Source organism: Dermochelys coriacea, chromosome 8 (assembly GCF_009764565.3).
Source record: "Dermochelys coriacea isolate rDerCor1 chromosome 8, rDerCor1.pri.v4, whole genome shotgun sequence".
NCBI lineage: Eukaryota > Metazoa > Chordata > Testudines > Dermochelyidae > Dermochelys > Dermochelys coriacea.
The window spans coordinates 93,793,624-93,865,712 of NC_050075.1; the positions used below are offsets into that span (position 1 = coordinate 93,793,624).

At 41.7% G+C, this 72,089-nt stretch overlaps 2 protein-coding genes across 14 annotated transcripts; one reads left to right on the forward strand and one right to left on the reverse strand.

The window, feature by feature from the left end:
- Positions 1-3,456: 3,456 nt before the first annotated feature.
- Positions 3,457-11,739, reverse strand: LOC119860120 (vegetative cell wall protein gp1-like). Of its 4 annotated transcripts, none has more exons than XM_038413387.2 (2): positions 10,635-11,739; positions 3,457-4,243 (listed from the first exon to the last, which is right to left on the reverse strand). In XM_038413387.2, exon 1 carries the CDS (start codon positions 11,737-11,739, stop codon positions 10,828-10,830), a length of 912 nt encoding a protein of 303 aa, XP_038269315.1. In that variant the 3' UTR covers positions 3,457-4,243; positions 10,635-10,827. The 4 variants fall into 4 exon arrangements, with proteins under 4 accessions (XP_038269315.1, XP_043346896.1, XP_038269316.1 ...); XM_043490961.1 differs by lacking the exon at positions 3,457-4,243 and adding an exon at positions 8,840-9,170; XM_038413388.2 differs by lacking the exon at positions 3,457-4,243 and adding an exon at positions 9,179-10,047.
- On the forward strand, positions 11,702-47,135 carry OMA1 (OMA1 zinc metallopeptidase). Of its 10 annotated transcripts, none has more exons than XM_038413379.2 (10): positions 11,702-11,821; positions 12,357-12,485; positions 14,189-14,732; positions 15,886-16,114; positions 17,467-17,640; positions 17,754-17,861; positions 22,174-22,302; positions 28,642-28,716; positions 36,544-36,693; positions 44,267-47,135. In XM_038413379.2, exons 3-10 carry the CDS (start codon positions 14,209-14,211, stop codon positions 44,489-44,491), a joined length of 1,614 nt encoding a protein of 537 aa, XP_038269307.1. In that variant the 5' UTR covers positions 11,702-11,821; positions 12,357-12,485; positions 14,189-14,208; the 3' UTR covers positions 44,492-47,135. The 10 variants fall into 10 exon arrangements, with proteins under 10 accessions (XP_038269307.1, XP_038269309.1, XP_043346889.1 ...); XM_043490954.1 differs by lacking the exon at positions 12,357-12,485 and adding an exon at positions 39,014-39,100 and having other exon boundaries at positions 11,721-11,821; positions 17,443-17,640; XM_043490957.1 differs by lacking the exon at positions 12,357-12,485 and adding an exon at positions 39,014-39,100 and having other exon boundaries at positions 11,723-11,821.
- Positions 47,136-72,089: the final 24,954 nt, after the last annotated feature.

The following is a 72,089-nucleotide window of genomic DNA, read 5'->3' on the forward strand; positions in this document are numbered from 1 at the left end:
TTTGCATTACTGGAGTTTGGCTTATTTCAAAGGAACTGGAGGCAGTTTTCAGAATGAGGGAGAGGAATAAATCAGACCAATGATCAGTTAAATATTAGGGGCCAAATTCTGCTCTCAATTCTATCCATGCAATTATACCCAGTTTTTTTCAACAGGGTTGCATGGGTATAGTTAGGAACAGAATTTCTAAAAAGTGAGGCCGTTTTCACTATTGTTTGGGGCTGAGAATTAGGAGTTTGGGATTTTCTTCCTACCCCTGTAACTGGCTTGCTGAGCAATTTTTGGTGAATCAGTTTTTAACCTTTGTGTTCTGAGTCCTCATATGTAGCATGGGGGTGACAGCACTAAACCACATTTCCTTAGTGGTCTGATTTCCACTGATGAATGGTTAGTATCAGTAATAAAAACAGTATGAACAACAATTAGCCATGGCAATGACCGAGTAGACGCATACAGCTGACCAAGTTGTATCACATGAAAGATTCTAGCAGATAAAACAAAATATTCTGAGCAGCTGTAGTGTTATTTTGAGAGCTTTCGTCTTTTTTAGGGGATAGGGTAGAGACAAGACATTCATACAGTATCATCCATGCTATTATAAATCAGCAAAGAACCACTGACTAAAACATATGGGTTGTGGTCAGTTATTTCTTTATATGTCATCGTGAACCAGTGGTCTCTGTGTGGTGCTCCATGACAGGAAAAGCGCTAAGGTACTCAAGTGGGGGTGATGCTGTATATGTCACCAATTATTCAAAAGAACAGAGAGATTAATTGTAGCACAGAGAACACCTCTGTGAATTATGTCATTCTAATTGGAGTAAAGCCATGTAAAGCTACCAGAGGAAGAGGACTTTAATAAACTCAACATACTTCCCAAATGCCCTTGCTAAGTTCTCATTCCTCTCCTGCTGCTCCAGTCACGTTGCCTCTCAGGCTGTATATTATCTTTTCCACATATGGCCGATTGACTATTTCACTGTAATGGTCCTTGATGTTCAACTTGTTTGACCTTCTGCCTACTGCTGATGTTCCTGCCTGAAACTCTTTCTAAGGATAATATAAACTCTTGATAAGTTTCAGATCTTGCAGAATAAAGACCCTGAGTGAATAAAAAGAATATGCATTATTTTCAATGGCAGGGAAGGTCCAAATATAATTGGATCAATATTTATCCTCTATTTTCCTCTCAGTAGTTGACCATGCCACCCCTACTCTAATCCACTAGACTGGCTTCCTCTTTCCTTCTGCATCAAATTCAAGGTTGTGCCCAACTACACGACTGTTTACGCCTCTGCTTTCACTTCAGTCTGCACAGCCTTCTTGACCTTTGCATCCTTTTCTTCTTAATGCACCCTTCCATCTTTGGTTTTCACCTTCTTTCAGGCTGCCTCCTACACTGGGCGTAGTCTCTGTTTTCCTGCGCACCAGCCACATTCTCTGTCTTCCTTCAAACTCACTTTTTCATTACCTTGCTATATCATTCTCTCATTGACTATGTGTCCATGTCTTCTTGTTTTTAAACTGCTCTCCCTTATTGTACTTGCCTGGTTTGGCTGTAAGCTTTTCTGGGGCGGGGTTTCAGGTTCAGACTCTTGGATGCAGCCAAAGCGCTCAGAGGGCAAAACTCGGGTCACTGCAAAGGTGACATAAAGCAGTGGGCTCTCAACATTTCCAGACTACTGTACCCCTTTCAGGAATCTGATTTGTTTTGCAAACCCCAAGTTTCACATCACTTAAAAACTACTTGTTACAAAATCAGACATAAAAATACAAAAGTATCACAGCACACTATTCCTGAAAAATTGCTGACTTTCTCATTTTGACCATATAATTATAAAATAAATCAACTGGAATATAAATATTGTACTTACATTTCAGTATATAGTATACAGAGCACTATAAACAAGTCATTGTCTGTATGAAATTTTAGTTTGTACTGACTTCGCTAGTGCTTTTATGTAATCTGTTTAAAAGTAGGCAAATATCTAGACGAGTTTATGTACTCCCTGGAAGACCTCTGAATACTCCCAGGGGTACGTGTACTGCTGGTTGAGAACCACTAACTTAAAGTTCTCTTTAGCTCTGCCCTGACCCTTGTGCTCCTCTGTACACTATATTCTATTCAGGCTCTTAGATCGCACTGTAGTATCTTAGCGCCTTCCAGTAGTGCATTAAGGGATGCAGCTAAAATCTGGCCCGTTTGTTCTCTCATTCTCTCCCCAAGGGGAGAAGTGCATGCAGTGGGCTGTCTTGTTTTGGATTTTTATTTATTTTTTATAATGTATATGTACACATGTTGCTATATGTTTACATCAGAGAAGGCAAAGCCTGTCAGAGACTGGGACATGGTCAGTTGTGCCTAGTGGTAGGAACAGGAGTCATGCCTAGTGATTAGGAGTCAGGAAGGAGCACAGGGTCAGAGCCCAGAGTCAGAGGTCAGGAATCGGAGCCAAGGGTCAGAACCCTCAGTCTGAGGCCAAATATCGGTACCAAGAGTCAGAGCCTAAGTCAGGAATCGGAGCCAAGGGTCAGAGTTGGATTACCGAGGCTGTGGTTATGCTACAGAGCTTACAGCAGCTGCTGTAACGTTGCTAGTGCAGACGCTCTAAGCCAATAGGACAGAGCTTTCCCGTTAACTTAATTACTCCAGCCCCCCCGGTGAGTGGCGGTAGCTATGTCAGCAGGAGATGCTCTCTTGCTGACATAGCACTGTCCACACCGGCGCTTAGGTTGATGTAATTTACATCGCTCAGGGGGTGGCTTATTCACACCCCTGAGCGACATAATTTATACTGAGGTAAACTGTAGTGCGTACCTAGTGCTAGAGTGAGACAGAGCTATCACCGCCATGAGCAACTGCTTTGAGCAGCCACCGGGCTTAGGAGCTGGTTTGTTGACTCTTCCAACTCCAAGGTGGAGTAGCCAATCAGGCAGCATACTGCAGGCCAGCTGCGCTCGTTAGTCTGCCTGGGGACTGACTCTGCTGCAGTCCCAGCTTCCTGACAAGGTCAAAGAAAGGTAATTAGCATCTGGAGCAGAAGACGCTGAGGTTTGTGATGGTCTTTAGTTCCCGTGGAATTTCATTCCCCAGTCCTCGACTGGCCCCTGAGAAAGCTCTGTCATGGCCCTTGAGCCTACATTGTAGTCAGGCAGGCTGCCCCAATGTACACCAGGCTGCTGTGCTACAAAGTGCTGCCATCCTCTGGGACAGATGGCCCAGGAGAATCCTAGCCAGGCCTCCTTTTCTCCCATTGTGTTCCCTGGCGCTGAGGGCATGTCTACACTGCCCCACAGTTCAGACTTCAGCACACCAAAGTGCTGCACTGTAATTCCCTTGTGTGGTCACTGTGGGCATGAATGTAAAGGCTCCTAGTTTGTGCTAATGTAGAAATCTTCATTAGTGCTAACTAGGAACCTTTTTGTTCGAGCCTTCAGGGTCTACATGGGGGGGAGTTACAGCCCAGCACTTTGGTGTGAGCGGTAATTCATACCTCTAAACTGTGGGGCAATGTAGATTGGCCCTGGGGTGATCTCCTCTGAGCTATTTAAACTGGGTTTATGGGCAGACTAAGCCTACAATGTGATGCAAAGCCGTCACAACACCCTGGAGAATCTTCCCCCTCATCTCATTACATATGAGATAGAGCACTAATTCACCTAGATGTATTTTATAATAGTAATAAATAACGAGGTATGGGCGCTCCACAAAGTATTTAATACTCAGGAATTTATACTGATAAAAACAAAATAATTTATATCACGTAGGTATTTAAACCACTTCTTTACAAGATGAGTAAAGAACTAATAAATTGGCCCTTACTCCCTTTCTCCTTAATTGGTCTGGTTAATGCTATTAAAACTGATAATCCTCCTCATGCAGGTATAAGTATCCTTTTCAAAGCATTCCCATTGATCTGCCTCAGAGTTTTTATAAACCTTTAACTATTGCAATTACCTCTTTTTTATGCAAAAATTAATCTTGAGTCATTACAAATGCCTGTCAGAGCAGGAAAACTCAACTTCCCCAATTTTTACAATTATTATTCGCCAGCCCAAGCAGAATTCTTTATACCATGGTTATATGTCTGGTTAAAATGTTGCACACACTGAATAGCTTGACAAGATCCACATCTCATTTTCATGAAGGTCCTCTCTCCCCGCAGGGCTAGCACTCATGCAGTCTCACTCCAGCACACTTCAGTACCACAGAAACAATTGTGGAGAGATGTATCGCTATTATCTAAATGAAAGATTGAACACGAATGAATTTGTAATCTCCCACAGACATTTTTTTTTGGGACCCTACAGAACTGGTGACATTTGCACCCATTATTTCTCAGACATATTTTATTTGAAATAAATGTCTGTCCCCACAAGACTTGAAATGAGAAATCTCTGCATTTTTACTGATCTAGTTGCCCCCAGAGGAGCAATGTAGAACAACTGGAAGGTAATTGGATCAGTTCTGACAGAAGACTTATTTGAATGAAGACTCCAGTACACCTGGGATTTGAAATTACCCATCTCTCCTTCCTTTCAATACTTGAAAAATATATTATGCATTTTATGGACCTTAGTGTATAAGGATGTTAAGATGGTTACTTCCACTGAAAAAGTCTTAATAACCAATTCCGTAATTTTGAAAATGATCTATATGCTACAAGCAAGAATCAGAAACTGGAGAATAAAAACATTTAGGGCCATATCCTCAGCTGGTATAAATTGGCATAACACCATTTTCATGTCATTAGAGATACACCGATTTACAACATCTGAGGATTTGGCTCTTAATATACAGTGATCATCAAAGATCTAGATATTCAGCTGTCTGATGATTTGTGCTAAGTTGTCTGTAAGCACCATTCGATGCTGGACTTCATCTTACTTACTTTTTCCCATCACCTCACTTCAAACATAAGGCTAAGATTTTGTCACGGATAGTTTTAGAAAAAATCTCGGACGGGTCACGAGCAAAAAAGAAAAATTCACAGAAGCCGTGACCCGTCCGTGACTTTTACTAAAGCTATCCGTGACAAAATGAGGATCTGTGGGTCCCCACACCTGCAGCGCGGGGGTCCCCCACTGCTCATGGGGGCCAGGAGTTGTGGGGTGCCCATCTCCTGTGTCAGCCGGAAGCTGTGGGGTACACCCAGCCTGCAACTTCAGGGGCCCACGGCAGCTGGGAGCTCAGGGATTCTCCTGTGGCCGTGGTGGTTGGGAGTGCCCCTGTCACCCCTGGGGGGCATGAGCTGCAGGGTACCCCTGCCACCTGAAACTCTGGGGACGCGTGGCTACCAGGAGCTCAGTGGTTCACCCACAGTGGCTGGGAGCTTTGGGGTTCCCCCACCACTGGCAGCTCTGGGGGTTCCCTGCCACCCACAGTGGCTGGGAGCTCAGGGGTTCCCGCACTGCCTGCGGCAGCCGGGAGCTGCAGGGTACCCTGCCACCCGCAGCGGTTTGGAGCTCCAAGGCCCACCAGAGGCAGCGGAGGTAGCCCACAGCTCCCTACCCCTGCAGGTGGCAGGGGACCCTGCAGCTCCTGACCACTGCAGGCTGAAGTCATGGAGGTCACTGGAAGCCATGGATTCCGTGACTTCTGCAACCTCCATGACTAAATTGTAGCCTTACCCATAGGTCATGGATCTCTCAAAGTATCTCCCTACAGATATGATGGAAACAAAAGTACTATATTAAATTGTATGACACCTTTTAAAAGGAATACTTTTTGGAACCTAGGTATTTTGGGTGGATGGAGCTCTGTGACAAACTTCATCTTTATAGGTTTCAGAGTAGCAGCCGTGGTAGTCTGTATTCGCAAAAAGAAAAGGAGGATTTGTGGCACCTTAGAGACTAACAAATTTATCTGAGATAAGCTTTCGTGAGCTACAGCTCACTTCATCAGATGATCCGATGAAGTGAGCTGTAGCTCACGAAAGCTTATCTCAAATAAATTTCTTAGTCTCTAAGGTGCCACAAGTACTCTTTTTCTTTCATCTTTATATTAACTCCAGGGATTTTGATTTTACTTTCTTCTTTCCAGTATAGAAAACTCAGATAATAATTAATTATTAATAACTCATATATAATAATAAATAATAAACCAACTAAATACCTAACAACCCCACTGAAATACGGCCATCTCTTCAGTCAAGGATAACAGCCAGGATGGCAGCTGGTGCACAATAAATTGCACAAGTGTGTCAGGAGAGGATATGTTGGGAAATCTTTACACCTACGAAAGGTGCCATGGGAGCTTTAAGGTTCACATGAAATACACAGGATTTCCATTTCTAAAAGGCTTGATCAAATGACAGGAAGCTTATGTCTTCACTGCACAGTAAAGCTGGGTTATTACTCAAGTTTTAGCCCAACCCCACCTACTAGCCACACAGAAAAACCCTCTGACCTGGGTAGGGAAGTGCTTTAAGCTTGGGCTAGTTTACTTGGCATGTGGGCACAGGTGACAGACCAGGCTCCATTTTAACTCAGGCTGGAACCCACCCACTTTGCAGCAGTGAGGATGCAGACAAAATCACTTAAGCATTTATAATCCTCTGCTACCCTTCCCACAAATTTCCTCCAAAGAAAAGGCAAGTTCTTCTGCAGTTGACGCATCTAACTGGGAAAGAATCTTAGAGTGTCTGAGCACAAAGAACTATGAGATATGCCCCCAGACTCACAGGATTTAGTGCAGAAACAATGATGACACAGTAACCCAGGTAGGGCTTTGCTATGGGGATGCTCTCACCTAGGCTAGCCTAACCTATGTACTCAGACCTGGGCGCGAAACACCTGGGTTGGCTGTGCAGTGAAGACATACCCTAAGTGGTATGAAATTCACCTTCAGAAGGATGTAGAGCTTCACTGAACCTGCTAGAATTTGAACCCTGATACTAGGGAATGGATCACTAAACCATCCCTTCTGACTAATATTAGTTATTTATTTTTGTGATATCCTGTGAGAAATGAAAATTTCTGTATAAATGCTAAGTATTTTACTGATTATAATAAAAACAGAAACAAATTCTACAGTTATTTATATGAACTTGATTATTGCACATTATAAATTACACCCCTTGACTTGTGAAGGTGAAAAATATGGGGAAGGGAAGAGTTTTGATATAAACATTAGAGAATCCCTCCTACTGGAAATGCAGAAAATTATCTGTTTTTTAAGGTCTGTTTACAGGTAGGTTGTTTACAATGATTTTTATTGCATTTGATGTTTTACAGATGGGATAGAAAATAAAATAAATTGCACACAATGAAGGGATTGGTAAGAAAAATAAGTGCAAATGTTGTAATGCTGTTCCTCTTTTTCCCACCCAATTTTCCTTCCATTCAAAAAGATATGATGAAACAGAAACTCAGTGCGTCAAAGCGGCCCCAATCTTCAAACATGATATGAGTCATTTTATGCACGTGAGCAGTGCCATTGAATTCAATGGTTTCAGAGTAGCAGCCGTGTTAGTCTGTATTCGCAAAAAGAAAAGGAGTACCCGTGGCACCTTAGAGACTAACAAATTTATTAGAGCATAAGCTTTCGTGAGCTACAGCTCACTTCATCGGATGCATTTGATGAAGTGAGCTGTAGCTCACGAAAGCTTATGCTCTAATAAATTTGTTAGTCTCCAAGGTGCCACGGGTACTCCTTTTCTTTTTATTGAATTCAATGTGACTACTCAAATGAACAAAAGTTACTCATGTACATAAGGGCTTGTCTACATGGGAAAATGTAACCAGTTCTACCGGTATGACTATACTGGTATAATTAAACCAATAGCCCCCTTCCAAAGCAGCATAAATTAAACTGAAAAAAGGTGCTCTTATTCTGGAATAAGAAAAGGAGTACTTGTGGCACCTTAGAGACTAACAAATTTATTTGAGCATAAGCTTTCGTGAGCTACAGCTCACTTCATCGGATGCATTTGGAATAAGAGAGTCCACACGTGGAGTGATATTGGTATAATTAGTTTAAATTCACACCTTAAGAAAGTTATTCCAATATCTATATAGACAAGTCCTAAGTGTTTGCTGGTCTGAGACCCCCAAATCTGTTTTCAGATTTTAATATTTATACCAAAAGTTGCTAATGGCTTGCCAAGCACCTGAATCCACATGAAGATGATTGTGTGGGTTAATTAAAGCATTCTCTTTTGTCTGGCTTTTAATGCTGTGAGATTCCTTTGTGTAAACCCCCAGGCTCACCTTTGAAAGCCTGTGGCCACAGAGGAGAAGCTTTGAGTTATGTTTCCCATGTGTAAAACTCAGGGTTTAGGTCAGGAAGTGAGAACTTTTGTTTTGTGAGAAGCCAGAGAGACAGAGGTCCATCACAGCTTCTTTTTAGGTACAGTGGTGCCTTGCCTAAGGTTTCTGAAAAGGGATTTTTGTGCAGCCTGTTACCAGTTCTGTTCAAGAAAATAGAATGTGTATACATTTTGTAAATAAACAAATCATACTGGAAAAATACCTGACTCCACATTACCAATTTCTGCTTCAAATCGGAAACTGATCTGCAAGGACCCCATTCAGCTACTGCCTGGCAACAGGGCAAAGAGTAAATTGGACAAGAGAGGCAGGTTTTCAAGTAGTTTGATCTAATGACTTGGAATCAGGTCTAGTCCCAATTTTGCCTGAGGATCACCTTGGACAAGTCACTTGCCCTATCCTGTTTAGAATGGATCTTGTGATTCTGGTGCATAGGGGCAGGATTTGGAGAGCATAAGCAGTGGGAAGTGGATATCCTGTAAGCCATGAAGTTTTGCTCCAAGACCCCCCTCCCACCCACACACACCCCGCTGACCTGCAAAAAGGATTTTGGGACAAGAAAAGGGTATGGGAACTGCTTTTTATGAGGATCTGTTGGCAATTTCTACTCCACCATGTACAGGGATAAAAGGTGCTTCAGAAAAGATTCCATCCCTAAAGAAATACCAGATGGGGAGCAGCTCCATGCCCCAGGCCAATCCTGACATACAACCCAGCTTCCTAGGCTAGGTGAATTTCACTCCTGTGCAGAGAGCCAGCATAAAGCCTATATGCCAGTTATTGCATCAAAATAGGGCTTAATTGGGAGTCATCTGGTGCATAGCCTTCATGCTGTCCTTCACAAGGGTGAAATGTACGTGCTGGGGCCAGACTTTGGGCCTTAACCTCAGTCCTTCCACCTGTAAAATAGGGATAATATTTACCCAACCTTTTTAAGCTCTTTGAGGTCCTCAGATAAAAGTTACTATGCATGTATGTTCATTAAAATTCAATAGCAACTACTGTATAAATGTCTATAATGGCTTTTGATCTAGTTGTCTATTTAGACAAAACCAGCACTTAATACATATCCAATTGTACAACTATATATGCCAGATTTTCACATAAGGAGACATTTAGTGTTGGTATATGATAGAGATATCCTGTAATTATCTGTGCTATATTTGCTGCTTGTCTGCTTTGGAATTTTAATGAGTAGGAATGCCATTCATGGACATTTTTAGAAACTCAGAGAGCATAATAGGACTTTAGGGCCCAATCTTGTATTTCTTGTACGCTCCAAACTCCTACATTAACAGCTTTAGGTGAGCCAGACATGAAGGATCAGGCCCTTATTTGTGCCATTCCTACACCCCATATGCCAGACACAGTTCAATGATACAATCAGAGACAAATAATAGCAGAGGAGAGAGTAAGAAATATGAAAAGGAGAAAATATGTGATTTCAGTTGAGATATGAAATAAGATTAAAAGTCAGTGACATGGAAAGATGGAGAAAGTTTGTTTGAGAGTCTCGGTGATGTAAAGTAAAAAACTCTTATTGAGGGAAAGAGAGGAGGTCTGAGCTAGATGAAAAGAGCAAGAAAGGCAGGGAAATAGAACGAGTCTAGGAAATATAAAGCAGATAAGAAGTTCCAGAAGATATTGCACACAGATATGCAAGTTTGAGGCTCAGTTCTTTGCTCCTTGACTAACTGGTGCATGCTCAGCCTTTGGGTGCAGGAAGAGACTTGTGTCAATCGGCAACAATTCCCCAGGTTGGTTTCAGGAATGGAGCTGACAATCAAAAAATAAAAAAGCTCAACAACCAAGCCCTGCCTGATGAGTTGCAATTTTATCCCCTGGTGTCCCCTGCGGTAGATTAGACAGAATTTGATAGTATTGATTATAAAGGAAATTCTTTATTGAATCTGCTGGACACAGAGAAGATCATTTCATTCTTCCTGGCTTTCTAGCAACCAGGCTGACTAGTGTCACCACAGAAGGTCCTGGCCTGGACAGACATGATGGGAGTGCTGACTACTACAACCCCCAAGAAGGAACTACATGCTTCTGTTCTTGCTGGGAGGGAGGACTGTCACAGCAACATGGCCTTCAGGTTGGTAGTGAAGAGGGAAGAGTCAGGGATGAAGGGGCAGCTCAGGGAATCAAAAAAGCCTCAGTAGATGCCAGAAGAATAAAAACATCCTAAAATGAAATTTATGGCATGTAGCGAGCAGGGTGATTACAAAGTGCCTGCAGCTCTGTCAGGGAGGCAGTGGGACCAGGAGCTGGGCTTTCACACCTTGTTTCCACACAAAGGCCTCATGCCTGTCCGCATGAGCTGCCATGCAGTAGGCACCAACCCTGTCATTATCACATACCTTCCACTTGCATCCATTTAGATGGCAAGGCACCTGCAGCACCTGCCTTTCAGGTCACATCCCCAGGTCCTTAGGCAGAGGAAGTTTGGATGTTGTTGACAGGTTTCAGAGTAGCAGCCATATTAGTCTGTATCTGCAAAAAGAAAAGGAGTACTTGTGGCACCTTAGAGACTAACAAATTGGTATCTGCAAGTTAAAACATGCTTCCTAGGTGGCAGGAAATTGCACGTTGGGCATGGGCGGTGGGTATAATAGGCCAGGAGAGGCTAAGCCTCCCCTGGTGCAGCCTCTGCTGACCTGCCACCAGACGCTGGGCTGTGGTGGCCCCGCCTGCACTTCGCCTCTTCCTGTCCCTGCTCTGCCCTTCCCCAAGGTCCCCACTGTCCACCACTTCCTGGTGAGTCCCTCCTCTCCTCCACGCCACCTCTCCCTTACCAAAATTCCCCTTCCCCATGAGGCTTCCCCTGCCCTGCATCCCTTCTCTCCTCCACGCCCCTCTCCTGTGAGACCCGTCTGCCACGTCCCTCCTAACCACCATCCCTTTGCTTGGGGATAGAGTGGGCCTTGGGGGGCGGGGGGCAGGGGGTGCAGTGAGGCAGAGTGGGGAGGAAGGAGGCACCAGGGGGGAGCCTGGGGGTGCAGTAGCCAGGTGTGGGGGTGAAAGGCTAGGCCTGGGGGCAGAGTGCATAGGCCCTGGAGCTGCAGTGAAGGGGGGGTGAGGAGGTCCAGTGGATGGCAGCCTTGGGGATAAGCGGGCGCACAGCCCAGGCAGACACAGAGCGTGGCTGCAGGGAGGGGTGGGATGTGGCGAGGGTGTCACAGCTGTCTGCTCTCGACTCCCCGGGTGTGCCCCCCCCTTGCCAGCCCCTCCCCCACAAAGGGGGCAGGGCAGCAGGTGCTCCCTCTGGCTGTAGGGGAGGGGGTTCCTCCAAACCTCTCCGCTTAGATAGAAAATGGGAGGGGGAGGGGAGCCTCCCCCAGGCGGAACAAGGGATGGGGCGGAGCTTTCAGGCCAGGGGGCGGGGCGAATGGAGGATGAGGCGGGGCTATTGTGAAGCGCGAGGCAGGGGGGCGACGTGACGTGAGCAGCCGGCTTCGTCGTCATGGCGCTTTGCCAGTCGAAGGCGGAGCCGAGGGGGGCGGGGCCCTGCGTGGCTCGGGCGGCCCCATCTCCACTTCCTGCGGCGGTGAGTACGGGGCGTTGCTGGCGCTGCGGCGCCCAGCCGGGCCCGAGCGAGCCGCCCCCTCAGCGGGGCCGCCCCCCGGCTCCGTCCCGTCCCGTCCCGTCCCGACAGCGACGTGTCAGCGCGGCTGGGCCTTGCTGAGGGAGGAGGGCGCCGGGATCCCCCCCCCTCGCGTGGTGGGGATCCGAGGCTGCGTCTGCGGCGGGCGGGCTTCAGGCCGCATCACGGGCAGCGGGGCTCTTTCAGCGTTTCCTTTGGGCGGGTTTACATTTTCCCCGGGGCGGGCTCAGGCGCGAATGCTTTCACGACAGCGGCCGTTGGGGTTCGAACAGGGGGAAGCTTTAAATCGCAAACCGTCACCGCTGCTTGGCGCACGTGCACGGTAAATAGCCTTCCCTCAAACTCGGCTAAGTCCCCAAGCAGCAGGTTTCTGACCTTGCTTCTCTGTAAATGTGTGTGTGGGGCGGGGGGGGGGGGGAGGTTGGTTGGTTGGTTGGTTTTAAATCAATGGAAATTTGGTTTTGGTTCCCACGTGTAGGGTGAAATCAGCATTTACGAATGGAAAAAACCAAATCCTCCCAAGCCTAGTACTGTGTTACTCAGATGGCCCTGTCGAAGTATCTGTCTAGAAGTGCATCTCCTAAGGATTCCTAAAATGCCTACAAAAGTAATTTTCCCTCTTGCTATTCGCCCCTTCTTGTCAACTGTTGAGAATAGGCCACTTCCACCTTAATTGAATTGGCCTTTTTTCAGAGTAGCAGCCGTGTTAGTCTGTATTCGCAAAAAGAAAAGGAGTACCCGTGGCACCTTAGAGACTAACAAATTTATTAGAGCATAAGCTTTCGTGAGCTACAGCTCACTTCATCGGATGCATCTAAGGTGCCACGGGTACTCCTTTTCTTTTTGTGAATTGGCCTTGTTAGCGCTGACTTCCCCCCGCCCCCGCCCCACTTGGTAAGGCAGCTCCCATCTTTTCATGTCATAGGATAGGCTATCAGGGTTGGAAGATGACCTCCTGAGAGCCCTAGTTCAAACCCCTGCTCAAAGCAGGACCAATCCCCAATTTTTGCCCCCGATCCCCAAATGGCCCCCTCAAGGATTGAACTTGTGTGTGTGTATACATATAAATTGCTTACTGTATTTTTCACTGCATGCTTCTGATGAAGTGGGTTTTAGCCCACGAAAGCTTATGCCAAATAAATTTTTTCATTTTTAAGGTGCCTTGTTTTTACTGATACACACTAACATGGCTACCACGCTGAAACCTAGTGTCTAGGTGCTAAACTGCTTTAATATTCACAGGTTTCAGAGTAGCAGCCGTGTTAGTCTGTATTCGCAAGTATCCGATGAAGTGAGCTGTAGCTCACGAAAGCTTATGCTCTAATAAATTTGTTAGTCTCTAAGGTGCCACAAGTACTCCTTTTCTTTTTGCTTTAATATTAACAATGAAGTTTGATGGGACAGGCTCCTCCCTTGTGTAAAATAAACTTCCTTTGTAATATTGCAGATTGAGTTCTCAGTAGTTTTGAAGTCTTTGCTCATTCTTGCACCTTGACTGCACAACTGCAGAAAACTTTTTTTTTTTTTTTTAAGGTTCACATCAAATGGACCTGCAGTTATGCACCATGTTTATTAGGATAGCTTGCAGAAGGGTAACACACAGAGGAGGTGATACTTGCCTCCTTGACTGAAGTGTAAAAAGTTAGTAGTCTATGAAGTATATGGGATCTTTTGCTATCTTTTTGAATGAACAGTGAAGAGCCTGGGCATCCGTACCAATTCTAATAACACTCAAATTATTGATATACAAAGCATGTTGCAGCAGCATAGCTTAATTGTTCAGTAAGGTTTTTCCTTGTGGAGAGGTGATTTAGTGGTAATTAACTTCTTTGAGGGAGGTTGTGTGTCTGTCAGTTGACATTGCATCAACTTTGTTTTCTGCAGGAAAGTACTTGTACCTAAAAAGCATGATAGGTGCATTTTATAAATTCAAAACTAGTTAACAAAAAGTATTTCTCCTGCTGACAGTAAAGGATACAAATATTCAAAATAAAGAGCAAAATCCACATAATCTTATTGTTACCAGTTTTTACATCTTCTGAATACAATCATTTTAATGTCTTGTCCTTAAGAAAAAGAGACCACAAGGAATCTCTTTCCTGCACTTTCAATTGCAAAGTTTAATATCTTTTTGTGTAGTTTAAAACAGTGTTGTAACAAGTGCATAATAGAAGACAGGGTAGTAATTCTGAGACTGTTGGCAAACGAGAAGTAGGATATTTCTGTTCAGCTAAAGTGAATTCATAACTCAGGAATTGCTTTAGTTCTTACATTTTTAAGATCTCTACAATAATGTTTCTTTTGTTTCAGGGTGAATAAACAAAGGAGAAATGAATGCTATCTGCAGCCTAAAGATAGCTGGTAGGAACTGCATTTTATTTCGCTTAACTTCTTTGGCCAGTCATCAGGCAAAGTGCAATAATCTTTATAGGTCTTCAGTTGAAGCTTTGAATGGACATCGCCAGATTCAAATAAGTCACATAGTGGATAAATGCAAGCGACTAGATATAAGTAGCAACACCAGCTATTGTTTTATGATTGGAAGCTCTAACTTCTACAGAAAATGTATTAATAAAAGCCAAAGATGTTTTTTGAATGCCAAGAATATAGAAGTGTGCACAAACATACTCAGTAGCTGTAGAAGTCCTTGTTTCCTAACTTCTCAGCCATCAGAGGAAGAGCTTGCATTATTTCAAAGTCTTGATCCAGTTCAGTCCCTGAATCGTGTTCCTGCTTGGGATGTTCAAATGATCAGGCTTTTTCACACATCATCATCATTTCAGGCTGCTCCAGTGCCTCTATTGTGGATTATTCTTAAACCGGCTCAGAAGCTATTTGCTATCATTCTTGGAAGGTAAAATACTGTTTTATTTTCTCTTAGAGTAAGACCCTATCCTTCAAAGACTTACGTATGTGTTTACTGTTATGCACAGTGAGTAATCTCATTAATGTTAATGGGACTACTCTGTGTGTGTGTGTGTGTAAAGTTAAACATTTGTGTAAAGCTTTGCAGGATTTGGGGTTAGGGTTGAATTTTTTTTTAATTTTGCTTTTATCATAATTTCAAACCACAATAGAGTCCGTACACCAATCAGACTAAAATGGTTATAAACTGGGAGGACCTCTCTCCTGTGATTTTGTTTTAGAAGATGCACCAGTTTCAGACCAAAACAATCAATCACTATTTATCCAGGTCCTAACAAAATAAACACTTATTTTTGCTTAGCACCCTCAATGACAATCATGGCCATAATGGCCAGTGATAGGTTTGGCGAAGCCAAAATGTCGTGGTATCTATCTACTGAAAGAGTAGACATCATGTTTGCCAGAGATGTGGTCTGAGGCAAAAGCAGAAGCCAAAAACTTGGGCGTACCTCACCTGTCCTCTTCTCCACAACCAGCAGGAGAGTAGTTACTGCTGCTGACACAATTCTGACATATTGACTTCAGGCTGGAGATAAAGTGGGGGTGCTCATTCTCCCTGGCTGCAGCCTAAGCTGAATGTACAAATGTACCACATGGTTTAAGTTGGATTCTGATTGTGCAGCTCCTGCATAGAAATAGAAATTCATTCTCTCCCGTATGCGCAGTGAGATTCAATATGTGCATCCTTTTGTATGTACTTATTTTTGATCAGCCCTTGCTGATTGTGTCTTGCAAATCCATTCAAGGGGTACCAGGGTGAAAAATCCTTCCTTCAGATGTTCTTAAACAAAAAAAATCCCAACATGCTTTTTTTTTAACCAGATAAAAAAGATACAGTTGAATAGTTCCTATTTTTTTAAAAAAAAAAAAAAAAAAAAAGGAAGAATCTACCTTGTGAGGCATTCCTGTTCCTTGAAGGAAATATTGCACTGAACTGACAGAACACATACTACTTAATGATTCTTTTGACTCTTTCATCCAAGGATATCCTAGCACCTTACAAATGTTAATATATACAGCCTCTCCTCACTTATGCGAGGCACTATACCCACTTTACAATGTACAATGTTTGTGTCTTGCAGGAGCATCAGAAAATGGTGGAAGGCACTGCCTCCTAACAAACGGGAACTTTTTAAAGGAAGTGCAAGAAAAAACAAATGGAAGATAGTTGTGGGTCTGTGTAGCTTGGTGGTTTTATTTTTTATGTTTTATTTTACTCACTTGGAGGACACACCAATCACTGGGCGTGCTCGACTGTTGGTATTTCGGAAGGAACATTTTAGGGAATTGTCCCAGATGGAGTATGATATGGTGAGTTGTCTGAAAGAAAAGAAGCCTTCCCTGTTTCACAAACACACAAACCATGTTCCTATTCATTGATGTGTCTCACAACCCTTGTCGGGCTCCCCGTTCTGGCCACTCACTAGCCTTCTGTTTGCGTACTGACATATTGGACCCATCTGCTCTTAAACTTCCCTTTGCCTGGGTAGGCTCCAGCACGGTCTCTTTCTTTGGCTATACTGGCATGTTTCCTGGGCACAGACTTGATCTATTACCTCTTCATGGAAGTAAGACCTCATCGTTTGGCTGTCCTAAGCCCCCACATCAGTGCAGATCCCCCAAGCCACCCCACTAGTTTAAACACACACTTTCCCAAAGCTTCAACCTTGTGGGCACTTTGATTTATAGTTTACTTTGCCAGGATCACATGATAATTAAAACATATAAAAACAGTCTTTACAATGATTTCTAACATTACTCATTATGTTAGATAGGCATTTTATTTTTACTTAGATTTTTCTCTCTGGTGTGCTATGTGCTGTTCCCTGCCTAAGTTTCCTCACCACTTTTGAGCCTTTTTTGGAGATTTGATCAGAGTACTCTAGGGCAGGGGTTCTCAATCTTCTTTTTTCTGAAGCCCCCTACCCCCAATATGCTATAAAAACTCCATGGCCTACCTGTAACACAACAACTCTTTTTCTGCATATAAAAGTAAGGGCCGGCATTAGGGGGTAGCAAGCTGGGGAATTGTCCAGGGTCCCTTGCCCCAGGGGCCCCCGTGGAGCTATATTGATCCGGCTTTGGCTTCAGCCCCAGATGGCAGGGCTCAAGGCCCTGTGCTTCAGCCCCATGCAGCGGGGTTTCGGCTTTCTTCTCTGGGCCCTAGCGAGTCTAATGCTGACCAGCTTGGTGGCCTCCTGAAACCTGCTTGGGGTCTCCCAGGGGGCCCCGGACCCCTGGTTGAGAACTGCGGCTCTAGGGCATGCATGAGCCTACTTCTGCACAAAGCTTCTCTGAATCATCCATGAGGCAGTGTCAGTGTCCTGCAGCCAGCTTCCTTCTGCTCTCTCCCCACATTGGTCAATGATTTTTGTACTAATATAGCCTAATTAATATCCAAGCATTTGGTGTAAATGGAAATATTACTTGGCAGCATATATAAATGTTCAATTTTATTACATCTGATACAAAATAATCAGCATAGAGTTGTGAAAAACTGAGCTCTACTGTTTTCCTTGGATGATTGACTTGATATATAAGAGTATATGAGAACTGGAACAAAACTTTTACTGTGGTACACTGATACGGCATATAAGTGTAACAGCTAGCCTCCAGACTGCATTCTTTATTCTGTATAGACCTCAACAAATTGTCTCTTTCAGTGGATGGAAAAGTTTAAAAATGAGATGTTATCTGAGACAGACCCTCGCTATCAGGTGGTGAAAAAAGTTATTGGTCATCTATCTGAAAGCAACCAGGACATCCCGCAGGTCTCGGAGTTCAAGTGGGTTATCCATGTGGTGGAAGAACCCGGCATAAATGCTTTTGTACTTCCAGTAAGTAAAATCCAAAAGCAAAAGTAAGCAATATTGAAGAATGCAACTTGTTTACATAGTTCCTATGCTATATTATGATGTTTCTTTTTTTTTTTTTTTCTTTTTGCTCACAGAATGGACAAGTATTTGTTTTCACTGGTTTGCTAAATGCGGTGTCAGATATTCACCAGCTCTCTTTCATTTTGGGCCATGAAATAGCTCATGCTGTATTGGGACATGCAGTAAGTACCTCTTTTAAAAAACAAACAAACAAAACCCCCCCATAAGTTAATATATAAACCAAAGTCTCAGGCTGCTTCCTCAAACTGAAGAAAGAATTTGGTTTAAAGGTTGACTGTCCTGATCTTGCACATATTACTGTGCCATTTTAATCAATGTTCGCACTATACCTGCTAGTGAATGTTGGCAGGATCAGTCCCTAAGAGAGGCTTCCATTCCATTACAAAATAGCAGTTAGGCTTTGATCCTGAGATATGCAGGCTTTGGGAGTTGCAGGTGATCACCGCTTTACAAAATTGGGCCCTTCGTCCTTCTAAACATGTTGAATCTATAGATGTATTTAAAATGTCTTCTAAATTACATGGTACTTGCAGTTCAGTAGCAAAGCCCTAAAATTCCATAGTTAATTTTTAGGATTGTTGGATAAGTCTTCATGGGACCTAAAGTCTGACTCCGTTTGCAGATAACTGAGTGTGCTTTCAAATGTGAACATGTACCATCTTGCGTATATATCCCAAGCCCTAATGTGTTCATGGATGAACTGGTAGTTTATCACCAGTTTTCATGCACAGAACGGGTATAATAATCTTTCACATTTTTCAGGTCCGGCTTTGAAAAAACAGGTTGGGAATAAAATCTTGGCCCAAGTTGTTGTAGATGAAGATATGTTATCCATACTGCTGCTTGTCGAAACAGAAAAATCATGTCATTATAAGGTGTAGCTGCATCTGTACCCAAAATCATTCCTTTCTTTTAATGCAACGTCTGCAGTCTTATATCTGTACTTTTCCCGTTCAGTCTCAAAACCCATAAACTTTCAACATAAAACTCCCCATAATTTTCCAAGGTTATTCTAGAGCTAGGTAAATAACTCTCAAAAGTATTTGCAAACAAACCAGCTGATTTGTTTCACTGGCACCTGCAAACATTTTGGTGAACAAGAAGATTCATGCCAGAAGTGCTTGTTGTTATTTGAACAGTTAAAAATATTCATGGCTAATTTTATGTAGGAAAAAAAGGAACTTATCCTCTTGTTATAAAGCCTCAGTCATCCAATCAGAACCTGAGATACCATGTGACTTAGGTAACCATTTCCTGGAGTGAATACCCCAACCTCGCACAAATTGTTCACTAAGCAAAGAAAAAAAATTGTGACCCACGTGACAGATTTGCATATGATCATATACAGAAAAAAGGCTAAATTCATCTGAAAAATAGTCATGACTAGTAGTTTTATTCTAATTCATTTAGTGGAAAGTTGCTATACAACTGTGATTAGTGCATTTGGGGAACAAATGCAACAAGGGATAGCAGTATTCCCTTGGGGCTATGACTTGGGGGCGGAGAAGTTATGCTGAGTTACCCCTTTTTGATAGCATTGCACCTATGAAAAGGAGAACAGAGAAATGAGAGCTGCAGTTTTTGAGAGAGAGAAACAACTGTAACTATTGGAATAGCTTTACATTGTAACAGAATTGAATTTAAAGATTAACATTGGCAAGACTAGGAGTACTTGTGGCACCTTAGAGACTAACAAATTTATTTGAGCATAAGCTTTTGTGAGCTACAGCTCACTTCATCGGATGCATTCGGTGGAAAATACAGTGGGGAGATTTATATATACACACACAGAGAACATGAAACAATGGGTTTTATCATACACACAGTAAGGAGAGTGATCACTTAAGATGAGCCATCACCAGTAGCGGGGGGGGGGAAGGAGGAAAACCTTTATGGTGACAAGCAAGGTAGGCCATTTCCAGCAGTTAACAAGAACATCTGAGGAACAGTGGGGGGTGGGGTAGGGGGGAGAAATAACATGGGGAAATAGTTTTACTTTGTGTAATGACTCATCCATTCCTAGTCTCTATTCAAGCCTAAATTAATTGTATCCAGTTTGCAAATTAATTCCAATTCAGCAGTCTCTCGTTGGAGTCTGTTTTTGAAGTTTTTTTGTTGAAGGATAGTCACCCTCAGGTCTGTAATCGAGTGACCGGAGAGAATGAAGTGTTCTCCGACTGGTTTTTGAATGTTATAATTCTTGACATCTGATTTGTGTGCATTCATTGTTTTACATAGAGACTGTCCAGTTTGACCAATGTACATGGCAGAGGGGCATTGCTGGCACATGATGGCATATATCACATTGGTAGATGCGCAGGTGAACGAGCCTCTGATAGTGTGGCTGATGTGATTAGGCCCTAGGATGGTGTCCCCTGAATAGATGTGTGGACAGAGTTGGCAATGGGCTTTGTTGCAAGGATAGGTTCCTGGGTTAGTGGTTCTGTTGTGTGGTTGCTGGTGAGTATTTCCTTCAGGTTGGGGGGCTGTCTGTAAGCAAGGACTGGCCTGTCTCCCAAGATGTGCGACAGTGATGGGTCATCCTTCAGGATAGGTTGTAGATCCTTGATGATGCACTGGAGAGGTTTTAGTTGGGGGCTGAAGGTGATGGCTAGTGGCGTTCTGTTCTTTTCTTTGTTGGGCCTGTCCTATAGTAGGTGACTTCTGGGTACTCTTCTGGCTCTGTCAGTCTGTTTCTTCACTTCAGCAGGTGGGTATTGTAGTTGTAAGAATGCTTGATAGAGATCTTGTAGGTGTTTGTCTCTGTCTGAGGGGTTGGAGCAAATGCGGTTATATCGTAGAGCTTGACTGTAGACAATGGATCGTGTGGTATGATCTGGATGAAAGCTAGAGGCATGTAGGTAGGAATAGCGATCAGTAGGTTTCCGATATAGGGTGGTGTTTATGTGACCATCGCGTATTAGCACCGTAGTGTCCAGGAAGTGGATCTCTTGTGTGGACTGGTCCAGGCTGAGGTTGATGGTGGGATGGAAATAGTTGAAATCCTGGTGGAATTCCTCAAGGGCTTCTTTTCCTTGGGTCGAGATGATGAAGATGTCATCAATGTAGCACAAGTAGAGTAGGGGCATTAGGGGACGAGAGATGAGGAAGTGTTGTTCTAAGTCAGCCATAAAAATGTTGGCATACTGTGGGGCCATGCGGGTACCCATGGCAGTGCCGCTGATTTGAAGGTATACATTGTCCCCAAATGTGAAATAGTTATGGGTGAGGACAAAGTCGGAAAGTTCAGCCTCCAGGTTAGCCGTGACATTATCGGGGATACTGTTCCTGACGGCTTGTAGTCCATCTTTGTGTGGAATGTTGGTGTTAACTGCTGAAAATGGCCTACCTTGCTTGTCACCATGAAAGGTTTTCCTCCTTTCCCCCCCACCCCCCCACTGCTGGTGATGGCTCATCTTAAGTGATCACTCTCCTTACAGTGTGTATGATAAAACCCATTGTTCAATGTTCTCTGTGTGTGTGTGTGTGTATATAAATCTCCCCACTGTATTTTCCACCAAATGCATCCGATGAAGTGAGCTGTAGCTCACGGAAGCTTATGCTCAAATAAATTTGTTAGTCTCTAAGGTGCCACAAGTACTCCTTTTCTTTTTGCGAATACAGACTAACACGGCTGCTACTCTGAAAATTGGCAAGACTGATGGAATTTGGGAGGAAGGTGGTCTTAGCAGTTAGGGCACTAGCCTTCATCTTGGTAGATCTGAAGTCAAGTCCCTTCTCTGCTACAGATTCCTTGTGTGAACTTGGGCAGGTCACTTAGTTGCTCTGTGTCTCAGTCCTCATTTGTAAAACAGGGATATCACTTCCCTACCTCACAGAGGTATTGTGTGGATAAATATGTTAGGTTGAGAAATGCTCGTATTACAATGATCAAGGACTGTAAGCTGGTGGACCACTCACTGGCCAGTGTGTCAAGTAAAGTTCCCGACAGCAGTAGAATTTCAGCCCATTTTTTCAGAGATATGTTTGTCGTCAGAATAGTCCAACACAAATCAAAACACAAAAGCCAAGTCTGGTTGCTTGACTTCTTTTAAAGCCTCATCCACATAAGGATCCTGTCCCTGCCCACACACTTTCTATCTTCAGCGATGCTGGTATGGAGAGCCTGTTTCTAGTCTTTTTTTTTTTTTTTTTTTCCTGTCCCTGGGTCTCCTGCAGACGCCTATACGCTCTGAGCAAGTCTCTCCCTCTCTGTTGCTTGTTGGCCTTTTATTTGAGGACCAGGTTGTCTGCAAGCTATCACCTGATACCTGGCCTAAAACCTCTCGCCTAGGAGACAGAGAATTATTAGCAGTTGGGACTAAGTCCTCTTTTCTTAAAGGGTTATCCCACTCTGTGATGGCATATATGTACCTAAGATAGAAAAGAACTATCTTTCTCAAATTCAGAAATAATGCATGCAAGCAAGATCCAAGGGTAAATTATTGAAAACTTCACTGTTTTTGTTTTCAGGCAGAGAAAGCCAGTCTGGTACATTTCTTGGATTTCCTGTCGCTTATCTTGCTCACTATGATTTGGGCAGTCTGTCCTCGAGATAGTTTGGCAGTTGTAGGCCAGTGGATCCAGACCAAGTTGCAGGAGGTAAGGTGGAGGAAGTGGTATTGTTGTACTTGCTTCATTTATTTAACACCTAGTTCAGTATGCTACGCACTGACACTATTTCTATAAGCGCAGCCGAATATACTTTCTACTATTATTTGGGTAAGTTGTCATTTCTTAGTCATTTGGAAAACATTGCATTTCTAGTACTGGAGTATGACTGTGCCACCCAACTCTGTGTATAAGATGGGAGAGCTAAGAGTTATAACTGTATAATAAGGATTTGGGTTTTTTTGAGGCAGTTGTATTTTTATAAATTTCTAATATTTCTGCTTCATCTGATGCTGTATTGTGACTTGACCCTTGTAATATTTCAAATATTTAGTAAAGAATTTACTGTTTTTTATCTTGGGAAGAGCCCAATTCCAAATTGCGTAGCAGAGGGTCAGCCTGCAAAACTAATCTACAGCATATTAGCACTTGTGAATTAGAACCTCTGGGATGTTCAATATCCCACTTAATCTTAGTTTGCCTTTTCAAAATTGACATTTGAGGTACTATTTTTCTGCATTTGACAGCTGTTTTCTTTAGTTTGTCAGAGAATTATGTGAAATGACTGTATTTATGGATGTTTGTTGTTGGTGGGAAACAGGCTTCTAATTTAACAAAATTCAGGATCTAAGTCCAGTTTTAAAGACAGTAGCGCACTATAAAGAACCCAGTGAAATGTATGTAGTCCCTCCAACATAAATATCAATAAAATAAAACTTGGAGTTTGTGTGCTGCCACATTCTTCCTGATAACTAATTCATTGTGTGCGTCTGCCCAGTTATTCATCTACTTCTTGTGTAGAGTGTTTTTGGGGGAATTTTGCATATGTCATAACATTTTTATTAGCCTTGGAATAAAGACTCTTTTATATTGCCTGTGATTCTTTTCCTGTTACCCAGTGGTTCTTCAAAACAAATATAACCAGTCTGTGCTGTAATATCTGCCCATCACTCTAGGAGCTGTAGGCTTTGAACATAAATTATTATAAAAGAGGCTGGAGGTTTGTAGAAGCATCTTAAAAGCCAGCAGTGAATGCCAGCAAATGATCTAAAGACCAAAGTTTGAGGAAATGTTGAGTTATTGTGGCTGAGCTCTGACAAAAGCCCATTGTTTGGTCTCTGAGACCTACCTCCCTATCAACCTCTCAAATTTGTGTCTTGCTCTTAAGGCCTTTCTCACGTTTTGGGGTAACTGCAACTGGTATGACATGACCTTGTGGGATTGAATTGTGCCTTTGACCAAGAATGTAAATTAGATTTATTCTCCGACCCCTACAATCAGTAGTTTTCTGTCCTGACCTTCTCTGCCCAAAGCCAATTTTTTTATGCTTGCACTACAAAAGTTTTCTTGTCCTTCATTGGTTGGGATCTCTTACCCTAGCAATAACCCCGGATAGTTACAAATTCTGACTCTAGGCTTAAGTATAATAAAAATTATTCAACATGGAATATGAGAGAGACAATTGAGGTAAAAGCAAATTGCAAAACTTTATTCCACAGTCTAAGGCTACTTCAGAACTAGTTGGGTGGGGAGAGAGGCTTTGGTTAAAGGGAAGTTTGTTAAAAGCACAATCTTTCATCCTGGATTCAGCCATGTCCTTGCAAAATCCTCCTGCTCCCACTCAGCATCTAGCTGTGATACTTACCAGAGCAGTTTTTTTCCCCACACACCCTCAAGTGTGCATCTCTCTGCTTTTCTCTGTCTGCCGCCTTATGTTTTTCTAGATAATAGCAACCTGACCTGGCCCGATCCTTGTTGTCCATAGCAATATTCCGCGCCCCCCCCCCTTGTGTGAGTTATTTTAGTCACCTTGCCTGACTAGTTTAAGCTGCATTATGAGTTCTTCCTCTTGCGTACATCCCCAGGAACGCTATCTCCTCCTTACTATAATTATTTGTATTATCATAACACCTAGGTGCCCAATTTATGGACCAGGACCACATTCTGCTAGTTGTTGTACAAATGGAACAAAAGAACATCTCTACCACAAAGCTTGCAATCTAAGTACCTATCACTGTAAACAAGTTCCACTCATTCTTCCAGGTTATTCTGTTCTCTCTGTCTTCTGTATACAGCAAAGAGCACAGATTTTGTTTGCTTTTATACCAGAAGTTGTTCTAATTGACTTTAGCTTAAGGAGTTGCTCAGCTAAGAGCAGAAAATTTTATGGTAATCTGGGCTTTACCCCATGTGACTAATTAGTATGCACAAAAAGAACACTTCTTTTTCTCTCTTTCCTCCCCTCCCTGTTCTCTAACACATGGTTTGTATTTCCTGAGCTAACTGAGGTGTTGAGATTTTTAAGATGATGGGACTTCCTCTTTAACACACACAACCATTGTCAATGTCTGTAAATCCATGTCAGTCACTCTGTTTAATTTCCTTCAGGTAGTTTTGAAGGGAGAGTTGGCAGATCTTCTTTTTCATTCCAACATGTCGATAAGTTTTAAAAAAAACAAACAAAAACACCACATAATCAAATCATTTGTCAAAGGCTGCAGGTATTCATCTGTCAATTAAATGCCTTGAGGCCCATCCTCGTAGCTGCTTCCTGTGGCTACTGCTGAGGCTTATTAGGCAGAAGCAGAAAAGAAAATCTCTTTCTTAACAAGTTTCAGAGTAGCAGCCGTGTTAGTCTGCATTCGCAAAAAGAAAGGACTTGTGGCACCTTAGAGACTAACAAATTTATTTGAGCATAAGCTTTCGTGAGCTACAGCTCACTTCATCGGATGCATTCAGTGGAAAATACAGTGGGAGATTTATATACATAGAGAACATGAAACAACGGGTGTTACCATACACACTGTAAGGAAAGTGATCACTTAAGATGAGCTATTACCAGAGGGGAACGGGGAACCTTTTGTAGTGATGATCAAGGTGGGCCATTTCCAGCAGTTGACAAGAACGTCTGAGGAACAGTGGAGGGTGAGGAAATAAACATGGGGAAATAGTTTTACTTTGTGTAATGACCCATCCACTCCCAGTCTCTATTCAAGCCTAAGTTAATTGTATCCAGTTTGCAAATTAATTCCAATTCAGCAGTCTCTCGTTGGAGTCTGTTTCGTTGTAACTCACAAAAGCTTATGCTCAAATAAATTTGTTAGTCTCTAAGGTGCCAGAAGTACTCCCTTACTTTTTTCTTAACAAGGTTGCTTATTCTATTTGAATTTTCCTATTTCTGTGGCCTCAATCCTTCCTCTAAAGTACAGATAGCAAGTATATAGAACTTTCAACAATTTTGCAGGGCAGGCATTTAAGAAAGCATCTTCTGTAAATTAAGCAAAATTTGACATAATCGTTGGAACACAATAAATATGGAATACCCTCTTGCCATTTTTAGTAATTTTTCAGAGTATAACCGTAATTGGATGGGCAGTACTGGAACGTATTTTAGGTCTAATGGTGACACCATATTGCTTGGTGATAACAGATCCAGAAACATTCTGGGGATAATAGAGTTTTAGTGCAGATCCTTGTAGTGTTATATTCTCCCCCCCTGCCTTGCATCTCCTTTGTTCTATACAGCAGCCATTAGGAAAACAAGCACCCAGAATTCATTAAAATTTCTGCAAGTGATTAAGATAGCTTTCAGCTCTCCCACCCCTGTTTAGGTAAAGAATAATCAAATTTCCTATCTCTCAGACTTGTATAGCTTTTTTGGAGCTGTGAGATAACCTCCTTGATGCCTAGAAGCCCCTGACTAAAAATGGCAATAAAATCACCAAAACAAAAAATAACAAGTGACCATGATGAATAGATGAAAAACTGCCTGTCTGTAGAGCTTTACTCAAGTCAGTGCTGCAAGTGATCATCTTGTCCATTCGTCAGACACAGAATAGAAACTGGGAGTGTCATGGCACACACAGGTGATCCATCAAGCTGCTTATCCTCCCTCTTTTATTAATGGTGATTCAGAAAGATATCAAAGACCACGCACACCTAGAAGAATCTCCTGTCCTCTAAATGATTGTGTGCTTCTCTGTACCTGGGGAAACTTCAATGAAATGAAAGTAAATATTTCCTATATGTATTTGTCTCAAGTTTTCTGTGTTATCTATCATTGCAATATCTAAACTTGGTAAGAGGCTTCGGTGTTGGGATTGAACTGTCCTCTCCTTCCTTATAAAACATGGAATTTGCTTTTATTTACTCTGAGAGGATCAGCTTGGGTTGTGTTGTATTATGTTTCCCAGAGCCTTCACACAAACACAAGTCAAGATATTGTGATAGGGTTGGGCCAGATGGCTATAGGAGAGTAATAGAAGGCAGATATATTGGCCCCAGGCTAAGTAGGTCCCTTTTCCCTGGGTAAGGTAACAGGAAAGGTTCCAGATCAATCAGGAACCTTCTGGAGACAATTAAGACAGGCTGATTAGAACACCTGCAGCCAATCAAGAAGTTGCTAGAATCAAGTAAGGAAGGCTAATCAAGGCACCTGGGTTTTAAAAAGGAGCTCACTTCAGTTTGTGGTGTGCATGTGAGGAGCTGGGAGCAAGAGGCGCTAGGAGCGGAGAGTGAGAACTTGGACTGTTGGAGGACTGAGGTGTACAAGCATCATCAGACACCAGGAGGAAGGTCCTATGGTGAGGATAAAGAAGGTGTTGGGAGGAGGCCATAGGGAAGTAGCCCAGAGAGTTGTAGCTGTTGCTCAGCTGTTCCAGGAGGCACTCAACAGCTGCATTCCACGGGACCCTGGGCTGGAACCTGGAGTATAGGGCAGGCCCGGGTTCCCCCCAAATCCTCCCAACTCCTGGTCGGACACAGGAGGAGTCAACCTGGACTGTGGGTTCAGAAAAACGGCCAAGCTGAAGGCTGCTGTGAAGCTCCAAGGCAAGCAAATCCGCCAATAAGCGCAAGACCCACCAAGATAGAGCAGCAACTTTGTCACAATATGTATCCTATCTTGTAAAGCTTTGGGGGGGGGGGGTAGGGTGGAGTGGGAAACATACAGACATCCTAAAAATAATCCCAAAAATGCCTGTCAGTTTATATCTCTGTAAAGATGCAGGAAAATTTAGTTACTTGGCTCATTTTACCTAGATTTGCTGAATAAAACAGGATTATCCATGCTGCTTCAATAAATGAACTAGTGCCTAGGTTTCGTACAAGTTGCCAGGCCCACATCGTTGATGCTCTTCTATTGTGGCAGTTACTATTCTAGAACGTTTCTTTCCTGATCCCAAATGCTTTCCAGCTCTTACTCATCCAGTGATGGAGCTGAAAGAACCCTACTATAAACTTGTAATGCTCCCTCTCTCTCGTTGGAATTTCCCAATTGATACTCAGCTCAGATAATGATGTCGTAATGCCTATAGAACAGGAGCAAAGTTCACTCAGAACAGCAATCTGCTTCAATAGTGCATGTGAATCTTTACTGTAACCTGTTTTACTAGCACATGACTATGTGAATCTTCATAAAATGCATATTCTAGAAGATTGGAGGTTGTATAACTGGATCTTTGCCTGGCAAAATGGTGTCTTTGTGCAATGTCATTTACATCACTAGGGTTAATGGAGTGTGAGCAGGCCAGATTAATATCTTCATCTCTTGGAATTCTCAAGGAGCATTTATGCCCTATATTGGGAGTGTAATCATGAAGGGGCAGTGATCTCTTATGGTTTATGGTAGTGTCAGATACTGTGGACTGTCTTGTTTATCATACCATACGTACTTACCCTCAGGTATGTCATACGAGGGTTAAAGACCCAGACAATTTAAAAATCCCGTTTCTCCCTGAAACTTTTACCTAATACAGTTACAAGCAACACCTAAAATGACATTAATTCAAAGATACGATAAAAATTTGTCTCCTGCTTATGCATAATCCGTTTGTTTCCTCTGTTTGTGTGGATCTTCCACACAGCCATAGGGGAGATAAAACACTTTTTAAAACAGACAAATGTAATTGTAAATCCACAAAATTGATGTGGTTAGGAGGGGCATCACATCCTTGGCTAGTTCCTGAACTGCCTTTACTTCTCTTTCTAAAATTGACTAGCTAAATTGATAGCGTCCCTTAAATTGCTTTTAAAATGCTCTGAGATCAGCTAATGAAAAGTGCTTTAGAAGTGCATTTACTCCTTTTCCTTGAGAAATATGCAAGTTTCCCAGGTGAATACATGGCTTGAGTTCTGATGGAAAGAATATACTATGCTAGACAAGGATTAAAATTGCTTACTTGTCATATATAGGTAATTAATATAATATAATGATGAATCCCATCCAGCTTTTCTTATGAGCAGGTTAGGAAAAAATACAAAATGTTAATGACTTCATAAATTGGTGAAACCAAGAATTATGGTCAAGGCTTTGACATGTTTCTCTTCCAGTTTTTATTTGATAGGCCATATAACAGGACATTGGAGGCTGAAGCTGACAAAGTTGGACTTCAGTTTGCTGCAAAGGTAACTAAAATTTGTTCTTACTAGCTAAATAGTTCTTCTGTTTAATTTATTATCGGAATAAGTTATTTACAAATGACAATTCATGGACAGGTAAACTTTAATTTTGCAATCTAGGAATCACCCAAATTTTAATCAAATAGGTGTTTAATGACATTAAGGGAAAACATAATAGTTTACTAGTCAACTGGGAAACAAAAGGGCATTTTTGCTAAAAGTATAATAACAGTGGAGTTCATAAAACTGGGTGTCACTAACTTATTCTTAAACAAGTGAAAACCAAGAAGTTTCCTGTCATAGGTAATATACATGGAAGTATATCTGGCAATGTAGATTACAAACTCCATCCATTGGCTTTTGATGTACAGTATTTCACTTAGCTTCTGTCTGTTACAAAAGTTATTGAAGATTGTTTTACTAATCTGTAATGCACTTGAGTTTCAGTATATCATTATCAGAGTAGATAATGTAAGTAAGCAAGAGTGGTTTTAAATTTTTCTGTATTGTGATTGATTGCATCACTAGAGATATGATAGCTAGTAATTATGGTTTATATAATGCATTATAACTTAAAATTCAGATGAGTTTTTTGTTTGGTTTCAAGATTTAAAATAAGCATAGTCGTATTTTTTCAGTGGTGCCAGTTTATTTATAAATCACTTTTAATATATCAGCTGCTTCATATATGCAAGAAATGGGTTTCATACTTCTATGTGGAATTTAAATGATGCGGCTCCTTTTTAACATGAGGCTTTAATGCTCTTTGTAAAGTACTCATAGTTTATTTCGTAATCTCTCTACCAATTCACCCTGTTATCCTTAGAGGGATTTGGTTAATAAATTAAGCAAGACTTTTCAGCTTTACCTACCCAATTAGTGTTTTTGGAGCTAAGCTGGATAACTATGTCAACAGCACCATCTAGTGCTAATATATCATAGCAAGAGAATTCTGCTTTTTGCAGTTTGACCGTTTTGAATCTTCTATCCTTCTGAGTTTCTTATTTCCTATAGTTGAGATTGCACTCTGTTTGTGGTTTTAATAGGTTACAGGTGAGGACATAGGTCTCGGAAATATATTTAGGGAAAAGGTAATTGATATCTAGCTCTCTGGGGCAAAGACCTCATTGCTTTGAAGCATGTAGTGGTCATACCAGAAACTAACACCAGATGATGACACACACACTTTTAATCCTTCTGCTGCAGTAGGGACATCTCCTTTTAACACTAATTTAAGAAGACTTAGTACACACATACATACACACACACATTTCTAATATCACACGTGATTATGGTCTCTAGAAAATAATTCCTTAATAAATAGCTTGTTACCTTGCACCTAGGCTCTTTCTTCTGTGTTCTGACCACTAATCCATCTCTAACAAAAATATTAACATTCCAAATCTTCGAGCAATTTACTGCAAACTTTTATTTCTGACATCTTTGAAAGGAAGATGCTATGATAAGTGCCTTACAAACACTGACACACAGAGGTTAAAGCAACTTTCCCAAAATAGTACAGCAAGTATGTGGCTGTCATGACTAGAATCCAATCCTAATTCCTACTTTTGTTTTTGAACCACTAAAATGTGCTTTTTTGTACATGAGCACCTAATAATGAAGACAGTCAGTCATATGTATCTCACTCATGAGAATTTTCTATAACTTGAGTGCCAGTTGCATTTAGTCCCTGTTACAGTCATCCTCATGATCCGTTTTTTCCTCTGAACTTTACCCTACAAGTAAGTTTTCTGAAGTTAGCGTTAAAAAGAAATGTCCCTATCACAGCAGCAGGATTAAGAGAGTGTGTGTCATTATTTGTGTTTGTACACATAAACACATCTAATATCGCACATGTGATTATTGTTTCCAGAGAATAATTCCTTAATTAAATAGCTTGTTGCCTTGTACCTCAACTTTCTCACCCATGTTCTCATCACTAATACATCTTGAACAAAAATATTAATATTCCAAATCTTTGAACAGTTTATTGCTAGCTTTTATTTTAAAAAAACATACAAAAACAAAGATACATAGCTGTTCCTTTTTCACATGAATGTATAACAGGAAAATGCAAGTATATAGAGTCTGTGGTATAAGACTTTGGTCTTATATAAGTGACGTTTACTGATCAATATCTCAGACACTCCATATCTGTATGGGAAGATGAGGTTCCTAATTTCCAGCTTTATATATCATTAGTTTTTACATGTGGCAGGTTACAAGAGATCATATGTTCACAGAATTTCAGCATAGTGACTTACTGAAGAAACATAGATAATTTTTAGATAATATACACAAATATACTAACCACATTGATCTTTACATTTAGACACTTGGAAATATTTATAGTATGGATGAGCCCCAAATTTGCTAGGTGCTGTACAAACAAATAGGAAGAAATGGTCCCTGTTCCAAAGACCTTACAATCTAAAAGCAAAGGGATGGGGGTGAGGGAAGTGGTGCAGGGTTACATACGTACATGTAAGCAGGGTGGAAAAAACAAACAAATACTGTTGTAAAATATGAGACCCAAACAAAACCATGATTTTATTGTCATGAGTTTTGAGAGCAACTTTTAAAACTAACTCATGGCTTCCACACTCACGAGAAATTTGGTCATCCCAAATTCATGCTAGTAATACCCCTATACTGAATCCCACACACTATCTCATACTGTACTATCAGGGTCTGCTGGCTGCACAGTCATGTTTGTTTACTTTCCTACCGTCAGCTATAAATCACTAATAATATAAACAGGCTTCATGACAGTAGCATTCTGTCCTCAAAATTGTGGAAAAGCAGCATCGCTTACCCCATAACCTCAGCCATGCAGAACACAGTGCCATCCACAGCCTCAGAAACAACTCTGACATCATAATCAAAAAGGCTGACAAAGGAGGTGCTGTCGTCATCATGAATAGGTCAGAGTATGAACAAGAGGCTACTAGGCAGCTCTCCAACACCACTTTCTACAAGCCATTACCCTCTGATCCCACTGAGAGTTACCAAAAGAAACTACAGCATTTGCTCAAGAAACTCCCTGAAAAAGCACAAGAACAAATCCGCACAGACACACCCCTGGAGCCAGGACCTGGGGTATTCTATCTGCTACCCAAGATCCATAAACCTGGAAATCCTGGACGCCCCATCATCTCAGGCATTGGCACCCTGACAGCAGGATTGTCTGGCTATGTAGACTCCCTCCTCAGGCCCTTCGTTACCAGCACTCCCAGCTATCTTCGAGACACCACCGATTTCCTGAGGAAACTACAGTCCATTGGTGATCTTCCTAAAAACACCATCCTAGCCACTATGGATGTAGAAGCCCTCTACACCAACATTCCACACAAAGATGGACTACAAGCCGTCAGGAACAGTATCCCCGATACTGTCACGGCTAACCTGGTGGCAGAACTTTGTGACTTTGTCCTGACCCATAACTATTTCACATTTGGTGACAATGTATACCTTCAAATCAGCGGCACTGCGATGGGTACCCGCATGGCCCCACAGTATGCCAACATTTTTATGGCTGACTTAGAACAACGCTTCCTCAGCTCTCGTTCCCTAATGCCCCTACTCTACTTGCGCTACGTTGATGACATCTTCATCATCTGGACCCATGGAAAAGAAGCTCTTGAGGAATTCCACCATGATTTCAACAATTTCCATCCCACCATCAACCTCAGCCTGGACCAGTCCACCCAAGAGATCCACTTCCTGGACACTACGGTGCTAATAAGCGATGGTCACATAAACACCACCCTATATCGGAAACCTACTGACCGCTATTCCTACCTACACGCCTCTAGCTTTCATCCAGATCATACCACTCGATCCATTGTCTACAGCCAAGCGCTACGATATAACCGCATTTGCTCCAACCCCTCAGACAGAGACAAACACCTACAAGATCTCTATCATGCATTCCTACAACTACAGTACCCACCTGCTGAAGTGAAGAAACAGATTGACAGAGCCAGAAGAGTACCCAGAAGTCACCTACTACAGGACAGGCCCAACAAAGAAAACAACAGAACGCCACTAGCCATCACCTTCAGCCCCCAACTAAAACCCCTCCAACGCATCATCAAGGATCTACAACCTATCCTGAAGGACGAGCCATCGCTCTCTCAGATCTTGGGAGACAGACCAGTCCTTGCTTACAGACAGCCCCCCAATCTGAAGCAAATACTCACCAGCAACCACACACCACACAACAGAACCACTAACCCAGGAACCTATCCTTGCAACAAAGCCCGTTGCCAACTCTGTCCACATATCTATTCAGGGGATACCATCATAGGGCCTAATCACATCAGCCACACTATCAGAGGCTCGTTCACCTGCGCATCTACCAATGTGATATATGCCATCATGTGCCAGCAATGCCCCTCTGCCATGTACATTGGCCAAACTGGACAGTCTCTACGTAAAAGAATGAATGGACACAAATCAGACGTCAAGAATTATAACATTCAAAAACCAGTTGGAGAACACTTCAATCTCTCTGGTCACTCGATCACAGACCTAAGAGTGGCTATACTTCAACAAAAAAGCTTCAAAAACAGACTCCAACGAGAGACTGCTGAATTGGAATTAATTTGCAAACTGGATACAATTAACTTAGGCTTGAATAGAGACTGGGAATGGATGAGTCATTACACAAAGTAAAACTATTTCCCCATGGTATTTCTCCCTCCCACCCCACCCCCCACTGTTCCTCTGATATTCTTGTTAACTGCTGGAATTAGCCTACCTGCTTGTCACCATGAAAGGTTTTCCTCCTTCCCCCCCCCTGCTGTTGGTGATGGCTTATCTTAAGTGATCACTCTCCTTACAGTGTGTATGATAAACCCATTGTTTCATGTTCTCTGTGTGTGTGTATATAAATCTCTCCTCTGTTTTTTCCACCAAATGCATCCGATGAAGTGAGCTGTAGCTCACGAAAGCTTATGCTCTAATAAATTTGTTAGTCTCTAAGGTGCCACAAGTACTCCTTTTCTTTTTGCGAATACAGACTAACACGGCTGCTACTCTGAAACCTGTTAATAAACCTTGTCTGACTTACTCTCCCCTGGTACCTCCGCCCTCAAAACTTATATTTTGACTAAAGCACTTTTTTGGCATTATCTTTGTTGCCCAGTGGATGGTGGTGGTCCTCTTAAAAACTATTCAGTGCTTAGTGTTTCCCTGAAGTAGAGAACAGCATGGAAATTGGGGGGAGGCAGGAATAGCTGAAACAATCCCTCTCCCATTTGCCAGCCAGCAGCTGAACAACCTTCACAAGCACCACCCACCCAAAAAACTCATCTGCTGTTGTCGTTCACAGGACATATTCTTGCCATGACCTCAATCCACTGTCCTTTGGCTGCTTTGAAGGTCCTAGGTGGAGAAAGCGAGAACCCCCTGAAGTAAATAAGATAGCTGAAGTACCTACAGTATTACTATAGGAAACACCTTAAATTCTGAATTTTACTACAAATATTTAGCTAGCTAAGACAATTGTCACTTTTATTTGACGACAATTGCTCCATACAGCGTATTCAGATGTGATTTTCTAATATCTATCTATATTTACACTCCAGGATACTTTAACAAACTGATAGTATAGTATGGGTATGCCCCAAATTAGCTAGGTGTTAAGACCTCTGACTGCACATAAACTTAAGATTTTTTCATCAGGCTTTTTATGATGATTGGAGTTCCTAGGCATTGTGTTATCACAATATAAATAATAGATTTTCTTGCTGCAACTTTTTGTGGAAATGGTTTTTTGGTAACTCTGTTTCCCTCCCTTTTATATTGCAACTGTTACCACAGTTCCTTGATTGTCGTCCTACTGCTGTGTAAAGTATTCCCAAGGTCAGGTGCTTAAACCAGATGGCATTCCTTTCACTAACATAATTATCCACCGTACACATGTGCACACGATGCCTGTTTCATTTACAGTGTTGTTTCATTTCTGTTTCTCATAAAGTCATTACAAAAACAAAAAAATTATTCCCAAATTTACAGGAAAAATAATCCCTTCTTTTTCCATATTACATGGCATTCATCTTTCTCTAAAGCATGAACATCTGCTGCCACTTGTGCTGTTTGCTGTATTTCAGAGTATATGACAAATTATGCCAGTGATGCAGCAATAGCTCTGCTTATTTAGGCATTTTAAATTTGCCCATCATAATGTGAGGCAAACTTCAACCCTTATCTTATAGACTATTTAGACTGGCATCTAGATTGCTGTGAAAGATGTGGCTGTTGGGTTTTTTTTACTACTTTGGTTGGTGAATCTTATCCTTTTACACCTCATCGGTGACGTACCTTTTTGGATGCTGTTTTTCTGGGATGGAGTATTTAAAAAAAAAAGAAGAAGAATTAGCATGGTCATGTTTGATACAGCAAGTTACCTGTGCTTCAAAGTCATTCCTATTGTCAGAAGCACTAGAAGTAGCACAGCAGAAGGTCCTCTGAGTAAAAGGCCAAAAAATTGGGTGTTACACCTTCCCTTCATTCTCCTGCCGAAATTCTCCCCAGTCTCTGAGCTTTCTCTAAGGGCATTCTGGTGGTTGCTGTTTTCACAAGTACTGAAGTGGAAAAAGCGACCTTCTCTCTGTAGATTTGTGTGAATCTGTGAGGGTGATTAATTTGTTCTTCTGAGGTATTATGTGTATCAACTGTTACTAAAAGAAAAAAAGAGTGCAGAGCTGTTTATGGTAAATTAAAACAAAGTGAAATATAGAATAACTTCTTTTTCTGATTAACCATTTCTGTACCTAGTTCCCCCTCATTAACTCTGTGTAATTTAGGAATAATTCTATCAAAGTGAATGAGTTACACAGGTGTGAATGAAGTATTGGGCCCAGTGTGTACTTAAAGAGTACCAGTCTTCAGTCCTGAGAGACTTCTCATCTTTTCTGCAACTTTTTTTTTTTTTTTTCCTCCTGTAGTTAACATCAGGGTTGAATTTGGCTCACTGAGCATGACCTGACATTCCTACCTGTCCATTTTCTGGCTCTAGTGAAGTAGTTTAATTTTTTCCCTTAAAGTTTCAGCATTTGTCCTAGTCCATGTACCATAACTGTACCATAGAATCTTGAATACTGTGTGCAGTTCTTGTCACCCCATTTCAAAAAAGATATAATATAGTAGAATTGGAAAAGGTACAGAGAAGGACAACAAAAATGATTAGGCATATGAAATAACTTCTTAGGAGGAGAGATTAAAAAGATGGACTGTTCAGCCTAGAAAAGAGATGAGAGATAAGTCAATAAAATCATGACGGGTGTAGAGAAAGTGAATAAGGAAGTGTTATTTACTCATTCACGTAACACAAGAATCAGGGGTCACCCAATGAAATTAATAGGCAGCAGGTTTAAAACAAACAAAAGGAAGCACTTCTTCATACAACACACAGTCAGCCTTTGGAACTCATTGCCAGGGATGGTGTGAAAGCCAAAACTGTAACAGGATTCAAAAAAAGAACTTGATAAGTTCATGGAGGATAGCTCCATCAATGGCTATTAGCCAAGATGGTCAGGGATGCAACCCTACCCTCTGAGTGTTCCTAGCCTCTTGTTTGCTGAAAGCTGGGAGTGGATTATAGGGGATGGATCACTTGATGATTGCCTGTTCTGTTTGTTCCCTCTGAAGCATCTGGTATTGGCCACTGTTGAAAGACAGGCTACTGAGCTAGATGGACCACTGGTGTGACCAGGTATGGCCATTCTTATGCTCATGTGAGGGATGCAGTCAAAGGAGCTTTGGAGAATTCTAATTTAAAATGTGTTTGAGAATTATAGTACAGTGATATTTCCTTTTTACTTTTAGGCTTGTGTGGATGTAAGAGCAAGCACTGTGTTTTGGCAGCAGATGGAATTAGTAGAGACCATTCAAGGGCAGCGTAAATTACCAGAATGGCTCTCCACACACCCTTCTCATGAAAACAGAGCTGAACACTTGGACCGGCTTATACCAGAGGTGAGCAGAGAATGTTGAGAGAAGTGTTGTCTTTTCTCCCCCCTCTTCCCCCGCCCAGCAAAAGGTTGTTAGAACTATACTTTAGTGTTGATTTATGAGCTAATTTCATAGCATCACATTTATCTTGCCCTTTTTCCTTGCAGAAACATTCCATTATAAAATACTAACCTACTCAGTACTTCCATTAGGTGAAGAAAAATTAAAGCAGCATAGGTAAAGTGTTATTACTCTGTAGGCTTCTCAGCTATCTTTAGATGAAATGTACATTGTGATTAAGATTTAACATTTTTGTTTTGTTAATGGCTCTTCCCTTTAATAAATACAGGCTTGACAAAGTAACTTAGGTCTTCTGTGGCATCTTGTACCTGTGCTGGAATCCAGAGGTCAGGTTGGGACACTAAGGCTTTGTCTGCACTACAGACCTTACAGTGGCACAGATGTATTGCTGCGCTGCTGTAAGATCTCCTGTATAGCCCCTTTATTCCAGCAGGAGAGAGCTCTCCTACTGGCATAATTAAACCACCTCTAATGAGCACTGTAGCTATGTTGACAGGAGAGTGTCTCCTGCCAACATAGTGCTGTTCATGCTGGCGCTTTTGTTGATGAAACTTTGTTACCCCGACTGATAAAAGCTTTACCAACAAAAGTGCTTGTGTAGACAAAGTCTGAGTTCTCTTGTTTTCCACTTCCTTTAGCTACAAGTCCTAGGACCTAGGTTATCACACAGAGTAAGCCATGCTTCCCCATTTTCTCTCACTGAAGAGGGCATGAACAGCTTTGCCTAAGAGTGATGTCAGATCCCCAGTAAAAGGTTTCTTAATATCCATAGTAATCATGGGCCTCTGTAGATTTTGCAGCTTGGTTTTGTTTTTGGTTCTCTTTAGCTGTTCCATCACATTAGAGAGCAAGTTCTACCCCACTCTAAGGAAATGGAGCTAATTCTCACAATTGCCCATCCATCTCCTGGAGTCTGCTTTTTGTTCTTTCTTTCAAATGTCCTTTAATAGGAATGCCAAGTAGGTAACTGCTTGCGGATCCTCTTAATTTGCTCAATTACCCAGCCACTGGTGGCTGAACCAAAAAGCCCCCATTACCCAGGTGTCAGCATTGTAGGTGAAAACAGTTCTGAGTAATCTAAACTTGTGTTCCATTATCAAACAAGGTCCCCTTTCTCCAGAAATATAATATAGATAATTACATAGGGCATTTTTTTAAAGCTAAGTAAAGGCTTTCTGTCTGTTGTTATCCTTCGCAGTAGCAAATCTATTCCAGTCGCAACTCCTCTTTTGCCAACAAAATGAACTGCTTTTTGAAACTTACTACTTCATCCCAAAACAAGTGGTTGCTGTATATTTTGTACAACTAGCTAACTATCACTTGCAATCTTTTCCTCCTGCCAAACTCTGACTATTGGAGATTTATTAGCCAGGGGATCATAAAAATACTCTGTTTCCATAGAACTTTCAGAAAGAGAAGACTTTCATTCAATTGGAGAAAGTGCAATTAGTGTGCTAAATGATGGCATAAGCCAAAATAGTGGTTGCGGGTGGGAGATTGAAGGATATCTAGACAGCTTCTTTTCAAAATAACCTACCCTGCTTCACCAAAATAACTCTGTGGTCTTTATTTAAGTTGTGAGCAGATTTTAATAGGAATGTTATAAAATCCTATCACAGTGGCTGAAGTGGAAAATGAAGATGTGTACAGTGTTCTTGGAGCCCTCATTATAGATAAACCAGTACCAAAGGAATAGAGATCATGATTTTTTATTTTTTAAATACAAGTACCAGCTGGCTAGCAGGCTGGTAGTGAATTACTGGTTGGTCTGGTGCAGGAAATTCAAATCTAAGACCAAAAAAAGTTTTCTTATGCCCTTGAAGAGCATTGGCATTTATTTTATCACTGCTTGATCTCTTGTAGTTTGCCAGGTAGAGTAACCCTTCCTGCTTTCCCCAGCCCCTGAAAAGAGCAGCCATCAGGAAGGTTGGGTGGGGGATGTCTTGAAGTCCTCTTCCCCCAATGATATTTGAGGAAGAGGAGCAGAATTTGAATTCCACCTCAAACACGTGTTGCGTGGGCTGGGGAAGCAGGAGTAAGGGCTTTGTGCTCTCGAGAAGAGTTCAGTGGATAAGTGGAGCTGATGCACAACAGCTAGAAAGAATTATAGGCAGAGGTGGTAATTGGTTCTGTTTGACCTGGTGCCTGTTTCTCCCCAATCTAGAGAACTGTGTGAGGAGCTAGATGAAAAATGGGAATGTTGTTTTCAGTGCTAGTCTATTAAAGCCAGGTTTTATTTACCAGCAACAGCTTCTTGTTGCAGCATTGCCGCACTACAGGTGTCCATATGATATGCTCAGTATTGTTCATACATCAAGCAATGGAAAACAAGATACACTACTGGGAAAGTGTCGTGAGTAAATCTCTTGGAAGGTTTATTTTGTTATGAAAACATGAGGCTAAAGAGAAAATATACTATCAGTTATACTGGGAGTAGGCAAAATTAAAAATGGGGATGGTGAACTCTATATCTGTATTCATTTTTTGATAGTACCTCAACTAAAGTGACCCTGCCAATCGTTACCTACTACTCAACCATTCAGATTAGAAATTTTTTTTCCAGACAACCAGATGGCAGTGAAAGAAAACAGTTAATTTTAAAGGACACTTTGATGATGTTACTGTGTTTCTTAGCATACTTTCTGAGCAAGACGACAATAAATTGCTCTGCATTCTTATCAGACCATAGGAAAGGTTTTTCTTTAGATGATGACATTGTACTTTACAATGATGTGACCGAAAGCTATCTCAGGGAATGAAATGTCAATAGTACTAGAAATCTGGAATTCTTAGTCTAGAACTGCTTACTGTATCTTTTAAGGCCCAAAAACCTACATTGTTTGCTATTAACTTGAATGATTTTGTTACTTTCTAAGATAGTAAGACAACTATATTAGTGCAAACCAGCTGCATACAGACTGACAAAAGGAGCCATTAGAAATGTGTTTTTTTTTTTTTTTTTTAAATCTGTAAATAATTTCATGGTAAAGTTTGTTTTATATACTTAGAATTATCTGTTATGCTTAGAATACTTACAGTGTGTAGCCTAATCATTAACATAATTTATCATAGTAACTAGAATGCTTATATGGAAAATTGGAGAACAGATACATACATCAACCTTTTTTTTCATTTAATAGTATAACCATTTCAATATACTTTCACATGATGACACAGTACAGCATTTTGAATATGTACATCATAACTTGCCTTTGAGCAAGATGGGATCTGGGTCTTATAGCTGCTTCTATTATTATGAGGGTAATTTAGAGAATTAGTACTGTAACCCAACATGAAAATTGCATCTGAAATGTAGAACTCCAAATACAAATATTAAAAACCTATAACATGTATTTTATTTACAATTAACTTTAAATTTCCAACTAATAAAATTGGAAGCTTGATTCTGCAACACAAACTTCAGTGTTCTGTGTTTTGGTGACCAATTTGTCTAATATCCATTTATATTTGTCCTCTTTTTGAGCTGCCATACTGCACGCAGTCCTTGGATATAGAACAGTCTCTTGGAGGGATATGTAATTCTGTGCAGGTTTTTTTTTTTTCCCCCTTGCTCCCACCACCCCAATCCTCTTTTCTCAATCTTATGAGTTTAGTAAAATCAGAATTGGAATGCTTAAGTGACTCATGCTTATGAATTTGTAATTATTTAGGGTTCTCAACTATAGCAAACAAATTATTTGAACATAAAGGTAAACCTGAAGTACAGGAAAATATGTACAGGCCTTGTGTATATACTGTACAAGCACTATTCATTTTCCAGAACTTCATTTTGTTTGTGACATGAAGTAAAGGCAAATATTTTACTAGCTAGTATAATTGTATTGGCCTCTACATTTTATGAAGTTAATAAGCTTGACAGTAATGTTTTCTAAATGAGAGAGAGAGAGAGAGAGAGAGAATACTGTACTTAGACCTGACACAGACATGAGTGTCTACTTCAGGCCCAGAACAAATAGGGTGTTACAAGAGTGCTATTTTGAGAGACGATAGTTTTAGAAAACATATTAGAAAAAATGTTTTTTTTCACCCACCTCCCCTGGAATGTCATTGTATCCAATTGCTGGTGAAAACCTTTCAATCTATGATGAAAATGCTAAAGCAACTTGGACACATCTTTTCCTGCAGCTTTCCTTTTAAAGGTGGTTGTGACAGTCATGGAGCTGTGTAACATAGTTATTGAGAGAGACTGTATTACACTGGAGTAATTAAATGTTTACTACACACTTAGAATGCTTTTATTCCAGGAGGACTGTTGCCAAAAAGGGAGTGACCCCGGAAAAGGACACTCCCCACTCTCCACGTACACTTGAAAAACAATCAAGTTTTGTGGATCTTACATTCTGCCTCCAACAAGTCATATGCCTTGTTTTGCCAAGGCTGTGAAATAGGGGTATGTCTACACAGTCCACAGAAGCAAGCGCCCCAGCTCGGTCAACAGACACATGCTAGCGGGGCTCATGCTAGTGTCTAAAAATAATAGTTGGCAGCACTTCCATGTTGCAGCTTGGGCTCTCAAACACGTCCTCCATCTCCCCCTTCAGAGGCCAAGCTTCAGCCCAAGCTGCAACTTCAAAGTGCTCTCTGCACAGCTATTTGAGCACTAGGGAGAGCCTGGCTAGCCTGAAACTGTTGACCCAGGCTGGGAGGCTCGCTTACAGAAGTTATGTAAACATAACCTAACAGATCAAAGGGCTGTAATCAATTAAAATGTGATTTGGTCTTGGGGAAAAGGGACAGTAGGGGGTGATCAAAAGGACTAAACAGCTCTTAAAAGCTCTTAAAATGCATCCGATGAAGTGAGCTGTAGCTCACGAAAGCTTATGCTCAAATAAATTTGTTAGTCTCTAAGGTGCCACAAGTACTTCTTTTCTTTTTGTGAATACAGACTAACACGGCTGCTACTCTGAAACCAGCTCTTAAAGAACTCTCTCTCTGAGGCTGAGGGAGAGAATGGTTTGAGCTAAGGGAATTAACTGACCCCAGAGGCATTGGTGGTCTGTAGGAGAATAATTCCTACCAGGATTCCTATGTGGAAGATGGTTTCATACCTAGTCAGCTAGATATGTGTACAGTCTGTTTGTACAGTACAGATTGTTTTAAGAACTGGTTTTCTCTGAAATGCATTTGGTCTAATAAATAATACTTTGCATTAAAAGGACTGTCAGATCACTGGGTACCACTGTCATTGTCAGGCCGTTAGTAAGGCCTTCTGAGGTAATCACAGTGGTAAATTTGTTAGTCTCTAAGGTGCCACAAGTACTCCTTTTCTTTTTGCGAATACAGACTAACACGGCTGCTACTCTGAAACCAGTGGTAAATTGTATGCCTTTAATTAGGAATGTCTGTTCACAATCCTTACAACTAAATTAGCTGGATTGGATGGTGGAAATGGAGTTTCTTGAGCAACCCCAAATTATTAGAATAGAAGTTATGATAGTGATATTGAAGGTAGGCATTGGGAGGCTTTATCTTTCAGAAAGAATACATTGTAGGCTTCTTGAACATTTAAATGATTCTGCTGCATTGAGTACATTATTTGCACTAAAAGAAAGAATAACAGGAGCCAACTGAGCTTAGGAAAGAGCACCCACTAAATAGAACTGAATCCTCTGTGCCAAGGACAAATAGCCACATGCAAAATCATTGCAAAAATCACTCACTCCCTAGAATGTGGATGCAGCTCTGTCTTTAACAGGAAGGCCCATGCTAATCATAGCCTTTCAGCTGTCATAACAGTAGACTTAATTTTGTTTTTTATGGACTATGAATTGGTGTGTTTTAATCAGGCACCTCCAGCTTCCTCCAGCTGCTTTGTGTAATAAGAAAGCAGAGGCCTCTGCAGGGTAAGAATATTGCATGAAACTCTTGATGTTGTTAACTCCTTTATTTTAGATAAGTGAACCCAAGGAGGAAGATAGGCATTACATAGTCAAGAAAACCAGAGATTTAAAACTGCTAAATTAATTTAAAGAGGATTACGTTGCCCTTTTCAAGATACAACGTAAATCTTTATATTTCTACTTGCCTTGAATAATGCTGCTTGACATTAATGTAGTCTTGCAGCAGCTTATGTTTTGCAAGAGAACAAGAGAAAACTCTTAGTCTGTCATTATAAATATCAGTTTTGAAATTGATTGGTTACTGAAACAGAACTGATATGTATGATAAAATTTAGGGAATATTTGGATGATTAGCTTGCAAAACAACAAATGTTGAACTTAACTTTCTTTTATTAAATAAAAATATATAACTGAGAGGAATCTATGCAGCCCTAAGCCCAAAGTTGTATTTGTGATGATTCAGACACTATCGGATAGCACAGATGAGAAACACTTGTCATGTCTCTGGAACGTGCCTTTTCTAAAGGCCAGTTGGAGCTATTAAATTCCATTTGTTTCTAAGCCAGTTCCAGAGATATCAGTTTATTTCACTAAAAGGATTTTCGTTAGAAAAACATGGTTTCAGAACCTCTTTGTAAAAGGAGCTATTAGGCTGGACTTTTCTTTTAAAAACTTCAGAAGTCATCTGTACGTACTGCCTCTATTGGAAGGATCTGAATGAATTTCAAATTGAGGCAAGTCCTTCCCTCCCTGTAGGTATATAAGGAATCATATAAGGCAGCCCTTGCTCACTATGTTAGTAGCAGGGCAGTATATCTACTGAACTAGGTTGGTGAGGGAGGAGGACAAGCCACTGTGTCCCCCATACATACACATCACATTGCAAAAGTGAGGGTGGCTATTCTAGTCCGTAGCATACCTAACCCAAGGGTGAAATTTTTTTTTTAAAGGATCTGCAGTATGAACTCTCTCTTCTCTCACTCTGGGTCTCAGCCATTGTTTTCTGTAGTTTCCCCATAACACCCCTCCCAATAGTTAGGGTAGCATTTAGCTGTAAGTAACTCAAGGAAACTGACAAGAACTCTTCTGGAACATGAGATTAGAAAGAGAATCGGGATGAATGGAATAAAACAAAAAGGGAATAAACTTTCTGATGCAAGGATTAAAAAGGCAACATTTGCCAATTGTGTTCTACTTTCTTTCAGTAAGACTAAGAAGCAGAAAACAGCAGATATGAAAGTGGCCATGATAATGATCAGTACTAATATTAGAATGTATTATGACTTAACATTGTTTTGTTAAATTACAGGAGTTTTGTGGATTTTCAGTGCTGTATAGAGTTAACACCATGGTACCATGCCTCTTAAAGTATCCATTCTTCCTGGAGCTGGCTGAGAAAACATTCTCCTTAGAAACAGTATCTTTTACCATATTAATGGTTCTTCTGTCCCAGGTCTTGCTTTCCCTCGATAAATTGTCAGATAATATGTATATAGACCTAATACTGAAGTCACCAACATACAACTAGCAAATACAATTCATACTGGAAAGCTAAGGGACTGACTATCATGCACTAAACTGCATGCTCCAAAATTGTTTTTACCTACAACAGTATTTAGTAAGTTGATTTGATTTTCTTCTGCTTGTTTTCATAGGCGCTTAAAATAAGAGAGAGCTGCAATTGCCCCTCTCTTCCTGGACCAGACCCTCGCCTCATTTTCAAACTTAACATGCAGCATCTTCTGGAAGCATCTAAGGATAAAGAAGGCCAGAATGCTACTGAGCATGATCTTGCACAGCCAAAAGTGGACTTTCCTTCTGCTCAAAAGGAGGAAAAGATTCCAATAACTTTTGCAGTTAAAAAGGAACCGACAAGCTGAAGGGAAAAACGTCCATCTGAAAAACTTTACAAACGGTTCACTGAACAGATTTTTTTCCTGCAAGACTTTTGATCCTTTTGGAATGATAAAATGGACAGACAACTAGAAATCACTTCCATGGTGCCGAAAATCAATTGAGGGAATCTTATTTCTCTGTATCACAACGTAGATCAAGCCACCAGTATTCTGTGTTCCCAAACTTGTGGTGATCTCCCACTCAGCGCAATGAGGAACTCTCCCCAAATACAGAGAGCAGTGTATTGGAGTTGAGACTTTTATTCAAGAAGGGATGCTAAACATAAATCACTTCAGTTGTGAGGCAAAAATCTCTGTACAATCCATTTGCACAAATAGGAAAGAAGCAATAAAATGGCCTAATTGGATGGCTTTCTGCTGGGATTTTTCTCATTTAATATCTTTTAAAGGCACTTTAGAATACAGGTTGTTTCACCATTTCACTTCAAAGCAATCCAGAAGGGTTGTGCAGAATTGTATTGAAAAGTGAAGTCAGAAAACATACAAGGGAATCTTTTTCCTTTTAAAAATCAGTAAGAACTGTCACTTGTAACACTGGGCTATTTTGCAAGTGATTGCTTAAACTGGTGTCTCTTTAAACAATCAAGATGCTTCTTCATAGGCCAGATTCGCTTCAGAGGCAGCTGGTCTGGACAGATCAGCGCTTGAATATTGGTGATTGGCACTCAATAAATTAGGGTGGTCAAATCCTATGAAACTTCTAAGCTGTACAGAGGATGCACCTTTGAAAGTTTATTTCTCCTTAGGACACTGCTATCTAATGCTATTTTAGAAGTCTGTCTCTCAAGTCTGTCCCTCGTACTGGGGAGATGATTATTTGGAGTTGCTGGGGGAAGAGTGGATGATGAGTGCAGTTCCCAGTGCAAGGCCTTGTTTGGAGTTGATCAGGTAAAGAAGGAAACTTGAAGGAGATGCCTCCAAAATGAAAGTTGGGAAAATATGAGGCTATGCCTCTGCCCCATTGTACAGTGAGCTTCTCAGATTGAAGAGAGGGATGTGACCTCCTCCCCTCATTGGCTCACCTACTTGGGCGTCCCTAATGCCAAACTTGATTTGAGGAGCCCCTCATCAGGGTTTATATAGGTGGAAGGCAGAAGATTTCTCTGTTGCTTCAACTCATGTAAGTTTGGGGAGCCAATCTTCCTTCGTTTCCTTGCCAGCGTGGGAGTTAAACTAGCGGGCTGTGCAGCCTCATTTGATGAGGTTGGGGAAAAAGTCCAGAACCAGATAGAGCGTTGTAATGTGAAGCTAAGAATCCCCTCCCCAAGAAGCTCCCTGCTACAAATTTATTTTATTCTTTTTCTTTTCATGATGGACTGACCTTTCCTCCCTTTAGCTAGGCCTTCCATGAAGCACAGCCAGCACATCATGTTTATTTTCAGCTGGTTGATAGGCTCTTGCTTTCCAATTCATGAAAATATAGTGTGCTAATCTTACTGAACTAAAAGAATGATACAGTGAACAGAAGAGGAAGAAATCCCTCTCTTTTACTGATTGAAATGTATGATCTAATTATGTATTATTTTGGGATCCATTTTTTATTAAAGTTCAAGAAGAAAATTACTGATGCTTTCCTATGTGGTAAGTGGGAAAACTGCAGGATTTTATTAGGATGTTTGACAATGTGCATCACATCATGGTACAGATAGAATTTGAATGTTTTTGTTTTATAATAAAGGGGAGAACTGAAATTTTAGAATGTACCACACAAAGCACAATTTCTTTTAATTTTGTTGGAACACAAACTTTTTTGAAAAGACCATATTCAGCACTGGTTGTAGGCACAGAGTCTGATAAAGAGTTTGTGAACAATAGTTTATTTGCTGACTTAACCCAAAGCACTTGGGTTCTTTGAGCCATCTAACATCTCTGTTTGGAGGTGAAGGGGCTGTATGTGCAAGGTTGACTGCGCTGATGTTTTCCAAGCCAGATTATGTATTTTTAGATTGACTGCATATTACTTGCAAGCTATTTTTAAATTTGTATGCAAGACGCCACTGGCAACAGGCAGAAAGTCCAGCCTGACCATTATCCATCCATCCATTATTTTTACTCTTTGTGACAGGAGTTTATGTAACAGACGTTCAGCAATGCGTTAAGGCATTTGGACATTGTCACCTGAAGGTAAACAGAAAAACACATTCAGATTTCCCTGTGGATTTTATAACTTAAACTGTATAGTCAAGACCCCTATGCTTTTTTCCCTCCTACCACAGTGTCAAAACTTATTTTGTTATCCAGTCCTTCTGGTTGACATACAACATGATTTTATGTCGGGGAAGATGGGGGAGAACCTAGAGAACTTTTTTATAGAGTTCATACATTTATATTTAAAAATGCATAATAAGCTACAGTACTATCGTATTTCTACTTTATTGGTCCATTTTAGGTGGCTTAAGGGTTATGTTGGTTAATGTTTGAGATACAAATTCTGGTATTCAATAAGTAAGAGTTCTTTAAATTCCTGTGTATAAATGCCTGAACCAGAATCTGAAGTCAGGGTGTTCAAAATCTAGATCTGTATTTTGCACATTGATCCTATTCTAATACTTTGTCAAGTGCTTTTAAAAGATTTCTTCATTTTGCATAAAGAATTAGGATGTCCAAAGCCTGTGTCTCTTGAGTCTATCTCTTGTTAGCCTCGTGTCTAAGTGCTTTCTAAAACCTATACACTGCATTTGCCTAAACCCCTGTAGAATTTTTGTTTAAATTAAAAATACTTTCTTGCCCATACAAAAATAAATGAAATTAAAAGATGTTGTTTTCCAAAGGTCTGAGAGCATTGAGCAAAATCTACATTGGCCCTTTTCTTTTATATGTTAAAGAAACTGTAAATCTAAATCCGTGTGGAGTTAATTTTAAAATATACTTCCACTAAGAAAAATATTGCAAGTACCAACTTCTAACTAGCTGTAAAACCCTTGTGCTGCAATTGGATAGTTTAGTGGACTCCAGTGAAAGAAAGAAAGAAAAGTTGGAATTCAAGAGAAAGGAGCTCAGTACTAAAAGATGAATGTTGTCACAGGAGGAAGACTGTAGCATGTAAAATTAAGACAGGTTGGTAAAAATGTTTCTACCTTCTACACAATACTAAATTTATTATGCATTTACCTTACCTGGAGTGTTGAGAAATTTGACAAGCAGGAGACATGCACACAAGTCAGTCTTACAAGAAGCTATTTTTATTATAACTTTTGTCATTTTTGGCTTGTTTTAAAATAATACCTATTTTGATGTGAAATATTTATAAACACTGAGAAACTAAAGCAAACTACTTGCTAAAAATGCATTTTGTTTTGAAACCATTTGATGTCATTAAAAAGAACCACAAACGTGCAGGCTCAGATTATTTTACTGTCTGTCCTCCTGAAGCACTTCTGTAGTGCTGCACTTCTGTTGCAATACTTAAGGTTGAAAAGGCTCTTCTGATATAATCCCCAATCTTCAGATGCTTAACTGTCTTAAATTCTCAATGTGCTGAAATTTCTTATACATACTCTCAGTTCATAGGATTTTCTTAGTGGGTAGAGAGAGGAAGAGTTGGTGAAATTCTATTCAGATGGTTTTCTAATGAATGTTAAATCACTTTTTTTGCTTTCTAGTCCATATTTAATTTTTCTTAAACTCCAGATGTGGCATGGATTTAGCAAGGGCTAGTAACTGGTATTTCTAGATCACACAAAGCAGGTCACAAATAATAATAAGCCTCTCAAAACACCTTTATAGGTGAACTATTACCTTTTTTCCGGTTGGAGAAACTGGGTCACAGTCAGATAAAGACTACACAGCAGGTTAGTGGGAAAGCTGGGAATTGGTCTGACTCAATCCTCAGCTCCATTGTTTCTAAAATCACATTTTATTTTAAACAAATTGAGGTGATTGCTATTTGAAAACTAAATATTAATGTGCACAGCACCTGGTCCACTGCTAGGTGCTCCTGCAGAGGTTTGGAGATGGTTTGGTTAATATGCTCAGCTATCTGCACAGACCTTGAATAATCCTTCAGTGGACCCTGACTAGTCTCTGAAGGCTTCATTGTTTTTTTCCCCTCTGCCTAACCCCACTAAAGAAACAGATCCTAATGACTGTTAGTGCTATGGTTGAGATTCCAAACAAGGAAGTCAGGAATTCAATATCCTGATTCCCACAGCAAGCCTAGCTTGGCTATGTATTACATATATGAAGACATAAAATGAACTTCATACAAGTAATGCAGGATTTTGCATTACTGTAGAACACTGTTCCTTCACATGCATACAGTGTGGCCAAATTACAGCTCCAGTGGGAATCATGACTTTCAATTTTTGTGTTTTTTAAAATCTAAATCATAGTGTTAAATTACCTACATCAATACATTTTTTTTTTATATGCAGCATAGATACTGCAGCATGCTTCACAAGAAGGTGTTACTTGGAATCTTAGCAACAGCAAATCAGGGGCACAAAAGAGTTGTCAAAATTAACCTTGCTTTTTCTTGTACTATTTCTAAATCTGCCTTTTAAAATCAGTTTATTTAGTGTAACAGTTTTCCCCTAAAAATATCTGAGATGAGTTGTTTGGCTCAGTTTAATTTCTAATGCAAGAAGGGCCACGTCACATAAACCCCAATTGCAGCTGACACCCTGTTGAGATTCTTGGCAGACAGACCATGACTTGGATAACTCAGTCTCTCTCCCCATCACCTTCCTTTCTGGCTTCTCCAGAAAAGGATGGAAGTGAATTGGTGCCACTGCCCAGGCTGAACCTAAAGGAAGGCTTCTGTTTCCAGTACAGTTGAAATGCCATCTTCAATGAGCATTATATTCACCGAAAGAAAGGATAGTTTAGTGGTTAAGCAGAGAGTGAGACAAAGCTGGATTCTATTCCTGGCACTGCTGTCACAGACTTCTGTGACCTAAGTCCAAATGTTTTTTTAAAAGTGGCTTCTGATTTTGTCTGCTCAGTTCTTGAGAGATGACTGACTTGTCAAAGCTCCTTAGCTCTTAGAGCTTCTGTGGGAGTTGCATTTCCTCAACACTTCAAGAAAATCAGGCCTTAGGGAATATCAAATTGGGCACCCAAAATCCAAGGCCACTTCAAAACTTTTAGCTTTAACCTCTCTCTGCCTTTGTTTCCCCATCTGTAAAATTGCAATGCTTCCCTGTCTGCCATGGTGGCACTATGCTGCTTGTAAAGCCTCTTGAGATCCCTGGGTCTAAAGCTCTGTAGGTGTGCCGTGCATTGGCTTTTATTTTGTTTTTTTGCTTTTTAAATAAAGACTTTAAGTGTCTAGAAATTAGTATGATGTAACCGTGCCTTTCTGTGCTTCAGAAAGGCATGCTCTTCACTGTGGTGTATCAGACTTACTACTGTAGGGAAGGATTCTATTGTACAACATAAGCTGGTTACTGCACACTTGTTCTGTTTTTAAACATGGATTATTACAGCAAATTATAATGCGTGTTGAACGGAGGATTCTTTCATGTGTACCCACGTGTGTGGTTTGGCTACTGAGGAGAAACGGGGCTGACAAACCACAAAAGCGTATCTTGTGTTTATCGAGAACAATTTTTTCCTCCCCTATACTCAGAATTAAACATTTACTGTATGTCTTAAGTAATATTTAATGGCTAAAGTGCTACAAGTTTTCATTTCAAAACCAAGTATGTTTGAATAGTCGAATCATTGTCATTAAAAAGCACATTAGTGGTCTTTGAGCAGGTTATCTGACCTTAATCACTGTCGGGAAGGAACCCAGTAATTCCATTTAGAAAATAAATATTGTATTATAAATACTAGTATGTATTTAAAGCTTCATTTAGAATTCTGAGCTGCATCAGACTCTTTTCCACTCTGGCTGTACCCACTCCACAAGTCCTATATTTTCTGCTAGGTCAGTGTGGGTCACAGCACAAGCCGGTGTGTCTGTTTGTGTACGGTAGTTGGTCGAAGAGAAAAGAGTTTGCTATCTTGAAATAGTATACATTTTAAAAACGCCTTACCATATTGTACAGATGTGGCTGGAATTGACAAGAATTTCTGCTGACTATTGTGCCGTTGCCACAGGGAGTGGGGGAAAAAATAGTTTAATGAAATAGTAAATATTGATAAAGAATTACAAATGCCTATTTATTTAAAAACTTGCATGGAAGTTCTTTAAATCCTGACACTGTGATCTCTCTGCTCTATATCTCCATGGTCTAAATGTTTATGCTTGAAAACATCTTTTCTCTTCTGAATTCAACAATCCTAATTTTAGTGTGGTCACCATGCCTTTAAAACCTTTTAACTAGGGTTGTCAAGTGATTAAAAAAATTAATCACAATTAATCACACTGTTCAAATAAATAATATTCTATTATTTAATATTTTACATTTTCAAATATATTGATTTCAATTACAACACGGAATACAAAGTGTACAGTGCTCATTTTATTTTTGATTGCAATTATTTGCACTGTAAAAAACAAAAGAAATAGTATTTTCAGTTGACCTAATACAAATACTGTAGTGCAATCTCTTTATCATGAAAGTTGAACTTACAAATGTAGAATTATGTACAAAAAAAAGCTGCATTCAAAAATAAAACAATGTTAAACTTTAGCACTTACAAGTCCACTCAGTCCTACTTCAGCCAATCGCTCAGACAAACAAGTTTGGTTACAATTTGCAGGAGATAATGCTGTCTGCTTCTTGTTTACAGTGTCACCTGAAAGTGAGAACAGGCATTCGCATGGCACTGTTGTAGACAGCGTTGAAAAAATATTTATGTGCCAGATGCAGTAAAGACTCGTATGTCCCTTCATGCTTCAACCACCATTCCAGAGGACATGCGTCCATGCTGATGACAGGGTGCTGCTCGATAACGATCCAAAGCATGCTCATTTTCATCATCTGAGTCAGATGCCACCAGCAGAAGGTTGATTTTCCTTTTTGGTGATTTTTGGTTCTGTAGTTTCTGCATCTGAGTGTTGCTCTTTTAAGTCTTCTGAAAGCATGTTCTATACCTCGTCCCTCTCGGATTTTGGAAGGCACTTCAGAGTCTTAAACCTTGGGTCGAGTGCTGTAGCTATTTTTAGAAATCTCACATTGGTACCACCTTTGCATTCTGTCAAATCTGCTGTGAAAGTGTTCTTAAAAAGAAAAATTGCTGGGTCATCATCCAAGACTGCTGTAACATGAAATATGTGGCAGAATGCAGGTAAAACAGAACAGGAGACACACAATTCTCCACTCGAGTTGAGTCACAACTTTAATTAAAAGCGGCAAAGAGTCCTGTGGCACTTTATAGACTAATAGACATATTGGAGCATAAGCTTTTGTGGGTGAATACCCACTTCATCAGATGCATGTAGTGGAAATTTCCAGAGGCAGGTAGAAATATGCAAGCAAGAATCAGGCTAGGGATAACGAGGTTAGTTCAATCAGGGAGGATGAGGCCCTCTTCTAGCAGTTGAGGTGCGAACACAAGGGAAGAGAAACTGCTTTTGTAGTTGGCTAGCCATTCAGTCTTTGTTTAATCCTGAGCTGATGGTGTCAAATTTAATTAATGCATTATTTTTTAACGAGCATCATCAGCATGGAAGCATGTCCTCTGGAATGGTGGCCAAAGCATGAAAGGGCATACAAACGTTTAGCATATCTGGCACTTTGCAACACTGGCTACAAAAGTGCCATGCAAGCACATGTTCGCCTTCAGGTGACATTGTAAATAAGAAGCAGGCAGCATTATCTCCCGTAAATGTAAACAAGCTTGTTTGTCTTAGTGGTTGGCTGAACAAGAAGTAGGCCTGAGTGGACTTATAGGCTCTAAAGTTTTACTTTGTTTTGTTTTTGAGTGCAATTATGTAACACAAAATCTACATTTGCAAGTTACACTTCCATGATAAAGAGATTGCACTACAGTACTTGTGTGAAGTGAATTGAAAAATACTATTTGCACTATAAAAATGAAAAGAAATATTTGTAATAAAAATAAATATTAAGTGAGCAAAGTATGCTTTGTTGTAATAGAAATCAATATATTTGAAAATGTAGAAAAACATCCAAAATATTTAATACATTTCAATTGGTATTCTACTGATTAACAGTGTGATTGATTGCGATTCATTTTTTAATCATAATTCATTTTTTTGAGTTGAGTTAACTGATTAATCGACAGCCCTATTTATATCCTCAAGATGTAAACAAAAGGAAGTTCTTTAAAGGTATTGGTGTACTACTTTCTTTATTTTAATTTTTTTTCCTCTATCCGCTCTTCAAAACTGTCTTAGATCCTTCAATACAAAATATGTCAGTAGTAATTTATGTTCTTTTCCAGTTGGCAACTGATTTCCTTCTCCCCCCCTCGCCACTTCTACGACTTATAAAGGAGCTGAAATTAACCTAGTTTTATGGTGATTCATGCATCAGCAGCATTGAAGGTATTTGTCCATTATATAAATTGTGGGAATAAGGATTCATGTGTGAGTTGTTTAGTTTTAAAAAAGTTCAATTCTGGGGGGTTTTGTCAAAAAATCAGAAAATGAAAACTTTCTTTCTTTAGAAAAATGTACTTACCATTGTCCATTCAGCTCTATAAACCACCAGAGTTGTTCTGCTGAAAATATTTAACATTTATGGCTTCAAAGCCAGTGTAGCTCTTTTTTTTTTTTTTTTTTGAAAAGGAATAAAAAAAAAGACTGATTCCACCTCACTTCACATTAATTGGAAAAGAAAAATATACATAACTGAAAACCTGACTGCAAATGCAGAACTCTGATAAAGTCACCATTGATGATGATGCAGTGTATTTGCATAGTACTTTTCAGGCTGTAGAACATAGCACAGCTCAGGAAGGGTAAGGGCAGTGGAAAGCTTACCTTCTTTGCTCTCCTATTCCTTTACCCTCAGCATAATTTGCAGACGGTGCTCTAAATTACACTGGTTGCTATTGGTTCCAAGGAGCCGCTGGAGATAAATGGGTTAAAGTGAAGACCTTAGTCCTACCACCTTTTGCTCCAGCCATATCCCCTAAACCAGCAACTGAATCAGCTGGTGGTAGGATGCAAAGGGGCTGCCTCCCAGCTGAGAATATGGCCCTACATGCATCTCTACCCTTTGTAAAGGCAGTCAAGTGTTCTTTGAGTAGTGTCCCTGTGGGTGCTCCACGTAGGTGTCGGTGCATCCCTGCGTCAAGATCGGAGATTTTAGGTAGCAGCGCTCGGTCGGGGCATGCGCGCCCAGCAGCTCTCTCCCGGTGTCTCACTGCAGCAAACAACCCCACTTCCGTTCCACACAGGACAAGGAACATAAAAGACTAGACCTCTTCGGTTGTAAAATATACTTCTCAGCCCCACTCCCACTCCCATTCCCAACTATTCCACCCTCTTGGCAAATTATGACTTCTCTAATCATGGCAAATGCAGGAACTCTTAGAGGATCTTCCTGAAGACAGACTTCCCCAGCTCAAGGCCATCATGACTGAGGGACAGATAATAGCCTGCACGGCCCTATAGGCCTCAATTGGATGTGGCAGACACAGCCACACGAACAACTGCCACAGCAGTGGTAGTGCACAGAGCATCCTGGTTGCTTGCATTAGGAATCCCAAAAGAACTACAGCTGAAGGTGGAGGACCTTCCTTTTGACCGCGAAAACTCTTTTCCTCTAAAACAGATGAAGTCTTACATACGATGAGGGACTCTCGAGCTACATTACATACCGTAAGCATATACACCCTGCCTAACAAACGACGCCGATATACACCATATCAAAGAACAAGACATCTTTCTACCACCCACAATAGCGACATTTTGACCATAACCGGAATAAACAACACCCTCAAAGACGTAGCACCCTGCAACACCAGGCCTTGTCTTCTCAACCATCCACAACCAAGCCTCAATTTTGAAGTCTTGGTCAAGGGTCTGAATGACCTCCCACAGACTATAGCGCTATCGGACACTCCTTCCCAAGCTTTTGGCCACCTCTTATGCCCTTTTTACCACGCTTGGGCATCTATAGCAACAGACCAATGGGTACTAGAGATCACAAGATCTGGTTATGCTATCCCTTTCCTCTCCATACCACCCACCTTCCCTCCTTCCCTTTCCCTCGTCAGGGACCCCTCTCATGAGCACCTCCTACGCTTGGGTGCTGTGGAACGAGTTCCAAATCAACACAAGGGGAAGGGTTTCTACTCAAACTATTTCCTCACCAAAAAGAAAAGCAGTGGATGGAGACCCATCTTAGATCTTCGGAAGCTAAACAAATTTGTCCGAAACCACATGTTCAAAATGGTCACCTTGGCCACAATCATACCAGCGCTAGAAAAGGGGGACTGGTTTTCAGCTCTCGACCTTCAAGGCGCATACTTTGATATCACCATACATCTAGCCCACAGACGATTCTTGACATTCACGGTAGGATCCAACCACTACCAGTACCAAATCCTATCCTTCGGCCTCTCCATTGCTCCTTGAATTTTTTCAAAAATACGCATGATAGTAGCCACACAATTACGACTAAGAGGGGTGCTGATCTTCCCGTACTTGGATGACTGCCTACTCTTCCCAGGTCATATCTTTCAGGTAACACACATAGTACAAATAACCACAGAGCTTTTCCACAAGCTAGGGTTGCAGATAAATTCAAAGAAATCAATTCTAACCCCGACACAATGCCTGGAGTTCATATGAGCCTACCTTGACTCCATACGAGCCAAGGCAATACTACCAAACCACAGGTTCATGACAATGAACACACTCATTTCCATGATTACCACCAGTCCACACATGTCAGTGAGGACTTGCCTTCAGCTTCTGGGACATATGGCAGCCACGACCTTCGTTGTAAGCACGCAAGACTCCACATGCACTGTCTTTAGGGCTGGTTGAGCACTGTGTATATGCCCAGCAAACACAGCCTAAGCAAAAGTGTCACATTGCCTCCAAAGGCCATCATGTCTTTATGCTTGTGGATGAAACCAGAAAATGTTTGCACAGATACCCTTTCAACAGGACCCTCCATCACTCACCCTCAGAACAGACGTGTCACTGATAGATTGGGGTGCTCATTTGGACCACCACACCATACAGGGCAAGAGGAAACTCAACTTCACATCAACCTCCTAGAGCTCAGAGTAGTATACAATGCACGCTGTCACTTCCTGCCAATCATGTAGAACAAATAAATTTGCATATTAACTGACAACATCGCATGCATGTTCTATATCAATCGACAAGGAGGAGCTCACTCGCATTCTCTGTGCACAGAAGCCCTGAACTTATGGAATTGCCGCAACAACATAAACATCACGGCATCTGACCTACTGGGGTGCCAGAACACAACCGCGGCCACACTAAGCAGACACTTCTCAGAGGAATACGAATGGGAAATACACGACAGTGTCCTCAAAATGATATTCCAGAAATGGGGCTACCCAACAATAGATCTATTTGCATCAACAACAAACCACAAGTGCCCACTCTTCTGCTCCAGAGCGGGTCTAACACCCTAATCACTAGGGGATGCCTTCCTCATATTGTGGAATACATCACTCCTATATGCATTCCCGCCAATACCTCTAATCTCGCAAGTCATTCACAAGATACGGACCGACGGAGCGCACATCATCCTGGTTGTCCCCACTTGGCCCAGACAGACTTGGTTCCCTTACCTGCCACACCTGACAGTGTGTACTCCACAAACACTTCCCTTACAAGCAGATCTTCTGTCACAGAATGAGGGCTGAACACTCCATCTCAATCCGGAGAAGATCCATCTCAAATCATGGCTCCTACATGGTTCCAACATGGAGAACTAGACTGTTCAAACTAAACAGCAGACAATCTACCACTAGAAATACTTCCCTCCAGAAGTGGAAGAGATTCTTGATGTGGTACTAACAAAAACAAACAGATTCGGTCACGACGCCTCTACCTAATGTATTAGACTATATACTAGAACTCAAAGAATCTGGTTTAACCATAAGCTCAGTTAAAGTACATCTAGTGGCCGTTACGGCCTTTCACGATAAGATAGAGGGGGCGTCAGTCTTTGCTCACCCAATTATGAGATGCTCCCTAGAAGGTATACAGAACATGTTTCCAGAAGTTCGACAACCTACACCACCATGGGACCTGAATCATATACTCAGATGTCTGACCAGACCACCCTTTGAGCCACTAGCAACCTGCTCTCTCCTACATATGTCAATGAAGGTCATGTTTCTGGTGGCCGTTACTATCAGCCAGAAGGATCAGCGAAATAGGAGCACTGATGGCTGAACCTCCCTACACTGTATTCACCAAAGATGACAAAATCATGTTTCGACCTCACCCGAAAGTAGCTACATCCTTCCACATAAACCAAATGATACTTACCCACATTCTACCCTAAACCACACAGAGATTCTCAGGAGGCCGCCCTTTGCACACTGGATGTCAGACTAGCCATACCGTTCTATTTAAACAGAACCAAACCCTTCCAGAAATCACCTAGACTATTTTATCTCCACAACAGAATGATCCAAGGATTGTGCAATATTGACAGAGATCTCCACCTGTGTCCAAACCTGCTACCAACTACACAATAAAGATCCTCAGGCATCAGATCTCATTCTACACATGCTATGGCTACATCAATAGCCTTCCTAAACAATGTCCCCTTAATAGATGGATGTAGAGCTGCCACTTGGGCATCAGAGCACATCTTTGCTAAACACTATGCCATCACCCAAGGGGCTATGTCAGACACCTTAGTTGGTCTTGCTGTGCTCTTGACCACTAAACATATAACTTCGAAGCCCCTACCATCCACAGGGGGGCACTGCTCTACAGACACCTAACGTGGGGCACCCACAGGGACACTACTCGAAGAAGAAGTTACTCACCTTGTGCAGTAATGATGGTTCTTCGAAATGTGTCTCTCTGTGGGTGCTCCACTACCCGCTCTCCTCCCCTCTACTTCAGAGTTTTTGCTATCAGACTCCGCAGTAGAGAAGGAACGGAGGGGATCGAGTTGTGTGTGCGCTACAAGAGGCACCAACGATACTGAGACAGCTGCTGTGCGCACAAGCCCTGACCAAGTGCTCCTACCTAAAATCTCCAGTCTCCTGCACAGCGAGACACAGACACCTAAAATGGAGCACCCGCAGGGACACGCATCTCGAAGAACCGTCATTACCACACAAGGTGAATAACTTCTTATTTTTGAACTCTGACATGGAAACCAAAATTTTTAAAAGTGGCTAATGATTTTTGGGTGCCCCAGTTACTGAATCTTGAGATAACTTTGGGCCTTCTTGTGCGGTGTACTGAGTGCCAACAACTCCAGCTCAGTCAATGGGAGCTATACATGTGTAGTCTGAATACTGGGCCCAAGGTGTCACAAGTTGCAGGGAGGGGTTTAGTGATTTTTCTGAACTTGATTACCCATCCTGGGTAATGAAATGCTTGTGAACAGCCCGGCTTTTGATTTTACCATTTCCTCTTCTCTCCGTCTATGGAGAATGCATGTAACAGGAATGCAAGTTGCTAAAGGAAATAGACCTCATTGGTGGCAACGTCCATGCAGCTTTTTTCTTCCTGGGCTCTGATAATTATTGTTCAGACACCTTTTAAAAAGTGTTTTCTATAGAAAACACACAGTCAAAAATGAGTATCAGAATGCTATAATTAGTCAATATGCCTTTAATTTGTATTAAGACTTTTTTAAAAAAAAAATCTTCAATTTTATTGCTCACCTGATACTCAGCTGTTGTTCTAGCAAATAAATGTTTGTGGGTCATTAAGCATGTACAGTTGCCTCTCTCCTCATATCAAAGATAATTTTACCCATTTTTTTCTGGAGATAAATGTCATCTCGATTCATTGTGATGGTTTTTTCAAACATAGTACAAAAACATTTTTAATCCTTGAGTAAGGTCATTCCATAAAGGTCTTTTAACCTCCATTTTTTGTCTAACCTGGCCACTGTCCATCAGTTGTAAAAGGCTTTTGTGGCTGTTAGTCTTTAAATATGCTGGGGTTAAATGCCGGCTTGACACCATTCCAGTCTTCTGGCCACTAAGTAGCTATCGTATGGCCAATGTTCTCCATGTTACCCACTGTTGTGCCTCAGCACGGGGCTGGAGGGACCACTCCTGAGGGCAAATGGTTAGTTTGGCCTCCATCCTCATTCAGCCATTGGCCTTTGCTAAAACTGACAAAAAAGGAGGGGGATGTTGGGTTTATTTTTTTGTGATGTGAATCCTTGAAAAATGAGAAGTCGGTGAGGCCACTAATTTCTGTCACCTGGGTTACTGAAGAGCCATAAGAAGTAAATGACTTTCAGTCAGTCTGTAACATACTGGCTGTGTAAATAAGTGAGGGAAAGTTGGTGCCAACCCTTGCAAATTTTATCACAAGTCTCAAATATTTGGTGTTTTACTTAAAGCCCCAGCTGCTAGAATCCAGTGACTTCATGAAAATCTCAACTTTCTTTAAAAAAAATACTTTATTATTATGTTTTTAGCTCTCATGCTTGCGGAGAAAAAAGATGAAGGAAATGAACCCTAAAGGCTCAGAAACTAGTAAGCTAATAAAAAGAACCCCAAATTCATTATTTAAAAGAAACATGCATGATTTTTGGGATCTGGTTCGTGATTTTTTGACTTCTTAGTATTGGCCTTTAGTTACTGGCTCATGGAGCTGTGATCTGAAGGAATTCTGCTTCTCAAGTAGCAGACACAGAATAAGGGGCTCAGGACAAAATGTAAAATAGGTGTTTTTTTTCTTTTAACAGTTTCAGTTTTTTAAGGATTCTTTCCTTCACTCCACTCTCTTCCAAATCTCCAGCTCTATCTCCCACTCCATCTTTTCTCTTCCAGCTTACTGAGTTGGGTCATACTTTTGCTCATTCACACTGTCTCCCTCCCTCTGACCCACCCTTTCACGTTCCTTCATCCCCTTCTCCCCAGCCTTCCCCTCTCTCTCTCCCCTTTCACACTCAGCCCCTCATTCATCTCCTCTCTCTCTCCAGGGGCAAGAGTGTGCATGGGTGGGGGCACAAACAGGGACACAGCCCCCACCAAAATTGGTGGGGGCACATAATTCCTCTGGCTCTGGAGCCAGGCCAGGGGGCACAGAACATGCCCCTCCAAAAGCTATCAAATTTAAATGCCTGTGCATGTCCCTGCTCGGGGGAAGGCGAAGAGCCAGAGAACAAGCTGATAGCCAGGTTGGCCTCCTCTGCAGGCTAAAGGATGGGAGAGTGGGTCTGCAGGTTCTGTCTGGTTTTGTCCCCTCATGCTCAGCTGCTGAGAGTATGGAGCTGATCTGGGCAAGAAAAAGCCTTAAGACAACTCTTCTGGTGCTACAGGCATGAGTCTCTGCTGTCCCTTGCTGTTTTCCGGACTTATTGCAGGCAGCTGCTCAATCTGTTTGACTCTCATGCTATTCCTGGCTGTGTCTGATAGAGCTGGCCCTCCCAGCGTAGCTAGGTTTTTTGCCACCCCAAGCAAAAAAAATTTTGGCCATCCCCACTTTTCTTTTCGCTTTTACACATGTTTGCGCTTTGCAATGTTTTTTTGTTTTGTTTTGGACTGTTTAAAATTAAAAAAAATGAAAACAGAGAATTTGTAGTTAGTGAAATAAAACAATTTCCTACTAGTGTACTCATTTAATTTTAATAAAATCACAATTACAAACAATTTGGGTTCAACTAGACACTATAATGAATAATGTTAGTGTTTTCCGGTGCACTCAGTTTCTCATAAATTAAAAGAATTTATATGAACTGAATTTTTCTGGTTTTTATATTTGTGTAGTCTTTTAATAATTCAGTGAAATCAAAATTTTTTGCAATGGCACTTTCAATTGAAATTAATGTGAGTCCTGACAAATGATTTTGCGACATGGTGGACCTCAAAATTTTTTTTAGTCATTTCAGTTTTGAGAAACTGTGCTCACCAGAAGCCACTGATACTGGTAATGTTAAAAGAATGTGTAATGCTATAGCAGTGTTTGGAGTGAGGTGCTCAGGGCTGTACATCCTGCCCGTGGGCCCCCAGCCGGATCTCAGACCCGGCCCCACCCCCGCAGAGGGGACAGTAACCGACAGAGCAGCTGGGGGGCGGGTCAGCCATGGGGAGTGGGGCGGACCAGGGGCGCCCGTCCAGCGCTGAGCCACCTGGGGCAGTGGGTCCCTTACTGGCTGTGGGTCCTGCTCTGATCCCGCTCGGCTCTGGCTCCTCCGCTGCTTGTGACACATGCAGCAGGGGCGGGCAGGGGGGGATGAGCCGCATCGCCCAGTGCCCCTGGCAGTGGGGGGCCAGGGCAGGGATTGCCTCCAGGCCGGGACCTCTGTACTGAGCCCGCTGCCCCGCCCCACGCAGGGGCTCATTGGTTGACTGAGCAGGGCGGGGAAAGAAAAAGTTTGGCTGGAATGCCGCCCCTGGAAATGTGCCGCCCCAAACATGTGCTTGCTTTGCTAGTGCCTAGAGCCGGTCCTGTACGCTGGGTAGAGGCCAATGTCCTTGCTATTTGAAGGACTGTGTTCTCAGCCTGGCTCCCTAAGGAAGTACCTATGAGAAGATGTATATGAATTGTCTGTTGTCTGCAGTGTGCAAATTCATTATAGCTACCAACCAAGGCTGAAATTGAGCCTATGACCTAGAGGTGAAAGGCTTCAAAAACTGTTATTAATCCTCTGAGATGTTCAGTCCCCACTAATTTGATGTTTCAGATATAATTTTCTCCACAGATATTATGGCTTCATTAGCACACGGTACATGATGTCTCTTCACACCACAGCATCCAGGTACAGAGTTTACCCGTTAGAGAGAATTCAGGCACAGTCATTGGTACAATAACTGGAGCATACACATCCAAAATAGAGTGTGCGATATTTATGTTTTTTAAACACAGAGTGAAATCTTGCAGTGTCTACTCATGAGTTAGTCTCCCATCGACTATCACAAAATTCTCTCCTGAATCTTTTCTTTTAGGTTGTTCAAATTTATCAAATTAAAATGTCATGTTGACTGTTGCCAGGCTGTTAACTAAACAAACCCAAACAACAAAGTATTTTGGTTGATAATTATGATACTTTCTTGAGTGCAATATAATTGCCAGTATAATTCTCTTCCATCCATGATTTTTGTTGTTTGGGATCAGAGAGCCATAAACAAATGTAAAATTAGGTATTGTTTTTTCTTACCAGTGTACCTGTTGGAGAGTTAAGTTCCTAGTTGACTGATTACGACAATAATAATACTTTTGGCTGACAGCATTTTCAATGATAGATTCCAAAACATGCACCAAACTCCAAACTGTGCTTTATTTCTTGATCTAGCCTCTTTCTTCTCAGCTTTTACTGATGCTTAAGTTTTTACTGGAAAGAGAAGGTGTAAGGGCCTGAATATATTGGACAAAGTTTGACCATTATTTCTTTTGTTTTTAACAGAGGGGTTAAAAACACTATTTTCCATATATTTGGTACATTACACCATAGAAGTGAAAGGTTTTCTCGTCTCTCCTGCTCATTAGATGGCACTAGAGTTCAGTTGATGGTGTACCGAGGGCAGCTGCAATTCCATCATGTTCTTATCACATTGACTTCTCTATAATCACATGTAGAATATTCATTGAAAACCAAAGAAACAGGGCAGGAAAGGCAACCTTCCACCATCCTCAAATCAGTGTGAGAGGAGGGCGCAAGCAACATATGGCAGCAGCAAAAGCTACTGGCACCTGCTAAATGTGCTAAAGCACCTGATGAGCTTGGAAATCCTTCAGCAGGCTCCAACATTCTTGCATCAGTTTCATGGGTGATACTTCATAGTTGCAAATAATCAGCAGCCCCTCCTCCCAACCTTTCTAAAATGGCTACAGAGAGGAATTCCAGGGACCGTGAAGGATGCAAATACTTGCCAAAGAAATGGAATCTTTCAGTGCCTTTGCTCTCTGTTTTCTAGGCCGTGCATGTAGGACACCATTCAACCCAGTTCTCAACAGCATTATCCTTTCCAAACTTTAAGAATATTCTTTCATGTTCATGTTGGATCCTGTTTCCTCTTTATCAGATAGTCTCATACAAATAACATTGGCATTTAGTTGACTTCTGCCCCTGTCCAAACACTTCCTCCCCCCGCACCATTCTCTGCATTCAAGCTAAGGCTTGAGGTAATTAAATTTCTCTCTTTTTCCCTCTAGCAACATTGATCTATATTGGATATTTAGACTCCAGAGAACCAAAGCTCTTTATTCCTGTCTGGAATATATTGTCCTCAGATTTATTCCATACGTGTGCAGAATAAATTATGAAGGAATACTCTAGCAGAGTTACAGCAGCATGATTTGTGAACCAGACGATGGCAGTTTGGCTGCTGTGGCCTGTCTTGTAACAGATGCATTGTAGCACCTTCATTTTCAGTCTGGCTTTGTTAAATTACCAAGATGATTTTCCCTTTCACTGTTGCATGGGTTTACAGGAGAGATTTGCACGTTAGAGTAAACTTGAAAAACGCTGGCTATGAGCTGGTGTGTTCCCCTTGGCTCTGTTGCAGGGAAGGCAACAGTTAGCCCCTCCTTCCTCTGACAGGAGGAATCTTTGCAGCAGGCTGCTGGCCATCTAGTCTCGCTCTTTATTGTCAGAAATATTCATGACAGAGTCTCTGACTGTATAGAAAATTGCATGTGCAAAAAGTTAAGCATGCACCATTTCTGAGCCCCTGTTGCAAATCTACTCCTTTTTTTATCCCACAAGAAGGAAAATACCTGAGGACCAGAGACTTTTGTTTTTATTGAGCGCTGACCATGGGCGTTGCCCTGTATCCAAGGTGTAAGGCAGGGTCTCTGCTCCAGGGATATTAGGGCCAGATTTTCAATAGGTCATAGTATCCAATGGCTTTCAATATTCTTAATGGGAACTGCTGGTTCCTGAGCCCCTTTCAAAATCTGACCATTTAATTTACATGGGTAAATGGGAACTGAGTTCTTTGGAAAATCTGGCCGTTTCAGGCTCGTGCAGGACAGTTTTCTGCTTCTGACCTCATAGACTTTCACCTTCAAATAATTTGCATAAATCTGGCACTTATCCTATTTGCTTGCCAAGGGAAAGGATGGCTCCATGGCTAGGGACTTGCCTCGGACTCAGGAAACCTAGAGTCAATTTCCTGCTCTGCTGCAGCCTTCCTATGTGACCTTGGGCAAGTCACTTAGCCCTGCTGTGCCTCAGTTCCCCTTCTATAAAATATGGATCATAGTAGTTCCCTATGTCAGAGGGTAAATGTGAGGATAAATCCATTAAAGACTAGGAGGCACCCAGTACTGTGGTAATTGGGGCCAAAGAAGACAGATATACATATCATGCATTCAACTGTTGCATCACTGAGGTGGGGAGAGAATTAACATACCAGAGACTGCTATATTTCTTTTACTTCCCTGTCTACTATGTGCTTCTTACACAATACAAGAGAGAGCAGACACTTCGGGAGAGGGAAGTCCCTGAAGACTGCCACCCCAGCTGGTACAGTACTAAATGAAATTAGGTTGCACTGTTCACATTTCATAGTGTGTGTGTGCAGTGCTCACTGCTTTTTTATTTGATTTGATGTATTCATTAAGTAAAAGGCAAGGGTCAAGGGGAGGGAGCAATGCCTGATATTTGGAGTGACTGGGCAGATGTCGGTTAGGTTTCAGAAATCGCCATGTGAAAGGAGAAATTACTCCACACTGTAAGGCTGGAGAGAGCCACTCTGTTTTCTGAAGATCCTTAAACAGACGAGCACATTATCCTTAAAGCAGTTCAAAACTCAGGTAAACAGCTGGAGCCAATGCTGCCTACTCTCACCTTTGTGTTCCATGCTCAGCTGCTATGCCGTCCAGCTGCTATGCCATCGGCTGTACAGATGAGGTTACATTGGTCTGTACTTCCCCTCTGTCAGGGAAATGCAACGCAACAAAATCCTCCAGTCAGCAAGGTCCAGTTTTGTTCTCAACACTGAAATCACGGGCAAAACTTCCTTTTTCTTCCTCCCATAAACTATATTCCTCGTTCTCTCTTTCATGCTTCTCTTCCACTTGTCAGCATCAGCTGATTGGGAGCTCCTGGACAGATGATATTTTAGCGTGAGTAAGCCGGAAGGAGGCATGTAGTTGGGTTTAGAACAATCTTCAATAATTAGCCACTGAGGAAGGAAAACATCCCCCAAAAAGTACACAGAGGACATTGATTTATTTCATTTGACTGAGCTGGAACGTTCATCTGTAGTGTTGGTGGTTATATTAACTATAAGGAAGCTAATGTGCCCCAAATGTCATTCATTATTTTCTATACAAGGTGAAGTATCTTTGCACATTCCTGCATCGCTGCGGTTTCACATCACCATCATATTGGTTTGATATTTCATGAGACTTAAACATTACACTAGAGGACGATACATGATGACGCCGTGTAACAACATACTAATCCTGAGGCTGGAGTGCGGATTGGTTTGCAGAAAGCTTTAGTGCTTGCTATGCCTTTATCATTTTGTGCTACTGTGACTGCCAGTGGCGGATTAATGATTTTGCCGGCCCTAGGCCCAGAAATAATTACCCCACCTCCCCCCCGACAGCTCACCTCTGCTGCCTCCCCTGAGCAGGCTGCCGGGTTCTGCTTCTCCCTGCCAGTGCTTGTGTGCGAAACAGGTTCATGAAAGGGGTGGGGGGGAAACGCTGTGCGCTCAGGAGAGGAGGTGGGGCTGGGGTGGGGATTTGGGGAAGGGGACCAATAGGGGCAGGGAGCGGGCGGGGAAGGGGTGGAGTTGGGGGCAGGGCCTGGGCAGAGGGCGCAAACCGGCACCGGGGAAAGCAGCCTCTGGCTGCTATTATAAATTTACTGCCTCTGCAAAGTTGCCGGCCTAGGCCTTGTTGGCCTAGGCATTAATACGCCGCTGGTGACAGCCACCTACTGAACTGGGCCCTTCAGACCTAACCATGTGAGCTGCTTCAGTTTGAGCTATGGTTCCGTGGTTGGTGCTGAAATGAACTTATATTCTCTGTGGATGAGGCACAGAGGGGGAAGTGACATACACGTTCGCCAGTGGGTTACTCTACAATATTTAGCATCCCATCATACCTTTCTTGGCATGTGTACCATGCTTATCACCATAGTCCCTGATCACTATACAGAACATCACCATAACCAACTACCTCGTGGTTCTGTTTGTTCCCTTTTTGCACAGAGGCAGAAGGCTTGTTTTGTTTATTTATCTTACTTATTTTTGGCATAGCCACTTCTTTTTTCTCTTTCCTCTAGCTTCCTTCTTTTCTTGGTCATTGTTGTGTAGAGCTAAAGTAAAGAAATAGGTTTTGCAATGGGCTATGAAAGTAGTTAAGTTCTATGGTCATGCTGCTCACCGCTGGAAGCAGGTTCCATATTTCTGGATTTCTGTCTCCTAGGCTCAAAACTTTGAGAGCAGAAGTACAGTGCTGCATAGTTCCTGAGGAACATAGATAATGAAGGAGATCTCTCTCTCTCATCGTCTTGGACCAGTACTGTGGAAGAGCTTAATAAAGAGAAAAAAGACGTTGAATCTGATCAGTATTCTATGAGCATTGAGTGTAGCAAACAAAATATGGGGGTGATCTAGTCTCAACAGCCGGAGCTGTTAAAGCGGTAGAGTGCTGGACCAAATCAAGCTTTTAAGAGTGAGTGTATTCATTTCCTGATATTATTGCCCCTTTGCCCAGCAGTAGCAGATACCAGGGCCTTTAAAGTCATTTCCCATTTGGCGCAAAAATTGGTGATGTGGAATAAGGTATTTTCTGAGTTTAATTTATTTGCAAAATGTTCACATGTTTTTTCTTGGAACAGAGGTTGTAAAAAACTGCATGCAGTCAGCCCTGTAAAGCAGAAGTCTCAGATGACCCAGCTCTGCAGTATTTCCAAAAGCAGCTGTCTTGTACCTCTATCTCCAGGACTTTACACACATCTCACAACCTGTTCCTTTTTTCTTCCCTTGGCCTGGACATATTTTATGTGGGAAAACACATAGACAAGGGTAGTGCTTGGAGACCACAGAGCTTGGAGGGATGAGTCTGGGCATCTAGCCTCCTTTAGCTGACTTTGCAACCCAAAAGAAGCTTAAATCCCAGCCAAAGAAGACTAAACCTGAATGGTTCTCTGGATGCAGTTACTGCATGACATGTGGGACTCTCCCTGTGAAGCATTTCACCCAAGTACTTATACATCAGTGATGCCCAATGTGGAAAGCCATTAGCACTATTCACTTAATAGTCTAATGCAGTGGTTCTCAAACTTTTTTTTTGTGGACCACTTGAAAATTGCTGAGGGTCTTGGTGGACCACTTAATAATCTATCCAAATGTCGTTTGTACCATTAGCTAACTATTGTAAAGTACTTTGGGTAAAAGCGCTATATAAAAAACAACAATAATAAACTTTTTTTTGTTCTACAAATAAAAGCACACAACTCATATTTTAATATCCGTAGTCTTACCTTTCTAATGCGATGGATGTGCCTTCTCTCCCCAGCCAAGGCAGCCCCCAAGCAGGGACTGGGAAGGAGTGGGGTCTCTCCCCCACCACAGCAGCCACAGAGCTGAGGCTGGGAAGAAGGGCCATCTTTCCCTAGGAGTCACAGCCCTGGAGCTGGGGAAAATTGCCTCTTTCACTGGCTGCCGCAACCCTGTACCTCCCAAATTCCCCCATCCCCTCTTCTCACCACTGCCCCTCCCATCCACCCACTGCCCCTCCCATCTACCCCCTATTCCCCCCAAGGCCACCACCTCACCTTACATGTGTGTTTTCTCCAGGGTCCAGGTACCTAATTAGGGGAGCCACGCCTGCACTCGTGTGCAGCGGCCCAGGTGCGCATCTTAGAGGGAACTATCCACGGACCACCTGAATGGAGCTCGCGGACCACTGGTGGTCCGTGGACCACAATTTGAGAACTTCTGATGTAATGAGTAACAGCAAAGTCACAAAGGCATGGCTCACTGTTACAGCTGCTTATTCCAGGGCTGAACCCAATCTAATATCTTCACGCTGGGTCAGAAAACCCAGCTACACAAAGGAAAGAGAAAGTCCTTTGCTAGACCATGGATCCAAAACTAGTGACCCATACGACTCAGTTCTTCTGATTCAGCCCATGCTGGATGAAGGTGGAGGAGATATTGGATTTCCTAGAGGGTTGCCTGCTTCTGTATTTATATTAGTTTTAAATTAAATAAATAAAGTTAAAACTTAAATAAAGTTTTAAATGAAGGGGGTAAAAAAACAGAAGGAAAATAAATATTTTTAATAAGAATAGATTTGAAAATGCTTCAGATTAATTTGCTGATGCACACTGTAATCCCAGCCTCCTACACTAGCTACGTGAGTTCATAGCTGTGCAATTATAATGCAGTGTCTGGCTGCCACTCCAGCTTTGCTACCTGTTTTACTTGATCAAAGAAACTATAGACACTGAGACAAGTTCATTAGACCTTTTGGCTCATTTACTTTTCTATTTTTGAAGCAATAGAGAGAAAAATCACCCAAATTAAACACCAAAGAAAACTACAAACCTAGAACTATTCAAGTCATTTGAAACTTTGTGGGCTCAAATGGTCAGATACCATGTTGATGGGCATAGACTCATAGGACTGGAAGGGACCTCGAGAGGTCTTCTAGTCAAGTCCCCTGCACTCAGTGCAGGACTAAGTATTATCTAGACCATCCCTGACAGGTGTTTGTCTAACCTGCTCTTAAAAACCTCCAATGATGGAGATTCCACAACCTCCCTAGGCAATTCCAGTGCTTAACCACCCTGACAGTTAGTTTGGACATTAGGAAAAACTTCCTAAATTGCCCTTGCTGCAATTTAAGCCCATTGCTTCTTGGCCTATCCTCAGAGGTTAAGGAGAACAATTTTTCTCCCTCCTCCTTTTAACAACTTTTTATGTACTTGAAAACTGTTACCCTGTCCCCCCTCGGTCTTCTCTTCTCCAGACTAAACAAACCCAGTTTTTTCAATTGCATAGATCATGTTTTCTAGACCTTTAATCATTTTTGTTGCTCTTCTCTGAACTTTCTACAATTTGACCACATCTTTCCTGAAATGTGGCTCCCAGAACTGGACACAATATTCCAGCTGAAGCCTAATCAGCACAGAGTAGAGCAGAAGAATTGCTTCTTGAGTCTTGTTCACAACACTCCTGCTAATACAGCCCGCAATGATGTTTGCTTTTTTTGCAACAGTGTTACATTGTTGACTCTTACTTAGCTTGTGATCCACTATGGCCCCAAGATCCCTTTCTGCAGTACTCCTTCCTAGGGAGCTATTTCCCATTTTGTATGTGTGCAGCAGACTGTTCCTTCTCAATTGGAGTACTCTGCATTTGTCCTCATTGAATTTCATCCTATTTACTTCAGACTATTTCTCCAGTTTGTCCAGATCATTTTGAATTTTAATCCTGTCCTCCAAAGGACTTGCAACCCCTTCCAGCTTGGTATCATCCACAAACTTTATAAGTGTACGCTGTATGCCATTATCTAAATCATTGGTGAAGATATAGAACAGAACAGGAGTCAGAACTGATCCCTGCAGGACTCCATGCGATATGCCCTTCCAGCATGACTGTGAACCACTGATTACTTTCTGGGAAAGGTTTTCCAACCAGTTATGCACCCACCTTATAGTAGCTCCATCTAGGTTGTATTTCCCTAGTTTGTTTATGATGTATGGTGTAAAACTCTATAGATTTAGGGTTGTAAATAGATGTCAGTTCAGATAAAAGATCAGTTGGATCTGAACATATCTGGTCATAATACTCAACCTGTCAAGGCTCATGTATAGGGTGAAAAGGAACAACATGAGAGAGACAAAACATATCATTCTCTAAGGCCTTGTCTATACTGATGGCAGCATGTAAGGCACATCTAGCTAAATGTCACAAGGAAAAGCAGGATGTATTCACATGCTGTGCTGTGTAGCTACATGTGGCAGTCATAGGTGCTAACTTTTACTTTTCCCTGGGGGTGCTCCACCCCCATTCTGCCCAGAAGCCCAGCCCCCCACTCTGCCTCTTCCCCCAAGGCCCCACCTTCGCTCCACCTCTTCCCGTCCCAACTCCGCTTGCTGCTTGCTGGTCTCCAACTTCCCGAAAGCTCCAAACAGCTGTTTGACGGCACCACCTATCAGATGTTTGGCTGCATCCCCAATCAGCTGTGGCTGGTGGGTGCTGAGCACCCACTATTTTTTTCATGGGTGCTCCAGCCAGGCTCTGGCAGGGGGGAGGCAGAGGGACACTACATGGCTAAAAATAGCAGTGTAGTCATGGGAGGCACTGCTGGAGCATGCAGAGAGCCAAGTAAGGTATCTACCCTAAGATTCTGGCATGTCTTTACTCACCTAAGCAGTTCCCCTCCCTCCCCCTCACATCTACAATGCTGGGTATGTGTGCAGTGTATGTACACTACACGCTGCCATAAGTGTGGATATAGCCTTAGGAAACTTAAAATGCTGTGGGATTCATTCCGCCAGTGTCAATAACTTTCTGTATCTGCAGAGTCATGATTTTTTGAAATTCTTCTGTAAATAAATTTCAACCATAAAAGTGAGGGGACACCAGATTTGTGTGGAACATGGGGCTAAAATGAGTGATGTCCCTCCAGATGAGGTGCACTAGAGAGATATGGCCCTGGTTTGACAGAACCAAATGTCCCCAGGATGAGAGAAAACGGAACTACCTCCCACTTTTGCTCATTTCATAAATGCCAGGTAGTTGGGTTTGTTCCCTCTTCTGCCTTTGATTTACACTGCTGTCCAGCCAAATCAAAGCCTTTCCTTTATTTATTGCAGCAGGCAAGAGGGTGCTATGGACTTAATTCAGATATGGACTAAAATCCTCCCCTGGAGCAGAGTACTTTGTCATTTTCAGGCACTTGGAAGCTCACTGCTTCAGAGTTCCTGTAAACAAGAATAAATTCAGAGAAAATCCTTGAATTACATATGTATTCTGAATGAATATGTTTGAATCAGAGGAGACCATGGGAAGATGAATATATCCGTCATATGCATTTAGTGTAAAACCTGTATTTGCTTTTCTTACTATCCACACAGATTCGATCGCCATAGCTGTTTTGTCATTTGCTAAATACATGGGCTCTGCTCTGCAGGACACCATCTCATCAGTTACCAAGCGAGCAGCCTGACATAGGGGCGGCACACATCATTTATAACTGTCAGGCACCCAGAGATTAGAATCTTTCCCGAGAGTCGGATCTTTCGATGGGTTGGAAATAGGCTAGCTAAAGCTGATAGCAGGCCTTGCCAGTTAGAAGGGGAAATGCTGGGCCTGAAATGAAGACACTGAATAGGTTCTAATGAAGTTCCTTGGGGGTTTTTGTAAAGGGAGATAATATAGCCCTTGGATATGGCAGTGGCCTGGGGCTCAGAAGACCTGAGCTGTATTTCTCCCTCTGCTACTGTTCTCCTGTGTGACCATGGACAAATCACTTTGCTTCTGTTGCCCCTCTGACTTTTTGTCTGTCTTTTCTAGTTAGATTGTAAGTTCTTTGGGAAAGGACTGTCTCTACGTGTGAGTTAAGGATCTGTCAATGGTTCCTTCAAAAAAGGATAAGAGCATGGAATTATTCTGAGCATCTCTAGAATGGTGTATTGCAGGCTTGTGGTGACGTGGTGGTAAATCTTAAGCACAACAAATAAATGCTAGCCAAGAAGGAGCAGGATTTTGATTATCTAAGCAAGCATGTGATCACAGCAAAACAAAAGCAGGACCTAACTCTGTCAGAGTCAAAACAGATGAGGCTCCATCTCTGAAAATCTTAGGATTTCTTCCTCCTTGTACCCAACCCCTCAGAAAGTGCAGTAAGAGCTACCTTCTCACTCACTACATGGTTACCACCTCTCTCCACTTTCTCAGTCATTACCTTCTTATGTCTGCCTCTTTAAATATTGTGAAAAAACTGCTTTAAACTATAATTGACAGTACAAATATCCTGATCTTTGATCCCTAATCTAGACTAATCGCTTTCAGTATTTAAAAGACAATGCCCAACATATTTAATTTTAAAAAGCACCTGCTATGTGGGGGCAGTAAGTACTTACCAGCCAAAATTTCCCGGGGATTTTGCAGTAGGGCTGGTTACCACTTATGAAATGCTATGTAAGGACGTATTGATAAACATTCCCTTGTATCAACAGGTTTTGGATTAAAGGCTCCCTCAGTGACCATTAATGCAATAGACCATAAAGGTTCCTTTGGCACCTTTGTTCGTTTACACTGCACATCTGCACTGCAAAAAAACCCAACCCCACTCTGCGGCAGCGGGTCTCAGCCCAGGTCAATGGATTTGGGCTTGTGCTGGGGGCTAAAAATAGCAGCATAGACATTTCCACTTGGCCTAGAGCCTGGGCTCTGCAACCCAGCAAGGGGGGAGGATCTCAGAGCCTGTGCTCCAGCCCAAGTGCTGATATCTAAACTGCAATTTTTAGCTCCCTAACGTGAGCCCAAATCAGTTGACTTGTGATTGCTGCCACAGGTTTTGGTTGTTGTTGTTGTTGCTGGTTTTTTTTTTGCAGTGTAGAGGTGCTGCTGCAGTGATGCAGGA

What these genes read in the sequence shown, in the direction of transcription:
- LOC119860120 (XM_038413387.2), bottom strand. Translation starts at nt 11,739, where the DNA reads ATGACGACGAAGCCGGCTGCTCACGTCACGTCGCCCCCCTGCCTCGCG.
- OMA1 (XM_043490954.1), top strand. Translation starts at nt 14,209, where the DNA reads ATGAATGCTATCTGCAGCCTAAAGATAGCTGGTAGGAACTGCATTTTA. An exon ending in CCCAGATGGAGTATGATATG is followed by an intron (nt 16,115 to 17,442) that starts GTGAGTTGTCTG and finishes TATTCTGTATAG; the next exon opens with ACCTCAACAAATTGTCTCTT. An exon ending in ATGCTGTATTGGGACATGCA is followed by an intron (nt 17,862 to 22,173) that starts GTAAGTACCTCT and finishes TTTTGTTTTCAG; the next exon opens with GCAGAGAAAGCCAGTCTGGT.